The following is a 65,198-nucleotide window of genomic DNA, read 5'->3' on the forward strand; positions in this document are numbered from 1 at the left end:
GATTAGGCCAGCAGTTTTGCAACTGTGCAGGAGAGCTGGGGCTGTGTGTATTTCCTCTCTTGCAATCAGCAGGGAGAAAATGGTTTTTAATGTTCTCCATGCTTCCTATATCATAGATATTTAAATATTTGGACCACTCAATATGCTAAAACGCTTGCAGCAGTCGTACAAATTGACTTCCTGTGATTCTGTGAGGGCTGCAGGTGCCTTTCCAGGGGAGGGGAGAAAATGGAGTGTGTGGAAGGGGAAAGTTAAAAGGCTGCCAAGGTTGGTACCCAACTGATTTGGTGGGTATTCCTTCAGAGACTGGGAGGAAAAGGGCAGATATGCCCATGTGAGAGGGTGGTACTTTAAGGGAGAAAAATTAGAAACATCCAGCCTGATCAGGCAGGGACTGCAGTGTTTCCTTGGCGGGGAATCTGCAGTTGGGCCATGACCAAACATTCCAAACACAAAAGGAGGAGACATTGGGGCGGAGGTGGGTAGGAGCATGTGCTAAAGGCAGGTCCACCCAGGTGGTATATTCTGGGTCCAGGTTTCTTTCTTTCCCAAATATCTGAGGCAGCCTGGATGAACCTACTTCCCAAGCACTGGGTAACGATTTTTCACTGTGGGCTGCTGCCTGTCCCCACAGACCCTATGACACCTGTCTGTCCTGAGCTCTGAAGTAGATATAAAGGGTGGGGCTCTTGTCTGGTAGCAATAGACTTCAGTCATTCTCTTCTCCAATGGTTCCTTCTTCTATTGTGCAAGCTCCTTACGAGAAGGAGCCAAGTCTTTTGTCCGAATGGCCCATGGCACCTGGGAAGAGTGTTTCAATTAGGCACTTCATAATTTATGCCAGCTGACTGATGTGTTTGATACGTATTTATTGAATGCTATTGATGCCGTAGAGGGCACAGGCTGCCTACAAGAACTAGCAAGCTTTCTGGGGAAAGGCTAAGACTCACAGCAGTAAAAAGAGACTACTGGTCACACAGTAAAAGGGGAAATGTGACATGGAAGTGTGGCTAAGCATCAACTACCTAGCCAAGGCAAGAAGTGCTTTGGAAGTTCACAGGAGGGCCAGGCCTATGTGGCCAAAGTGATCAGGGCCTTAGAACTGGGCCTATAACTCATTCATGTATTCAGTCATTCACTCACTCAACAGACACGTATTGATGCTTCTCCTATGATCCCAGAATGTTCTAGATCCTGGGCATGAAAGGATGATTGGAGAGAGACCCCTGCTGTTAAAGAACTCCCAGTGGGAGGTGAGGAAGAACCACCAACACGACACCAAATGACCTCCACACGTCAGGCCCTCGGCACTTCCAGGTGTCATATGGAAGCTTTGGATCACACATGAGTTGTTAAGACCCGTGATGTGCAGCTCTTAGAGTTGATGGGGACACAGGGGGGCCTGTGCATGGAGGGAGGTCCTTTCCTGATGACGGGGCCTGGCCAACTGCTAATTTAGTTATAAAGGCAAGCGGAGGAAGGAAGCAGAGCTGAGGGAAAGCAAGAAATAATTAAAGATGGGCAAATTTGTGGCGGGTTTGTGTGCCAATGAGATTTACTCAGAGGAAAAAGAATGAATGGTGATGCAGAAGACAGAAGACACAATTCTGGAAGAGAATCCCATATTACGTGGTGGGTTGAATCCTGGGCACTGTGGGAGACCGTTTGCCCAGGACTTGCCCATGTTTTGCACTGACAGTCCCACCTCCCAGGTAAGCCCTCAGACCCAAGCAAATTGAGACGACAGGTTTCCCCAGTGAAGGTTCAGCCTCAGAGACCCAGAGGAGGCGGAGCAGATGGTGTTAACACGGGTGGGTTGGTTGATTGATGACAGGATGGAAAGGTGGCTCCCTTTTGATGGTTCTGTTTCTTTAAAGAGTATCTTATTAGCTGAGGGGAATGAGCAAGGAGAAGAGGCTGAAGGTTTGGGAGAAGAGGTGGTAGAAATACTTGTCTGGAAGAGAGGAGAGGGAACAGCCCTGGGGACTTCCAGGCAATGCCACTTGAGACTTGGTGAGAAGGTGAGAGTGAGCGCAGCCAGCAAGGTGGTGTGCTTCTCTGTAGCCAGGATCAAGGGACCCCATAGAAGGGGACTGCATCTATCCAGAGCAGGCAGCTTTGGGTGGGGAAACAGAGGGCTCACCAGAACTGATATTTAACAAATGCGCAGGCACTGCACCCAACCCGGGTGAGCTGACCGCAGCAGGGAGGAGGAAGCCCAACCAGCAGGCAGGTGACAGAGGGGGTTCAGGGCATGGAAAGGTCCAAGGAGCAAGTTGGATCACAGGCTGGAGGACCTTGGGAGCTTCTGCCTACTGATAAGAAAAGTGGTCTGCCAGGGAATGCCATCTCCTGAGCCTGTGACAGCGTCCAAACATTTCATTCTTGCAACTGCAGCAGAGATGAAGAGATGACACTTGCTCCAACTCGGCTGTACCTGGGCTCAGCCGTAGCTTCCCTGAGATTCTTTGCACTCTAACTCAAGCTTGACCGTTTCTTTTATGCCTTCCTTCTTGGAGGAAATGGATCAGAGGCCCCTAAGGTCATCAAAGAGGGACTTTGGCTCAGATAATTTTATACTTTATTACAGAGGAGCTCTGTAGCCACAGTGGAAGAGAAGGGACACACTAATTCAACCAGCATTCACTGACACTGTACTAGGAGCCATGGGAAATAAAGAGTGACCCACCATGTCAGGGTCAGGAATAGGTGAGGAGGATGGTCTGTTGACAACAGAACCCAAGAGACAGGCTGAGGGCTAGAGAGACTTGGTGAGTTATGTTCAAACACCCAAGTAGAATCTTCTTATTTGGGACTGTGGATTGAATCCAGGGATGGCTTACCATTGAGCTATACCCCACTCCTTTTTTGAAACAGGGTCTCTCTAAGTTGGCTAAATTTCTGAGGCTGGCTTCAAAATTGTGATCCTCCTGCCTCAGCCGCTAAAGTCACTGGGATTATAGGCCTACCCCACCACTCCCAACGCAAGTAGCATGTTCTTGAGTTCCCTGTCATGAGCCACTGGTGAATTCAGACATCAATTTCAGTGATTCTCTACCTGAGGTTTCCAACAAAGCCAATGAGATGCTTACTAATGGGCATGCTGAAGTTACTTCAGCGTTTTAAAAGCCAAGTAGAAACCACACATTTAACTACCACAAACAGAACGAAGATGAAGTATTTTTCTTTGGGAATGGTATAGGGCAACTCTGTGTGGCATTTCTTGTTGCTCAGAAGCTTAATTGGCAGTTCTGAGCCTCTAATAACAATGGAAGGTAGTACTCAAAAATGATATTTCTTTGACAGTATCTTTTAAACTATAGTAGCCAGGCAGTAAACTAATAAAAGGAAGGAGCGAAAAAGTTAGAAAAACAATGATCTGCATGTATTTTTTGTTTGTTTGTTTGTTTGGGTACAAGGATTGGACTCAGGGGCACTCAACCACTGAGCCACATCCCCAGCACTTTTTTGTATTTTATTTAGAGACAGGGTCTCACTGAGTTGCTTAATTAAGGCCATGCTAAGCTACTGAGGCTAGCTTTGAACTCATGATCCTCCTGCCTCAGCCTCCCAAACTGCTGGGATTAGAGGTGCGCACCACCACGCCCAAATGCGTGTATGTTTTTTTTTTCTTTTTTTGCATAGACTGTTTATTTGAGCCAACATTATAGCTAACATCCACAGGTGAGCTGTCTAGTGGTGTCTTAAACAGAAAATATGTGCATCAGATAAGTTTTGTTCAGGCATAAGTAGTGCTATGGACTGTGGGCTCAGTGGCATCTGTCAACAATATCTATCAAATAAGGCATCTTTAAACAGAAACACACATAAAACAAGGGTATATGTAGACTGGTGGACAAAAACCTTGTGAACAAGAGACTTGCAGAAAACTGGCCCTTGTGTTTCTCCTAGAAGCAATAAGTCAGTATTTGCTAACTTAGCGTTCAAAGCAACTTTACAGAACACAACTTTGCAAATAGTGAGAATCGACAGTGAACTGGGTATTTGTGGAGTTAGACAAAGGTTCCAGGCACTTGGGAGGTGGAGTTGAGCATCCTCCAGAGTTTGGCAACTGCTAGCCCTTTATATAAAGCCCCTCAAACTATGAGGGACCTCTGCAGACACTGATAAAGATGCTCTTCATTGTTTTTTTGTGTGTGTTTTTTGTTTTGGTATTGGGGATCTAACCCATGGGTACTTTACCACTGAGTCACATCCCCAGTTCTTTTTAGTTTTTATTTTGAGACGTGGTCTTGCTAAGTCACTTAGGGCCTCACTAAGTTCCTGAGGCTGGCCTTGAACTTGTGATCCTCCTGCCTCAGCCTCTCAAGCTACTGAGATTATAGGAGTGTGCCTCTACACCTGGCCTATTGTTTCTTTTTTAAAGATGCTCTTCTTCTATAAGAGTGTTGAGGATGAGGCCCCTGGTTCTGATGATGGGATTTATCTGGGTGAATTTCTGCCTGGAATTTCCAGTGCTAGAACTCTGCTTTGACTTGGTCAGTTCCTTTCTCCCTCCCTGCCTCTTCTCTTTTTAGATGTCAAATGCTCTTTGCCTAGACATCCAGGTGTAACCTGCTCCTGACTTTTAGTCCCTGCAGCTGATTCTGTCACTCTTTGCCCCTCCTTCTATGCTACCAAGCAGGTCTAACAGCAGCTTCTGACCCTCTCAAGCTGCCCCAGCCTGCCACATGGGCAGGATCAGAGCACAGTAGTGGCAAGAAACAGAAACTTAAAGGAAAGACATGGAAATGAAGACAGGCTCCTCGGGAAGCGAAGCTGGTATTACAGGGGTCATAAAGGTTTCCCCTTGGCCTCCCCTCTCTGTCTCTCTGCATGGCTCATTCTCTCTGTCCATCCTCCCACAAGGCCCCTCCCATTCCTTCCCGTTTCTCTCCTGGTCTGCACCAGTCTCCTTTCTCTTGGCTGTCTTGCTCGGCTTCCTCTGGCCAGTCTCTCCTCTCCAATTGACTTGCTTATGACTTAGGTTTTCCTGGCTTTAGTTCTGACTCCCATTTTCCAGGGCCTCTATTTCAAGGGCCCACTGTCAAATACTCTTATTAGCTTGTGTTCGCAAGAGAATCTGCTTTTTGTTTTGGTTTTGGTTTTGGTACTGGGAATTGAACACAGGTGACTTACCACTAAGCCACAGCCCCAGATCCTGTCTTTTTTTTGTTTTTTTGACAGGGCCTCACTATGTTGCTGAGGCTGGCCTTGAGCGTGCAATCCTCCTTCTTCAGCCTCACAAACTGCTGGGATAATCTATGTGTACCAACATGCCCAGCAATAAGAGAGACTCTGATTGGCTTTGTTCACCCGGCTCGTAAAATCTTGGAAGTCAGGTGCTCTGGTCCAACCAGATGCAGCTGGAAGGGAGGGAAGGTCACAGGATAGCCATTTTGACCTTCAGAGGGACAGTGGGCAGAACTTAGTTCCCAGGAAAGGGCCAGAACCCCAAAATAGGCTATTGATAGTAATTTCATAGCTAAGGTCATACTCTGAAATATGAGGCAACCCTCTGGTGGGCATGAGGGGTCCTTATTTAATATTGCATGTTGTTCATTGTCAGAGCAAGAGAATAGGAAAGTCGTTTATGAAACCTGACTTTGGGGTTTAGGACTCTATCCCAGGGACAACGTTTCAGTCCTTAAGCCAAATCCCTCCTCTCCTCTCTGAACTTCCTCCCATATTTCATCAGCATTTCAAGAAGTATGACAAGATTGGCAACCAAGGACAACCATCTCCTTCAAGCCAAGGGTCACCCAGGAAGCGATTTCAGAGCTCCTGCTGCACAGAGGACCTGTCTGGAGAGAGGAGAAATGAGTCTGAGCTGGTCACCAGGGAGGAAAGACAATCAAAAGGGGTTTCCTAGTTAAGGCAGGTGAACCTCAAAGCAGCAGGGATTAGGGATGGTCTGGACCCAAGGTGGGGAGGAATGGGTTATGTTTGGAGGCCAGTTGCATTGATGATAAGAAAGGAAACTTCTCTGCTCTCCTTCCTATGCTTCTGCAAACTGTCTGTGGGGAGAACAGAACTTCTCCCAGCCTCCCTCTGCAGCTGAAGGAGTGATGGGGAAACATTCAGGCTCCCCTGTCCAGCTCTCTTTTCACAGGAGGCACCTGCCAGAGCGTAATGGTCATAGCACATAAAAGGCTCATGATCACTGAGCCTTTTTTCACTTCCTGCCCTCCACCTGGCTATGGGCTGGGGTGGCCTAGCTAGTTTACTGGCCTGGTGTTGGAGGGACAGTCTGGCTCACTGTTTTGCCTTACTCTGTTTTCTCCAGTGAACATGCTTCACCAGGCATTTCTTGACATTGTATCCTTAAGTTCTGGGGATAGAATAGGCAGAGATTTCTGGAAAAGGAAGAGCAGTTGCCACTTTAACCTGGAGCCTAAGCCATCTTCTCCAACTCTACTTTTTGGGGTTATCTGGTATTGCTCAAGGCCCTGGTTTGGGGTATCCAGTATTATGCCCAGAGACTTTTTATTGAAGTCAGCTTTTTTGCTGCTATGATTAAAAGATCTAACCAGAAGTATTTTAGGAGGCAAAGTTTATTTTAGAGCTCACAATTTCAGAGGTCTTAGTCCATAGAAGGCTGGCTCCATTCCTTGGGGCTCGAGGTGAGGTGGAACATCATGGCAGAACAGTGTGGCAGTGGGAAGCAGCTCACATGATGATCAGGAAGCAGAGAAAGAACGCTGCCTCCACTTGCCAGATACAAATATATACCCCAGAGCCACGCCCCAGTTCCCACGTTCTCAGCCACACCCCACCTCTTCTGTTACCATTCAGCTAATCCCTATCAGGGGATTAAATCACTGATTAGGTTAAGACTCTTATAACGCAATCATTTCTCCTCTGAACCTTCTTGCATTGTCTCACACGTGAGCTTTTGGGGGACACCTCACATCCAAACCATAGCACTCTAAAAGCTACACTTGGTTTCATTATTGGCTAGTGATCCTTGGGCTGCCATTTCCATCCATCAGAACCTCAAGGGAGAGGAGGCATTTGCTCCAGGATGCGGAGGAGACCCAGAATCCAAATGTACAATACCTGTGGGAGGGAACTCGGAATCTATTTCACCAATGGTTTTATCTGTCATGTTCCCTAAATTATCACAAATGAAGAGGCTGGCTACCTTAGAGACTACTGACTTGTTATTCCTTGGTGGAGGAATGAAAAAATGAAGAGAGGCACTGGGATTCAAATGTTTTGTATTTGCGTGTAAAATTTTATGTAATGCCTGTCAGCTTCATCATCTCTGCATTCACCCTACCCGTTTCCTGGGGAGCAAGGTGAAGAATCGAGGAGGACTCCCCTTGAAGGCAGTGAGTGGATGGCTTTAGAGCCCCTGGTGAACATTTTTCTTTCCTGGGGGAAAAAGAAAAGCAGGGCTCTGAGAACCTGAAGACAGTCGAGCATTAGGCCACACCCACCACTGGAGCCTGAGCCCTGCCAAGAGGTCCTGATTCCCAGTGGTCTTTCAGGAAGGTAGAGTCAGCCCTGCCTTTTGTGTTCAGTGGTGACATACAGCCCAGCTAGGACTTACCTGACTGGTTAGTAGATCCATCCTTTGCTCATCCACAGGCCTAAACCAAGTTTTCCCCCAATGAGCCCTTTAAAAATATTGCATGGGTAAGTATATACTCACTACATAGAAGGTGAATTTAGGCCAAAAGAAAAAAACACCAGAAATCCCACCCTGCTGAAGGGCTATTGTCAACACTTTGTGGGGGTTGAGGGGTGCTTGGGATTGAAACCAGGACCTCATACATGCAAGGCGAGACTGTACCAACTGAGCTATATCCCCAGCCCCTATTGTCAATATTTTTGACAGATATCCTTTCAGACTGTTTTCATGCACATGTGATGTTTGCTTACAAATAAATAAATACTATTAAGCAATGCTATTTTGCCACTTAAAATCAAACACTATATTGTGACTATATGTCCATGTGATACATTTGTGTCCACAGCATCATTCCGGATGGCCACACGCTACCCTAAGGGAAGGCCGCACCCTCGTTTATTAACTAACCACATCAGTGGGTGTTGAGGTTTCTCCCAGGGTTCTGATGCTGTCATAATCACTTTTGAATGCTATTTAAATATTACCTACATTTCTAGAAATGCAACTGCTGGGACAAAGCATATATGGTTATTTAAGGGTTTTGTTGTATTATTGTTGCCAAATTACCCCCCTGCCGAGTTTACCAATTCATACTTCTATGGCAGAGTAGGAAAAGGCTGCTTCCCACACCCAGGGACTGTGTTTGGCTTCATTTCTGCCCCCGCATAGCAGTGGTTGATGATTCACATGTACAGGAGGAGGTAAGTGTGGACAGGGAAATCAGCTCGTCTCTAGCAAGTCATGGCTCTCCCCTGGGTCCAAGTCTCCCTCGTAATACTAACTAGTGAGTCCTCCAGCATCGTGGGCCATGAATAGACATAGCTTGGTCCAGTCTTGAAGGTCAGGCTTCTAACGGTGATCAAGGTCAAGCCACTTGCCCCATCTTCCATTCAGATTGCATCCTATCTCCCTCCCTGATTCTCTGGCCAATGTCCTGGTGTCCTCTGGGGTAAGTCAAGGCTGACCAGCCTGAAGCAGGAAGCATTCAGAAAGAGAGATTACTAGCACATGAAACTTAGCTGCCTCCCTAGAGAGCTGAGAGTCCATAAACATGCTTATGGCTTTCTCTTTAGGTCCCAGCTGGGTTTTTTGTGGTAGATTTATTGAAAGTTTGGAGCTTCCCTGTCTTTAAGTATGAGAAGAAAAAAAAACTTGTTAAATCACCCAGCAAGCCCCAGAGCTAATCCGAGACCACAGAACCTGGAAAAAACAGAACAAGGTAGAGAAGCAAATGCCTCCCCCCAAGTCCGTTGATCTATTTCTCCCTTTATGCTGCTCTTTCTTATCTAGCACCAAAAAAAACCAGTGTCACCCTCCAGCTAGTGAGGAGGAGCACTTTCCCACCAATCTACGTGGTGTTGTCTGCACAAACTTGAGCCTCCACTGAAAAGGCAGCTGAGTTATGGGGAATGGATTTCAGCCTCCTTCCAGTCTCCGGAGGCTCTCCATCCACTCCTGTTTGGCTCCTCATTCATTCACCCCTCCCCCTTTTGCCGGATCTGATTATTCTTAGATATAATGCATCTTTTTGCTCATTTATGTTCCACCAACCATTCGTTTGATAACAGCCACTCCTGTACTCTGTAGCAGGAGACGTGAAGGTGCTCATTATAGAGCCTTCTCTGCCACTGGGGGGTCTTGCCTGCCTCTGGGATGGGGGATGAATCAGTAAAAAGAGAAAAATATGATCAAAAGGTCTAGAGTCTCACCAAGGTAAGGAAGGGGCAGCTTCCCTGGTTCTTTTTCTCCTGGTATTAGGAAAGTGCTGTCACCGTTAACAGCACGTTCAGGTCTCCGTTCTCCTCTAGGCTAATGCAGTGGAAGGTACACAGAGGGGGCTGCCTGGTCGACAGAACCCGTGGCAAACACTTCACCTAGGACATGATGGCCGAGAACGTTCCCAGAGCACCAGGACGGGGTTCAGTGTAGTTTAAATGAGATTTGCTCAACTCCAGAGCTGGGTGGGATTGAAAGATTATTCTTGTTCAACTGTCTCATTTCATCTCATCTCTTCCCTTTTCCTCCCTCCCTCCCTCCCTTCTTCCCCGCCTTCCTTTCTTTTTGTTTATTTTTTTCTTCATTGCCATCCAGGGAAATGGATGGAGAGGCAAAGAGAATTTTCAGTCTTGAATGCAAGAACCAGGAGCTTGAGGACTTGCCACATGGGGTTAAACAAGTCACTTAGCATCTCTAGTTTGGGTTTCCAAATGTGTAAGATAATGTGTGTCAAAACAGATGATCACTAACCTAGCTTAGGAAGTCAAACTCTGGAACTCCAGAAATGTGCAGCATTATCACTTCCATTTTATAAGTGGGGAAACTGAGGGAAGCAGATGGGTGGATGAGGTGCTGAGACCAGTCAGTCTATGTTCTCAAATTGGCCTATTGGCTCAGAGCTCAGGGAAAATATGGCATCGCCCAGAGCCTGGTGCTGTAACGATTCTTCTCCCATCTTGGCACACAGGGAAATTCAACACTCCTTCTCTGGGCTTCCTCCGAGTACCATAAAACCCCACCCACCCCTGTTACTTCTCAGGTTACATGGAATTGGCAACTGGACAATGGTTCAGACTCTCCTATTTCTCAACCAATCATTTATTTCCTTACATCATTCTTAAATGTCCTGAAATCTGCTATTGCTAATGCCTGGTGCCCAGGGCAGATGGCCCTTTCTTGTTTCCCACTGCAGATGCTTCTATGCCAACCCCATTACTTTCCCTCAAACCTTATTCTACTTCTCTCCACCACTGCAAAGCCATCCAGATCCCTGGCTTTGCAGATCAGTCTGTCTGTCCCTCCTTCCCTCCCTCCCTCCATCCATCCGTGCATTTGTTTGGTAGTTCCACAGTAGAAGGTCTGTTTCGTCTGCTCAGGAGTTTGTTCCACATTTGGGGTTTTAGGGACATAAGGTTGTATTCAGCAGTCAATTAGGGCCATTCTTACCTCTTCTCAGAAAAGCAAAACTGAACTCTCCTGTCAATAGCAGCCAGGGAAAACCAACTTAGGAAAATCAAATCCCAAATTTACCAAACAGATCCATTAGAAACTGAAGATTAAACTCACAGAAAGACTCTGCTTCACCAAAGGCTTTTCTGGGCCTTTTATTGATGCATTTAAGAGTTGGTTTGTACCCTTCAAAACCAATTATTGGGCAGCAAACAGAAACCTTAGTAGCAAGCTGGGGATGTGGCAGAGTGCTCATCTAGCCTGGACAAGGCCCTGGGTTAAATGCTCATAATGCAAACAAAAAAACAAACCGCAGATTCTATCTTATTCCACAAACCTGGAGCAGGATCATCTGGAGAACTGTGCGGGTTTCTGCTCCTCAGGCCAAGTGGGCAGTCAGCTCTATTGAAGGGCTGATTCTGTTGGGCGGCATTTGGGACGTTACCTCTCTTCCTTCACAAGCAACTCAAGAGAAATCCACAGAAATCCAGCTCACTCACAAGGAGGGTGGGGGAGAGGAGGACAGGCAGAGACCCGCAGCTCTATTGTCAGGAGCCCAGTCATTACTTAGATGTCAGTCTGAGTCATCATGGAAACGGGACTCCATTGCCAAACTTTCCATTGTTTGCTGGAATTCAGGAACTTGTGTCCGGTGGGCCCATGACAACCTGTCTCCTTCTCCCCTTCCATGTATTTGATCCCTGTCACCATTACCCTAAGGGAGGGGCAAGGAAAACATGCCAACTGAGTTGGAGAAGAAGGCGAGGAGGCCCCAGGTGGGGCCCTGATGGCATGTGGCTCCCTGAATGCAAGGAGTGAGGGGCCAACCTCATGCTGAGGTCTCTAGCCTTTGGAGCCTTTGTGGTCCAGATTTTAATGGCGGTTGGGGTTTGGGCAGCTCTTTGCTTAGGAGATACCAACAAGGCTCTGCCAATCCATAATATCGAATTCTTACCCTGAAGAAAGTGGCCAGCCCATGGTGGGATTCAGAATACTCGGTCCCTCCTTGGGCCACAATGTTCTTGACACCTGTGCCCCACCTGAGCTTTCCTCCCACCTCCACCCTCCTCACTCAGGCCCTTCTCGTCTACCCAGCTCAGCTCGCCTCAAGGCAAGGAGGCGCTGAGAAGTCCACATCAGGACCTTCATCTGCCTCCTTCAGGAGGACATCACTGATTATTTCAACCCCAAGGGACTTCAGCATTTCATAGGGTAGCCCTGATGGGCCCTTCACCTGTGTTCTGAGTGTTTCTCTCAGATCCACCTAGAGGCCCTCAGCTCTGTGTCACTTGTGTCCTCAACACGTAGCACAGTCCAAGTTGGCATCCTCTGCGCCTAGGGACATGCAGAGCTTCTCTCGTGCCTGAGGGGCATCTCAGCTGGCAGCTGCCAACTCCTTAGGATCAGGACCTTTGGCCTTTTCTTCTTTGTGTCTCTTGCATTTAGCACAGGGCCTGGCACATGGGTTTTTAATTCATGAAAATTCTAGGATACAGACCAGGGTCAGATAAAGAGTAAAAGTAGGGGGAGCTACAAAATTAAAAGACTCTTTTAGAATCTTAGAAGGGGTTATTTCCAGAATTCACTAGAATAGTAGTTTTCAAAGGGTGTTTTAGAGACTGTTGGGAGGTTCCCAAGACCCTTTCAGGGGGCCCTGAGGTCAAAATTATTTTCATAATACTCCTACGATATCATTTGCCTTTTCACGCGCATTCTCTCAGGAATACACATGGCCTTTTCCAGACGCTACTCAATGTGCGATCTCACAAAAGACCCACTGCAGAAGCAGATACCCGAATCCAGCTGTCTTCTATTAAGCCACACACCAATAGGATTTGCAAAAATGCAAAACAATGCACTCTGCACTCCTCTCACTGATTCTTGCTTTTTTTTTTTTTTTTTTGGAGGGGGGCACAGGGGAAGACATAGTCCTGATTTCATAAGAACATGCTAGTAATGCTAACATGTCGTGGACTGACTTGTTTTTCTTTTCTTGGTAAAGTAATAAGTAAATATTTATACATTTCTTAGTCAATTCCTAATATGGTAAATATCAACAGATATAGCACACATAACCAAAGTTCTTTGGGTTCTCAATAATTTTTAAGAGTGAGAAGACGTCCTGAGATCAAAAAGTTGGAGAATCTTTTTACAGGAGCATGAATATTATTTGTCTGTCTAGTAGTCTGCACCCCATCCCCCTACCCACCCAATTTCCATCTCTCTTTTATTCCTGGAGCCTGTGTTCATGAATTTTGGGATTATTCTTAGCTTCAGATAATCCATAAAGTGTGGCTCCCAGCGGCCCTCAGTGCCGGCATGCTAATGAGGACAGACCAGCTGTGTGCGGAAGGGGCTTAGCCAGGGTCCCTGGGCGCTCTTCCCACCGTGGTCAGCAGATCTTTTCTTTTTCTTCTTTGTGGAAGCCCTTATTGCTCTTATCACCTTGGAAATTATTTGTTTCGTTTCCCACGATTGGACCAGTCCAACACGCAGCCCTTCTCGGGCTTTGGAAAAGCAAGAGTCAAGAGGTCTCTCCAGGCAGGTCCTTCAGGAATAGCTAAACGCCAATTTTCACTCTCCCTTGGAGATGGCAGGGGTTTGGGGAAAGTGAAGAAGGAGGGATGCCCTTCTCAGAAGGCAGCTGCCGGGCTGAGGGTCCTCGTGGCTAACCCCACCCCACCTCCACTCAGTGACAGCCACCCCAGAATCTGAGAAACTGTCTGACCAGGAGACAGTCTCCAGGCCCCGACAAAAGCGTCGCACGTGTGAGTTGGCATTGACGTGAAAATGTGGACCAGCTCGCTGCTCAGTATCAAATCAATTATGGCATGTCAAGGACTGGAAGGCGAGGTCCCAAGGGAGCTGGGTATGGTCTGGAGGACAGAAGGCAAATAATAAGATTGACTGATGTTCAGGATTAGCACAAGCACAGGGACACACTTTTCCACAACCACCTTGTGGAGTAAGCACATTATGAATATCTCCCTTTACAAGTAAGGAGAGGAAACTTAGCAAGTCCTAACAATTTGCCCCCAGGGGAGTGGAGGGTTTGCTCTGAAGTGAGGCTATTTGGGGACTAAATGTTCTGGGAGAGGCCTGAACAGGCAACTGGTTCTTTGCTAATTATTGTCAGAAGGAAAGGAAATAGAGCAGCTCTTCTGAAAGCCATGTCACCCGTGCCGTGGGGCAGTAGTGGCATGTGTTTCCCATCCAGGGGACACACCAGGAAGCATCGTCAGTCCAGGCAAACAGTCTCCAGTTCTTTCTTGGCAGGGTGGGGGTGGGTGTCTGGTTCCACCCACCTTAATCATTTTTCAGGCCAGACGGTTTGGCGCACCCCAGGAGCAGACCCCGAGGGTGGGCATCACCAGGTATCTGTGTGCTGGCACCAACTCCAAATGTCTCTCAAGAAGCAGTGCGGCTCCCTGGTAAGGAGGCGGATGGCAGTCTAAGGAGATGAGCCCCTTATTTTTTCAGCCTCCACAGCCAAGCCTGACCCAACTTGGCTGCCTTGTTATCTCACAAGGGACTGAAGACATTGGGGACCCTCCCAGGTTCCCGCCGGGCAGCACAGAACCCAGCCCGCCACTCCTCTGTGTTTTTCACAGGCTTGGCTACAGGGAGAGAGATCTTGCATTTATTTGCTTTAAGGATGCAGGGCCCCTTTGCACTTCCAGGGGCTTAAAACCTGCCCACTCCCAGCCCAGCCAGATGGGCAGAGAACTGGGGCCTTGCACAACTGGGGCCTTACTAGGAATTGGGTCTTTCTGTGATGCTCCTGAAATGAACTGGTCACTAGTGGGTGGCTGGGCTGTCATGGGGAGGCTGTTCATTATGTCAGGGGTGACCCCCACCAGAGTCTTTCTTTTCTTTTTTTGGTTACTGCCAGGGATTGAACTCAGAGGCACTCGGCCGCTGAGCCACATCCCCAGCCCTATTTTGTATTTTATTTAGAGACAGGTCTCACTGAGTTGCTTAGCACCTCGCTGTTGCTGAGGCTGGCTTTGGAACTCGCAATCCTCTTGCCTCAGCCTCCTGAGTTGCTGGGATTACAGGCGAGCGCCGCCATACCTGGCCACAGTCTTTCTTTTGAACAAGTTTATTTTTTTATTTTTATTTTTTTTAAATCAAAGACAGGTATCAATTTATTTATTTATTTTTAAGTTTTGGGCGGACACAACATCTTTGTACGTGGTGCTGAGGATCGAACCCGGGCCACACGCATGCCAGGCAAGCGCGCTATCACTTGAGCCACATCCCCAGCCCCTTGAACAAGTTTAGGTGAAGTTACCTTAATGCAGATTCATGACAAATAGCTCTCACCTCTAATGCTATACACTCCCAACTCCTGGCCCTTTGTCATGCCCTCCTGTCTTGATGTTCCAAAGATGCCACTGCTGCTGAGGTTACCAGGACAGAGAGCCAGGCTCCTCCAAAGCTGGGCATGCTTTCACCTTTAAAGTCACTGTGGCTCTATATTAACCTGGCTCTTTCCTTTATACTGTCTGTTAAAGAGCTTACAAATCAATCTGTGGCTCTCACACTACCATGATGCAGCCACATCAATGTTTATAGCAGCTCAATTCACAATAGTTAAGCTACAGAGTCAACCTAGGTGCCCAACAGCAGATGAATGGATAAAGAAAAGGTGGTACATATACACAATGGAGTATTACTCAGCCATAAAAATGAATGACTTTATGACTTTTGCTGGTAAATGGATGGATCTGGAGAATATCATGCAAAGGTAAATAAGCCAATCCTCAAAAATCAAACGGTCGAATGTTTTCTCTGATATGTGGATGCTGACATACAACAAGGGTGAGGGAGGGAAGAATAGAAGTTCAATGGATTAGACAAAGAGGAATGAAGGGAAGGAAGGAGGATGGGAATAGGAAAGACAGTGGAATGAATCTGACACAACTTTCTTATGTACGTATATAAACATATCACCAGTGAAATTCCGCATCACGTACAACTACAAGAATGGGATCCTAATTAGATAAGTTATACTCCATGTATGTGTATGTCAAAATACACTCTACTCTCATATATATCTAAAAAGAACAAATAAAAATATTTTAAAAACTAATGGCTCCTCAGAGTAAGGAAATATAACTTGGAGGCATTTGTCCAAATCCTATTCTATTTCCTTATTTTTAATATAGGTTGGGTGAGAATTAAATGTGCTTTGTAAAGCTTTTGATATAGTGCCTGGCACTTAGAAAGCAGATCACAATATATTCATTAAGTAAAAACAGGTGTTATTTTAATCATCCAGATCATAAGCTAGAGTGACCCAGAGATGTCCTAGAGCAGGAAATGATGATTAAAAATGGCCTCACAGGAGCTGGGCACTGTTAGAGTCTGTAAACAAGTCAAGATGGCGCCTGGCATTTTGCAGAGGGAGTGGTTTGTGAAGTAACGCCAGCGAGCCATTAAGTGTGGAGATTCCTTATTGGTTGACTGCTGTATCTAGTTTATGTTAATTAAGATAAGCTGTGTGGAATGTATATATACCCCTCCTGTCCTACAATAAATGGCTCACACTCCTGCTGTATCAATGTACACAAGTTGTTTGTCACCCCCCGGTTATTTTGCCGCAGCCGGACTGCGGCAGGGCACAGTGGCACACACCTGTAATCCCAATGACTCAGGAGGCTGAGGCAAGAGAATCCCAAGTTCAAAGCCAGCCTCAGCAAATGAGAGAGGCTCTAAGGAACTTATCAAGACCCTGTCTCAAAATAAAATATAAAAAAGGGCTGGGGATGTGACTCAGTGGCTAAGTGCTCCTGAGTTCAATCCCTGGTACCACACACACACACACAAAAAGGCTTCACTGGGTAGGTGTCCCAGAGAACATGATCAAGGGCCGGAGCGATTCAGATCTCTTAATCCAGGGAAATTATTCACCAAAACTTGTTACCTGTGGGGCACAGTGAGGAAGCCTGTCACACACAAGACACAAAGAGAATGGCAGAATTTAAGATAGATGGATGCTGAGAGTAGGGCTTGATGTTATGACCAAGCGTTCAGGATTAATCCTGTAAGAAGTAGGGAGCCAACGAAAGTTCTATGCAGATGGGACACATTGCAAGGAAATGAATCCATCAGGATAGGCTGCATAACAGATATCTCCCATTTCTCAGTAGCATAAAACAACAAAGCTCATTTTTTTACTCAAGATACAAGTGTCTCTGTCGTCAGCTGAGCCTTCACTCCATCATGGTTTCCCTTTGGGAACTGGTGAGATCACCGTCGTGCTGTTGCTGCGAAGGAGAAAATGTACGTGGCAAACCATGTGCTACTGGGGCTCAGAGCTTCTGTCCAGAAGGGACATCCGCTGCTCAGGCCAAAGCAAGTCACAAAGCCAGGCCGGCTCTCAGCGGGGCAGGGATGTGGGCTTCCCCCAAAAGAGGCAGCAAATATTTGTAAACGATAAGGCCATCAACCCCGGGGAGTTTCAGGACCTAAGACTGTGATCACACAGCTTTCTGCCCTAAGGTTCCCCCCAGCCCAGTTACAGTGTTTCTGAGCATTATTGCAAGTTTTTCTTTAGACTCTGATGCTTCAGAATTTGCCTTGAAATCAATGTGGATCTCCCCAACCCCCAACCTCAGGATGTCTCCATTAGCTGATTAAAAAGGAAAGGGTTCCTCTAAGAACTGGATTTTTCCCCCCCAAGCCTGAGAAATGAATATAATGTCTCTGTTTTCTAGTTGCTCGGGCATCTTGGTTGAGGTGAGCCCGTGCGGTTCCGGTTTGCCTAGTTTTATAATTTTGTAGCCTGCTGCGATTTCTGGCCTATTGATTAATGGGTCTCTCTCTCCCTCCACCACCAAGCGACCTTAATCTTTTCTTAATTGCTTTAATGGCTGTTCGGCTTCCCTCTCGTGCCTTCCCCCACAATGTTGTTGTTGCAAAAGCTTTTGTGTCTTAACTTCATTCTCCAACCGAGGACTTTGCAGGCCGATGAAAGGTGAATTCTCTCTTTGTTTACCCCCTTTCCCTCATTTTTCTCTCTCGCTTTATTTCTTCTTTAGCTGTTTTCACATTTCTTAGCTGGTGTGGGGGCATTGCCTGAGGTAATTGAGCAAAAACAGAAAAATAAACAAAAATACAAGGAAGAAAAGGTCAATGCCAAAGTCCACACCCCCCAGTGGCCCCTGCACTACTCCACCCACGTCCAGTCCGGGTGTTGCACCTCCCTGTTTCTTGCCCTCCAGGGTCAGTGGCCAAGCAAGCAGCCTGTCCCCCTGAGGATGTGTGAGGTATTTCCAGAAGCCAGATGAGTGGGCTAAGCTTTTTCTTTTTCTTTTTTTTTTAATATTGATTTTTTAGTTTTAGGTGGACACAATATCTTTATTTTTATATGGTGCTGAGGCTCGAACCCAGGGCCTCATGCATGCTAGGTGAGCACTCTACCACTGAGCCACAACTTCAGCATTGGGCTAAGATTTTAACCTAACGTAGTTTGGGGCTCTCTCCCTCCTTGGGAACATAATTCCAGGAGCTTCTTTAAATATGCTTTATTTATTTATTCATTCATTGATGTATCTGCCAAAGCTTATCAAGTATATATTGTGGATGGCCCTGTGTTGGGTATGGTGGGACCATGCAAATGAGGCACAGGCCGTGAGGTCGAGTCCCTGCCTGATTACACTCCCAGAGGTGGACAGGTGCCTAACAAAGGGGTGCATTAGGAATCTATGAAAGTGCTGAATCCTGACGGGGGTCTGAGGTGAGAGGCCACAGTTCAGCTGAGGATTCGGCAGACTTCCTGGAGGAAGTGGGCTTTAAAATGGACTTTAAAGGATGAACAGGACATAAAATGCAGATGAGAAGGCACTTCCAGAAGTGAGAGGAACATGGGGTGCAGAGAGTAAAGGCAGAGGAGAGGGAACCCTAACTCCCACGTGCCTGGGCCTCGCTGGTATGGCCTGGAAGATCAGGTATGGAGGGAAGAGGGCTTCGCTGTTCTGACCAGGCCAAAGGTCTGCTTGATTTGCAGACGTCCCTGTTTCTATTTGGTTTCCCACTCTTCTGAGACAGGAATAACTAGAGAGTGCCATTTTGAGAGAAAGAAGGGAAAGAAGGGAAGAATATTCTCATTCAACAAGGACTCAACAAGATTTCTGGAAGCTTCTTAGGTTGCTGTCTGTTATGGTTTGTATCTTAAACATCCCCCACAAGGCCATGTGTTGAAGGTTTGGCAACAGCTATGGCATTGCTGGGAGGGGAGGGAATCTTTAGGAAAGGGGCCTAAGAGAAAGAAGTTGGGTCACTGGGAACGTGCCCCTAAAGGGAATACTGGTCCACTACATTCCTCTCTCTTTGTTCCTGGTCACACAAGAGGTGAGTAGCTTTGCTCCACCAAATGTTCCCTGCCATGATGATGTATCTTGACACAGGACCAAAAATAATGGCGCCAAGAGACCATAGACTGAAACTGTGAGCCAAATAAATCTTTCCTCCTTTTAAGGTGCTTATCTCAGGTATTTTGTCACAGCAATGGGAAATGGATTAATACATATACATAGACATGCAAAGTCTGAAAAGATTCAGATGGAGCTCATGTCCTCCACATGACCCTAGGCCATTGTCTTTTGTGCCAGGCTTGTTGAGATGTCAAGGCTCATGAAAATGTCTCGTCGTATTCCACTTGCCAGGAATCCTGACTTGCTTTCTAATGGACCTCACAGGTTTCTATAAGTCCTTGGGGAAGGTCTGAGTCCTCTCTTATGTAAGAATAGACAGGGCCCAGGAGCTTGATAAAGAGGGGCTGAGCCAAATTGCCTGATACCATTGTGCCTATGGTCCAAGGGACTCATCTCTGCTCCTTTACTCTTATAACTCTTTTTTTTTTTACTCTTTTTATTTATTTTAATACTGGGGATTGATCTCAGAGGCTCTCAACCACTGAGTCAATCCTTTTTGAGACAGTGTCTCACTAAGTTGCTTAGGGTCTCGCTAAATTGCTGAGGCTGCTCTCAAGCTTGCAATCCTGCCTCAGTCTCCAGAGTTGCTGGGATGACAGGTGTGCACCACTGCACCCAGTTATTACTGATAAACTCTTATGGGAGGTACAAAAAGAAACAATGTCTTAAACACTTATGTCAGTAAATTAAGGAAGACATGATGTTTGGGTTAAGATTTATGTCTGGGGGCGCTGGGGATGTGGCTCAAGTGGTAGCACGCTCGCCTGGCATGCTTGCGGCCCGGGTTCGATCCTCAGCACCACATACAAAGATTTTGTGTCCGCTGAGAACTAAAAAATAAAAATATTAAAATTCTCTCTCTCTCTCTCTCTTTTTCTCTCTCTCTCTCCCTCTCACTCTGTCTTAAAAAAAAAAAAAAAAAAAGATTTATGTCTGGGGTCTGGTAGAACAAGTTCACACCCAAGCTCTTCAAAACTGCTTGTCCCAGATGGATGGCTTTGAGTGACTTGTTTAATTTCTCTTTTCTTTTCCTAAATTGTCTTATTTTAATTATGAAACATTTAAGAGAAATACTTAGTTATTTATATGTATTACACTTATATACAGGTACTCAAATACTTATCACTAGCATTAAAGACATAAATAATATAGCATAGTTACCTACCACCATTATAGAAGAATAAATAAAATTTTCACAAGTAGCTGAACCTATCCTCATCTTTTTCTCCTCTCTTCTTATCCAAAGGTGACCAGTGTCCTGAGGTTGATGTTTATTATTCCAGTGTAGTTTTTAAAAATTTTACTACATATGTTATACATATACATCTACAAACAATATACACTGCTTTTATGAGTTTGAAATTTTGTATGAAAGGTACCATATTTTACTGGATCCCTTTGAAAGTTTCTTTTTTCCCAAACTCAAATTATATTCTGAGGTTTACCCCTGTTGCTGCTCATGTGTGATTGTTGCGTGGCATTCTGCTCTGAGAGTGAGCCATTGTTTATTTATCCATTTCCTAGAGCAAGGGTCAGCAATTCTTTCTGTAAAGGGCCAGAGAATAAATATTTTTAGGTCACGCAGTCTCTTGCAAGGATTTAAAGCTACCATTTTAGACAGAAAGCAGCCATAGATATGTGTAAACTAATGAGTGAGGCTGTGTTCCATTTAAAAAATTGTTATCTCGTATAATTTCATGTTTCATAAAATATTATTTTTTTGTTTGACATATCTACATAGATTAATTTTTTTTTTGGCCAACCTTAGCTCACACACTGTGAAAGTTGACCAGAGGCCAGGCACAATGGTGTACTCTTGTTATCCCAGCAGCGTGAGAGGTTGAGGCAGAAGGATTGTGAGTTCAGAGCCAGCCTCAGCAACTTAGTGAGACCCTGTCTCTAAATAACACTGATTTTGTGGGATATATAAAGGGCTGGGACGTAGCTCTGTGGTTAACTCCCCTGGGTTCAATCCCTGGTTAAGAAAAAATAAAAGAAAGAAAGTTGACCAGAGACCGGTGGCTTGATCTTATTTTCCTCCTGTCACTGTGGCCGTCATCTCTATTCTCTCTTGATCACATTGTGGGTGTTTCTCCAATGCAGGGGGAACTGTGGCATCACAGGATGCGTGCTTCAACTTGACCCAGGTATTGCTAAATTGCTCTCCCGCCTTGGGCACCTGTGTGGCCTACATTCCTACCACTCCCTAGTGTGGTGGGACTTTACTTTGGCCAAACAGTGCAGTGTGCTGAGTGCTAGCTTACCCTTATTTTAATTTGCAGTTTCTTGAGAGGTTGGGGATTTTTCCAAATGCTTATTGCCTGGGTTTCTTCCATGATGAATTGCCCATTGTGACCTGTCACTCATCCCTAGATGACTAGCCATTGCCCATTTCTCAGTGGTATTATCACTTTCTTATTGATTCATAGCGGTTCTTTAGATAAACCTGCTTAAACCCCAGTTTCCTCATCTACAAACAGGAATGCTAACAGTCCCTACTTGTTGAGTGTCTATAAGGATGGATGGAAATGAGTGTCACGTAGAGTCCCTGGCTTTATCACACACAGTAAGGATAAGCAGAGAATCGTGTTCCCATCGTTCCTCTCCAGGAGGGACTTTTGTATCTGCTTGGAGGAAATAATGTGCCAGATGACAAAGAAAGGAGGGTGAGGCAGGAAAGGAACACCCAACATCAAAAGATGGCTGCTCATTGGCTATGTACGGCCAAGAGCCAGACTGGCATCACCATAGAGAGGAGGAGGAGGAAAGAGAGGCTTCCTAGCACAGGTGGAAAGGAGACCCCCCCACACACACACATGTAATGAAGAAACTTCAGAGTGGTGCTGCAGGGGAGAGGTCTCCTAGGTTTGGGATTGATCGTGAGGTACATGCCCCAACTGCTTCTCCTACTGTGAAGTCTCAGGAATGTCACTGTGACCTATCACTCAGCCCTAGAAGAGGTGCCAGGGTGTGCCCTTGGGCTGGAATAAGAATGAAAATGGATAGCGCCTATGCACATAAACACTGATTTTGTGGGGAAACCCCACAGCTCAAAAGCTATGATGTCTCACACTGTCCTTGGTCCTTTCCAAATATGACTTCATTTAATCCTCACAGTGGCCTCATGAGGCCTTAATAGGATCTCTACATTACTTGAAGGACTTGAGGATCAAAGAGTAAAGTCACACTGGGTGTGGTGGTACACTCCCATAATTCCAGCGACTCAAGAGGCTGAGGCAGAGGATCCCAAGTTCAAAGCCAGCCTCAGCAATTTAGCAAGGCCCTGTCTCAAAATAAAAATAAAAAGCGCTGGGGATGTGGCTCACTAGGGAAGCACCCCTGAGTTCAATTCCTGGTACCAAAAAACAATTAAAAAAAAAAAAAGAGCAAAGTCACTTGTGCAAGTCCACACAGCCAATGCACTGTGAAGCAAAAAATCATATGTGGGCCTGACTCTGTTTTTAGAAAGAGAAGAGAAGGGAGGGGCACACAAGGAGAAGGGACAGGGAAAGGAGTAGGAGATGCTGGGAGAGGAACAGGTAGAAGCCATTCCATATCTTTTCTGAAGCTCCATGTGGAAAGAAGGAAGGTAGGGCCCTGGAACTCCCAGCTGCTCACAGCTCTGGTTGCCAAATGTAACAAATAATTATATAGGACACCCAGTTCAATTTAAATTTCTGATAAACAATCATGCCACATGCAATATATGGAACATACTTAAAAAAAAAATCGTTTGCTGCCCATCTGAAATTCAAGTTTAACAGGACGTCCTGTATTTAATCTGGCAATCCTTCTCATAGGGTGTCTAGCTCCAGTGCAGAGAGAGAGAGAGACAAACAGGCTCTGGAAAGAGGCACCAGAGCAGCACTTTCCTTCCTCTCCTTGTGCTCGGGGTATTTAAGCCAATGTGTCCTTTGCAGCAATGACCTCCTTTCAGAGAACCCATCCCTCAACTCCTGAGATATAAAACTCAGCATGGCGCAGGAAGAGATTGCATAGGAAATGCTGTGAGCATGATGGACCACCAGGGTCTTGAAGGACATGTGGATAAATTGGGAAGATGGGAAAATTTGCCTTTGACTTCTCATTTCTCCCCTCTTTCAATGTCCCTTCTCCCACCCAGTCCCCTGCAGCTCTAGACTACTCTGGTGCTGCAAGAGCTTTTGATAAACTCATCCAGACTGAGGCTGCAGTAGCTCTATGCGGAAGTCCTCTTAGGAGAACTGGCAGTGGAGAGGAAGAATTTGGGGAGGGGGTTCGCTTCAGCCAAAGGCTGGACTCTGAGGGTGGTCTTGCAGGCCTGTTGAAAAGAGCTGGAGGGTTATTGGGAAACAGAAGGACCCTTTTGGTACCCCCCCAAACTATATCAGTATGTCACCCCCTAGTTGACCTGCCCTATAAAACTGGCCCTACCTGAAGGAATCAATAATTGAACACAAGGATGTGGCATCACACCCAGCACAACATCCCAGGCTGAATCAAACCTCTCTGGGGTTGTCCTCCTTCAGGCTGCTTCCTCCTGCCCTGGGGAGCCCTTGAAGGGCTGAAAAGCTTTCTTTGTGCAGACATCGCCAGCACTGAACAGCTCCGAGAGTCTGAGCCCCTCTTACTCCATCCACTCTTTCTCCATCCGCTCTTTGAAGGGTTTCCCACGGAGAGCAGACAGTTCTAAGCAATGCTCAGAGGCCAACTCACACAGGAAGGGGCTCCAAACCCGGCTCTTCATACACTTACCTGTCCTTGGCTCATTGTCACTCCCTCCTAGAAAGAGTATCAGGCCTCCCACCCTGGCCCTCCCACATCTAAACAGCCTCCGTGTGCTGTTTCCATGACAACCAGAGGCATTGCTGTAGTTTCACACCTATAACATGAATCCCCCGCCACCTCCCCACCCCCCACCCCTGACATTTTTACCCCCATGCCCAGGATTCTTGTCTAGATCCTCTCCAGTCACATGGAGTACATACATACTCTGCCTAACAGGTCCCCTGTCTCTCAGCTTCTAAAAATTTTACTCCCATGTATACTCAGACACATCCATGGAGGGCCTCCTCTTTGAATGTTGATTTTTTTTTTAAACCTTATGATGTTAAAAATGTAACAAATGAGGTTTGGGCAGTTGCAAAAATCTTTGGTAAAGTTAAAGCTGTGATAGAAGGCTCAGAGATGGGAGGGGAGAACTTGGCCCAGAGGCCTGTATGTGGAGAGGTGATTATTCTTCAAGTAGGAGTTAATGGTGAGGCAGACCTCCAAATATTTCATACACGGATTACAGCCAATTATAGGATTATACAAGAGGCCAGCACGCTGGTTCCCCTCTGGCCATCCTCATGTCAACACAGAAATGACGAAGAGCAAGGGACCCAGGAGAGAGGCCTGGCTGAGGGGAATGAAGAGTGGAAACCTGGAAGAGAAGGGCCCAGCCACTGCTCTGATTCTGTTCACAGCACAGTTTCTGGGGGTTCCCTCCCCTCTCTCATAATGCCCCGTCAATGCCTGTGTCTGATTCTGCTGCCTATGTCACCAGCAAAGCACCCCCTACAGTTCCATCCTGAAATGAACATAAATTTCCACAAAGGGAAGATACCAGAGAAGCAGCGATTATAAAACTCTATCATGTGATTTATTAGATCTTGGCAAAAATAATCATATATTGTTGATCTGAAAAGAGGTCCTGCCCGGGACAAGACCCCAAGATCCAGGAGGGGACAACTGATGTCTTTAGGTTTCAAACTTCTGGATGATTAGGACCTGGTTCATTCTTTGACCTTTCCTGAGGGTTCAGAAAGCTCTAGATGGTTGAGGAACAGAGATAGGGGCAAGAACTACAGGGCTTAATGTCCCCCACCAATTCTAACCTGCCACCTCCTGACTGCATTTCAGTATCTCACCCACCTCCTGGCTCCTTCCTCATCCAGTGGCCAGGGGACATCTTGCATGTCAAGTATTCTGTATAATTGGCAAGTATCTGAAATCAGAGGACAGTTTCCCCATGGCACTCCTCTCAGATATTTCCTGACCAAAAAGTTGTTTTATTGTTGTTTTTCAATCAAAGATTCTAAAACACTAAAACTAAGATGTTAATAAAAAGCACAGGTCATGAGAAAAAAATTCTAAACCAACCTAGGGCTATTCCACTCCAAATGATACTCCCCTTCATAGATGGGGCATTGATGATGACATTTCTTTGGAGTGTCCATTATTTCAACCTGAGCCCTAGTGTTTGGGAATTTTATGGCAAGTCTCACAGGGCAGGCTGACTTCTCCTGGTCTGCTTAGCCCTGTGTCAACGGGTTCCCACCAGGTCCCCCCTCAAATTAGTGACTACAGAAGTGAACTGGGGTATTAGTCTATGAGACAAAAGTCCTCTCCTCTTCCAGAGGTGAGCAGAGCTTTCAAAGAACAACTCAGCCTCCGTGGTGCCATTGTGCATTCGAGCCACCCCACCCCATGAATGTCTATAGAAGGGCTCATCTACCCTGTTCACTTTTTTTTTTTTGAGAGAGAGAGAGAAATTTTAATATTTATTTTTCAGTTTTTGGTGGACACAACATCTTTATTTTATTTTTATGTGGTGCTGAGGATTGAACCCAGCGCCCTGTGCATGCCAGGCGAGTGCGTTACTGCTTGAGCCACATCCCCAGCCCCACCCTGTTCACTTTTGACCTTTCGAACATAGCTTCAGGTAATACTATCCTCTTAACTGCACTGTGCTGAACCCTTGCAGTTCCTACAGGCTCCCTACCTCCTGGCCAGCTGCCCTCCACACACAGAGCAGGAAGAAACTGAGACCTTGTAAATACACTTATCAATCCCTTAGCCTAAGAATTTCCTAAATTCAAGATTCCAAATTTGAGCCAGACGTGGTGGTACATGCCTGTAATTCCAGCTACTTGAGAGGTTGAGGCAGGAGAATGGGCAATTTAGCAAGACCCTGTCTTAAAATACAAAGAAAAAGGAATGGGGGTATAGCTCAGTGGTAGAGCACCTCTGGGTTCTAGCCCCAGAACCACACACACCAATGCCAACTTTGACATTAGGTAACTTGAACATTTCTGGTCTGTGTGACCTCTTTGCCCTTCCCTCACCCCTCCTCTGTCTGAGTGGAACCCAGAGTTTTTGAAAGGGCCTTGGAGCTTCTTAGACCCTCTGGCTCTATACGCTTGCTCACTTCATTCAGATAGCTGCTTGTCACAAAGCCCAGGGCACGCTACTGCTGCCTGCCACCACTTCCCCATCCCAAATTTGTGGTTTTTCATCAGCCCAGCTGCTTCTAAGTCTGAAAAAGTAATTTTTGTTTTGTTTTGTTTTTTAAAGCCCCAAATCAGCAGACACATAAGTAATTGCATCCTGGCAAGAGTAAATTAGGTAAGCTAGAGAAGCAGTAGGGGATGTTATGATTTAGTGATTATGAAGATAACCACGCAAGTAAACCCCAAATGAAAGATTCTCATTTCTTCTCTTGATCCTTTCTGACAGCCTTTGCCATCCCGGCCCCCCTGGACTCAGCCCTTCACTTCGCCAGCCCCAGCAGGTACCACCCAGTTCAGAAACGGTGACTCTGGTCCCCCCTCCCCCACTCCACTTCTAGAAGTTAAGGCCCATCCAGTGAAGGAAGCTGATCCCAGGACTCTCAAATGAACTCAGGAGGAGGCTCAGGGAGATTAGGCAGCATCTCCTGCCAATGCCAAGATGAAAAACAGGCTTCTGGGGAAAGCAAGTCAGGTTCCTACTTAAGTCTTGGGCGGGAAGTTCGGGATCATAGACCCATCAGGCCCAGAGGAACTTCTGGAAATACGATGGTGATCTATTCCACACATCGGGACAGTTGGCCTGCTAATGAGCGGGATCCCTGTGTATAAGCTTTCAGGGAAGGTTCCAGATAGCCCCAACACACATCCCAGAGTGAATGGCCTGGAAGCCAGGAGTAGCCAAAGCCAAAGTGGACACTGAAGTATTTTGACACCAGTACAGGGCTATCAGAGAAGAGTCAGAAACTGCAATTTCAAATGGGAATCATTTGCTATGGGAATATGAGGCTGTCTTTGAACTCTCAATCCTCCTGCCTCAGCCTCCCAAGCCACTGGTATAACAGGTGTACATATACCACTGCACCTGGCTAGACAGATTCCTAGAGAGAGTGGGTGGAATAGTGGTTACAAGGAGCTGAAGGTGACAGAGTTAATTTTAATTGGTATAGAGTTCTGTTTGGGTGATGAAAAAATTCTGGAGATGGATAGTGGTGATGGTATAACATTACACTGAGAATGCAATTAATGCAATTAATGTGTTAAAATGGGCTGGGCAATGTGGTGCAGGCCTGTAATCCCAGCAACTCAGGAGGTCAAAGCAGGAGGACAGCAAGTTCAATTTCAAGCCTCTGCAACTTAGGGAGACTGTCCTTCAAAATTAAAAATAGAAACATCTGAAGGTATAGCTCAGTGACAGAGCAATCCTGGGTTCAATCCCCAGTACCACAAAAAGAAAAAAGAAAAGTTAACACGGTACATTTTATGTCATGAATTTGGATCACAATTAAAAATGAATTATTCAAGAAAGGCTAGAATAGCAAGGGAAGGTGTCACCAAGGAGGTTTTCCCTGTGCAGGATTTGGCTGGGAGAGGTAGAGGAAGAAGCTTTAAGCAGAACAGGTTGATTCAGGAAAGTCAGGGCTGCAAGAGTCTCACAGGAATAGCAGTGCCAGTAGGAACCTAAAGGTACGAGGTTGAGGGATGGAGCTGCTGGGTGGAGCTGTCCAGCAGGCAGGCAAAGGTGTTGACCAGGCATCTGTGCAATGAAGGAGGGAGGAGGGACGTGGTGCAAGGCTTAGGTGAGAAGTGGGTACAGAACGTTCATTGTGGAGCACCACCTGGGAAGCTTGGGTCTGGGAGGAAGAGTGCAGTTACCTGAGGAAGTAAATCCAGCTGGAGGAGTCAGAAGAACTACTCATCAGTGGATGGAGAGAAGGAGCCAGAAGCTGCATCCACAAAGGTGTGGAGGAAGTGGTTAAGGCCAATGGGGCTGGAGAAGGAGGGAGGGGGAGGTGTATAGGAGACCTCCCCCAAGCCAGGAAGAGTCATGTTGGAAGGCTGATGGAACCCAGGCATGATGGGCTGAAGCCAAACTAATTTTGGTGGCAGTACCCAGAAGGGCCCCTTGTACCCAGGTCCCAAAGTGCAGAACCTGGGATCCGCTCTTCTACCTCAACAGAGATTGCTCTTGTACCCAATGATCCCTGAGTAAGAAGAGACAATATCAGTTCTTCAGGGCAAAGTTTCAGGCTCCCTGCCACCAGGGGAAGCCCAGTTTTCCTGGGATTCAGGGTCAGTTTTAGCAAAATTATAAATTCAACATAATCAGTTTTCCTTCTTCCCACGTTGGAACTGCTATCGGGCATTTTTCACCATTTTTGTGAATTTAAACTTTGATGTTTCTTTTTCCAAAATCGTTTGCACTTCAGCCAGGCTTATTATTAAAAGATTTTGAGAGGCTGGGGTTATGGCTCAGCGGTAGAGTGCTCGCCTAGCATGCTTGAGGCACTGAGTTCGATCTTCAGCACCACATAAATGTAAAATAAAGATATTGTACCCACTTAAAACTAAAAAATAACTATTAAAAAAAGATTTTGAACATCAAGAAATAGGCTGGGGAGGGTCTTAGAGATAGGGTGATCTTTCTGCCCCCCCCCCCTGCAATCACTCTCTTTCCCTATAAGACACTCCTCTATGAAGGGGTCACCTCTCCCCACACCCTGGAGGGTTGTCACCTCCTCCTTAAGTTAATGCAGGCATTGCTTAAACAGCAAGATTTTCACTAAATAATAAAACATCTTAACAGCAAATAGAAAATCTCTATAAATTGCTATCAGGTGAGATGACAGTGGACTAACATTTTAATTAAATATGGCAATTCCAATCATTTTTATCATTATAGAAATACCCAACATTTTGACATATTTCAGGTATAAATTGATGGTTCCAATCTAATGGCAAATTGAAATAATTTTTCAGGCAATATTTGTAAGCTTTTGGTGGCAGCAAGAGACGGTTTTCAACAGTCAAAACTATGGATTCTAGACAGTCCCATTCAAAATACTTATTCTGAATTCTCCCATGTACCATTAGACAGGTTTAAAACTCATCTCCCCAGAAGTCATACACACTATGATAGGTTAGTTTGATTTTATGATTTGGAAAACTCACGCCAAAATGTAGTTTTTTTTTTTCCTGGTGGAATGTCATACTTTGTTTTTTTGGTGTCATCCCCTCTATTATTTCCCATCTAGGGTGTTGAACCATTTGCCTTATGTCCCTTGAAAAGCAAGGTTGACTGGCAATGACCGATCGACTGAGCATGGAGGATGTGACTTAGCAGCACACTACTGCTGATCTTCATGGGGTACTATGCAGGAAGCGATTATTGTCCCCATAGACCAGGAAATCAGGGCTCAGAGAAGATAGATGAGCCATTTGCCAAAAGGCACACAACTACAAAGTGACAGAGCCAGCTCTTTTGGTTACTGTCTTTCCTCTCCAAAAACAGCTATGCACAGCCTCTGGGAAAGGAGACTCCATAATTATTTGTTCATTTGTTATCTTTTTTTCTATATTCTAGGCCAAAGACCTTCACTAACTGATCACATGAAGCTGTATCAACTAATCTTGGTGAGACAAGTTTTATTTTTTTTCCTCTGTACTAATTCTCTCCTCTCAAAACCACCACCATCACCATCACCAGCATCATCTTCATCAAAATACAGATTCTATTTGCAGGATAAATATTTTTCAAGAAAATTATAAATATTTTATGAGATAATGCTTTCCTTTTTACATTAAACAACTTCCATCTTTAAAATCTAGTTTAGGCTAAACCAATGTTTGTTTCTATCATCTGTATTATTTCTCAACTAGGGTGCCAAAGCCTTTGCCTTAAAGTCCCTTGAGAAACATGCATAACTTTTCCAGCAAAATGAAGCAATTTATTTCCCCACAGAGCTCCCCCCTGCCTCTTACAGCCATATAGGCTGAAATTTGCAGAAAAACTCCACAAAAAGTTTCACAGTGAAATAATCGACCCACCCAAACACGGCAAATGCCCATCAAGGCAAACACATTGAACAAAGTTCCACTTACATATTATAAGTTTTGAAAACTTTGGAACATGTCAGAGGAAATAAAATCACTGAGAAAAATAGCACAGTAAATATTCTGAACCCTTTGTAGACTAATTACACTGGCTATAGTCACTGGTAAATAATTAACAATACCATGATGTTTTAGATGATGAAACCCTGTAGGTCCAAATAATGTTTATTAATAAAAATCAATAAATATTCCCTGTCTAAAATTGTTGCTGCTGTTAGCATATATTTTGCCTCTCCTAGATTAATATTTATTTTTTCTCCCCCTGGAGGACAGGACAGTCCCTTTTTATCTTTAAAACCCCCAACAGAGCCTTGTCTAGTGTTGCTTTGTAATAATTTTCTCACTAAATGTTTGTTGAATGAATATCAGTGTTTTATAATTCTTCTACAAAGATTTGTCTGTGATTCTGCAACTGGGAGAAATTATAACTAAAACATAAAGTACAGACACAGCATTCTGAGTATAACAAATGGTACTGAGTTGTACACTTTAAAGTGATTAATTTTATGCTATGTAAATTGTGCCTCTATTAAAAAAACTGCAGAAACTAGGGACAAGCAAACTTTCATTAAAATTCAACATGGTAGATTATATTTTCATGTCTACTATACAGTACAAAAGAGCCCACAAATGTTGTTATGAATAGCAAGTTTCTTTTAAAAAAATCATTATTCAAATTTTAAAATTGCAACAGAATCTTCAAAAATTGTGATTCAACAGCCTGAAATATTGAAAGCTCTCACGCCTTAGTGAGAAGCAGCCTCTGCAAGGTTTTTCAGATTCTGCTCTGGTTGCTCCTGGTGGCAGTCCCCCAGCCCCCCATCTAGACTAAAAGGAAGGCTAGAGTTCAGGCTCTGCAGAAATGAAGGCAGAAAAAGAAGCCTCTGAGATTCTTCCCCATCCAGAAATGTCCCAAGTGCCACAAGACAGCGGCTCCCTCCCTACACTCCCATCCTGTTACCAACTTTAATCACAGTTCCAAATTCAAGGTGGCATTTCTAAGGACCTCAAACTTCTAAATTTCCAAAACGAAGGTCCCCTCTTTTTCTGGCAATGTGATGACAAGCTTTAGCCTTTTTTTTTTTTTAACAGTAAAGAAAAAAAAAAACCTTCTTAATTCAGTAGGGTTGAAAATATAAAGTTCTTTCAGTTTAGAGCATACTTTCTTTTCTGATTATGGACAACTCCTTCTTCTTTTCCGTTAAAGGACTGTCTATGGAGATAAATGTTTCAGTACACACAAATATTCCGAGGACACTGTCCAAGGTTTTCAAGCTATATTTTTAATTGTACAAGGCCAGTGATTACCAGCTTGCTCTCAAAACATTAATGCATACCGAGGAAGCTGCAGTTGGAATCTTGTCTGTATCAAATTTTCCTTTCTGCTCTCTGATAAATCACAATGTGACAGCTGAGAAGCCTGTCTCCCTCCTCTGTTTTACTTGCTCATTAGGTCTTTAAAAGAAAATGCAAATCCTCATCTCTTCATTAACCCATCTTAGAAAATAACTCAGATGTTCCTAATTTCTCGTCTGATTTATCAGACCGGTCTCTGATAACTTTTGAAAGAAGTCTATTCAACCTTCTCAAGGACAAAGGACACTTTATAGAAATAAATAAAAAGAAGTCCTGACATAAGCACAAGAAAAGAGAAACACCAAGAAGTTTAGTAAATGTTGCTTGCTGGAGAATTATTTCAAGTTCTGCCCAGACCGATAGACACATTACACTGAAAATGTTTTATTCAAAAACTTCTCTGATGTAATCTATGAAAATAACGAAAGGACTCTCCATTTCACTCCCCATTATAGATTCCTGGCAGGCTAAAGGAAATCAACAATCTTATGTAACCTTTTCCTTCAAAAGAAAACAAGTTTGGAGACATAATTCAATCTGAATGGATCAAAACATGGTCATTCTTAACTCTGGAAAAATCTTCTCACCATGTGATTGTATCTGTCTGTATATTTTAAACTCTAAACTGAGGTCCTTTTTTCACACGCCAACACTAACTCCTGGGGTCTTCTCAGAATGCCTCCCCAAGATCAGGTAGTCTGAAAAGAATTCCATTTACCAAAATCATTATGACACTGTTTATTTTCCTCAGAGGGGGGCTGGGGGCAGGGCAGGAGGAGAAAGAAAGGAAAGCAGGTGAGTTTTTGCGTAATAAATGACCGTATCTTGCAAATAAACAAGTGCTTTGCTTTCAGGATCTCAGCTATCGGAGACATCTCCAACTCTTAACTGCATTTCTCAGTTCCTTACCAGAAATAGAAAAAAAAAAAAAGTCGAGGGACCAGAGGGGGGGGGGACCTCTGGACCCCACCAAAATCAATGCACATCTTTCCGCTCCTTCCCAAGACACAGGGAACCTAAGGGCAGCTTGGGAAGGAATGATTTTCTCGAATCCTGCCCAGACACATTCTGAGCCTTTTGATCACAACCTGGGCACCTCCCTTCCCCATCTTCTGTCTTCAGACAGATCGCAGAGACAGACCCAAGTTCCCCAGAATTCCTCCATGCTGCCTACATATTTTTTTTCAAGTTCTCAGTACTTAAAGTCTCCCAAGTTGGGGAAGGGACAGGGAGGAGCTCTCCCCAACAAAGACAAACCACAGTTTACAATAACAAAGCAGGGGGGCTGGATCTGCATAGGTGGCGGTGGTGGTGGGGCATATGTTTGGTTTGTTTTTCTCTGAAGAACAAATTGAAAAATACAAGCAGCACGGACTCCCAAGAAGTTCCTCTGGAGGAGGGCGGTTACCCCTAGGGAAGGGAACTTGGGAGAAGCTTCCCAGAGAAACTCAGACACCCAGGAGCGCTTCTGCACAAACCAGGAAGATCCAAATACCTCAGGTGGGAGAGCACTGTCCTCTCTACCTGGCCAGAAGGAGCCTGGTCCTCTAGGATGGGGATGGAGACCGAGGGGAACTCAGATATGGGGACAGGGTGTTGGAGGGGCAGGAAGGCCAGTCCTTCCCCACGGGCCCACTGGACGGACTCTTTCCTTTCTGGAAGCTGCTTTGCATTCTCTTCCACCTGGTTCCCGGCAGGGAGTCCTGGCCCTCCTTTGGGGGCCTGTTGACTAATGAAACAGTGAAGCATAGGTCAGCCATCAGGCAAATAATAAACATATTTGCGTTGCACGTCTGTTAAGCCTGTTTAATGGGTCGTCCCCACATGTAAATGGGCTTCCTACCCCAGCCCCCATCGCTCCACCTGTATCAACAACAATGGCTCCGCACAATTATCTTACCTTAATGAACTTAATCTTTAATTTCCCAGCTTGGCCCTGGTCCTCAGCCTCCTAACAAAGGAAGTGGAACTGTTTGAGTCCCTGTGAGCCGCCTTCCTCCAACAGCTAGGGAAACTTTAGCCACGACAAGGATTTTTGCCCCTTGTGGAACTGTCAAAAGCAATAAATATTTTTCTTTTTATTCCATCATTAGACCCTCCTAAGAATGCCTCCCATTGTCCACTGTAATTCCCAGAGCTCTCTGGGCAGGGGCGTTATTGTGGAAAATGAATCCTGAAGTGTTAACAATCCTGCCAAGGCGGCTACACTACCCCCCACCCACCCCCAGGGCGTAACCGTTAGGAATGTGTCGCCTCACCATAGCCTGCTCGGCGAAAAGAGCACTTGTGTTTTTTAACACTGGTCTTTGAGAAGGATGCTCAAGTTAAAGCATTGTGGCCACTGTAAATAGATGCACTCAGCAGAATAGAGCTTCTTCATTCCTAATTAGGGAAGTAACTCTAGAAAGACAGAATGTCACTTGCTAGGCTGTGCATATTGTTGAGTTTGTGCTCGCCTCCACAATGTGAGGTAATTGGAGTTGTACCTTTTAGAAAGCTGCTAATTTCACATAGGAAGTGCTAACAAGACCTTTCTGGGCCATGTTTTCCTTCTTCCTTTTTAAGGAAGTTACAGACCTTCAGTAGTGGGAATGGCTGAGCCCTGGCCTGGCGAGGAAACAGCAGTAATGAACCACTTCAGCCCACAGTTAGAAAAAGGAGGCCTCATTTTGGAGTCCTGAGAATACTAGGCACAACAAAAGGTTCTGTTTAAGCTTGTTATCCAGGACATTCTTACAGGCTACACAGCTCTCCCTGCAATGACCCTCTTCAAACAAGTGCATCAAGTTTGAGCAAATAGAAACACGCAACTTTCAAGGCTCAGAGTTATAGTTTTCTTTACAAAGCCATTTATATAATGTAAGCTGCAATTAGCATGGGACAGAGCGAGGAGATTTAGGCTGGGAAGTTCTTTAACAAAAGATAGAAATTAGTGGAATAAGTAACAGTTAAATATCGGCTTCAGATAACTAGTTGAAAAGACCTTTTAAATCATTTACTAATAAAAAAATAAATAAAATGATTTTGCCTCAGACTTTGTTCCAATCAAAGTGTGGTCTTTTAAATCACTGAACTGATTAATCTTACTAATTTTAAATTAGCCAGCAAGAATGGATCGGAGCAAAAAAAAAAAAAAAAATCCACACACCCCCCAAATGAAAAGCACTACAGCTTTTAAGCCTGACAATTTCATCAAAATGTCCATAGGAATTACATAAAAAATTCAAACCATAATGAAATAAATTGCTACTTACATTATGAAAAGTCTGCAAAAGCTTTTTATAGACTTGAAATGCAGAAGTTATATAAACTGCACAGTAAAAAGAATTAGAAATTGACCTTTACAGATCAAGGGCTAAAATTAACAGTCTTCAGGGGAAAAAAAATTCCCAGTTCACAATGGCTTTTAATGCCATTTTTTCCCCCTACACTCATTTATCTAATAACCATGGCAAGGTTAGGATAAACAATGAACAGTATGTTTTCACATTTTCCACCTTTTGTGTCCTCCATATGAATTTCTAAAACACTTAAGAGAATAGATACATAAACCTGTGACCTTCAAATGAGCTTTTTGATACTCTCAACATTTTGAATAAAAAGATCAGAAAATGGAACCACTTTTACACAGTAATGAATTCCATTCTGTTGGGTAAACAAAGCTAAATTTTAAAACAGAGACCTGACATTTGTATGGCTCAAGAAGCCATTCTGTTCTTTTGGGGGTGGGCAGAGGAGGGAGGGGACATTGTCAGTACTTTACCCTGGGCTCAATAATGACCAAATCTACAATTCACATAAAAAAGGAGACAAAACGCATTTGACCGCGTTCAACAGAGAGCCACCGTTTCCAAGACAAGGAAAACAAAAATGCCCAATTTTTTTATGACTATTTCCCCCCACCTCGTGAACAATTGATCCACCTCACAAAAAAATAAAATAACGAGGTGGGGGCTGATGGAGCAGGCTCACGACGCCATTATGGAGCTAACGCTTATTGACGGGAGCTACAAGGGCCTCCAAAAGTTACTCCAATTTCCGTCGAGCTTTTGTGCATCCGTTGTCCTGTCTGAAAGGCTCAGTTAGGTATTGTTGCAAAAAAAGTCTGCATCCACATTTGTTCCCCTCTAATTCATACTCGGCATTGTGAAGTTTTGCTATTCAGGGGCTGATTGGACAACAGCCCTGACAATGGCCAAGCGATTAGTCTCTCAGCATGGGCTGGGGTTGTGGGTATAAACCTAGGGATGGGGCTGGAATTCACTGGGGCATTCAGCTTCCTCTCGGGGCCTTCCTGAGAGGCCGAGCCTCCTTTGCTGCAGGTAATGCATTCCTTCAGAGCCGGGAAACCGAATCCTTGTAATTAGCGTGTCCAGGACGGGGCAGGTCGCCCCCTCCCTGCACCGCGGCCCTCGGGGGCCCCCGAAGCTTTCTAAGGAGCTCAAGCCCCTGAAACGCTCCAGCCTCGTCGAATTGAAAACTTTCTCGGGCAGCTCGGTGGGCCTGAAAATCAGCACACAGGGGAGGGGAGCCGCGGAGGGCGGCGATCGGCGCACTTAACCCTTAGCACGCCGCGCCGCCGGGCAGGACCGCGCCTGCCCGGGGGGGCCCCCTGGGGACCGCGCGCGCCCCTTCCCGCGTCTTTGGGGAGGGACGCTGGCGTTCCGGGCTCCGCCACCGCGCCTTGAGCGCGTCGTGAAGTGTACAGATGTCAGTCTGGTGTTTTACATGTCAGTAACTTGGAATTAATTTACATTTATTTTCCTATTGTTTTATATCATTTTATGACAATGTGCCGCATAATATAATTTAAATCTTTAATGTACAACTAATTCTCTACCATTAATTTGTCAACATGATTACTGGATATGCCACCCGGAAAAGCAGGCTGGCTTGAAATCTGGATCAGACATTCCTGGGTTTTGTCCCGAAAGGTTTACATATGAAATGACAAGAATTTAACGAAGGGGTTTTCTCCTGGACTGCCTCCCGCCTTCTGAAAACTGCAATTTCAGTGTGATTTCCCACTTACACCAAGGAATTCCAGACATCAGTTGGGAAAGAGGCGCACACAGAGCCCCCTTCCTGGAGAAATTAATTAGGCAGCGCCGCGTCCTCGCAGCAGCCGCCGGAAATGAGCCAGGGCCCAACCCTGGGGCGGAGAGGGATCCCCCAAGACCCGGCTGGGGTGGTCGGGACGCGGCCGGCCGGGCGCCTGACCCGGGCTCCAGCCGCGGGAGAGGAAGAAAGCGGGCGCCGGGGGAAAAGAAAAGAGGAAAGGGCGGTGCCTCTGGGCAAAGCATTTCTGGGCTACCCTGACTTCGGGGTTCCCCCAAACTGCAGCCTCCCTCCTACTACCAGTTGTCTTGAGCTTCGCCTGGAGAAGCAGGTCCTTCCCTCCACGCTCGGGGAGGACCTGCGCCCAGCAGCCACCAGCCAAGTGATAACACCCAAACGTTTGCACCTTTACAATTAATAAGCAGCAGCACCCCAAACCTTATTAAACATTCAAATAGAAAAAAAAATTAAGATATTCTGGGCAAAAGAAGTGTTTAGACAAAGGCTGTCTGCTTCAATTTCCCCGTTAAGCGGGGAGCTGGAGAGAGAGTGACGGTGGATTCCATAAATTAACTGAAAATCCCTCTTCTCCGGAGCCCAAGTTATCTCTCCGTTGCCTGCAGCTCTGATTTAGAATGGGAGCCGGCTTGTTTACCGGTTTAATTAATGCTCCTTTTCAAGCAGGGAGGAGGGGAAGGGAAATGAAGTGACTTGGCGATGAACAGGTGTAGCCGGGCCTATAGCTGCGCTCACGGGGGCCGTGGCAGCTCATCAGGCTTGACTGGGCTTGACCCCGCCAGCGAAAAAGGTAGATGGCCCAGTTGGAAGCGCAGTAGGTGAGCATTATTTTAACTGCGAGCCTGTGATTGGAATGGCTTAAAGGGACAATCAGCACTTGGGTTTTTTCTTCTCCCTCCAGAATGCATTGTGATTCTTTCCTGTTGCTGAGCGGAGAAGCAGCAGACCTTGACTATATAGGTCACGGGCCTTTTTTTCCTCCTCTTCCTCAGCCGTTACCTCACAATTTCAGGGGAGAGCCACTTAAGGAGGAAACCTGTCTCTCCGGCAAGCTGGGGACCGACCGGCTTGCTGCTCTGAAAAAAAAAAAAATCCCTGGGCATTCTCTCTTTATTTACTTATTTCGGTTTTTAATTCCAAGAGCCTAATATCTGGGATTGGACTGTCCGCAGCCTACGTGTTTCTGTGACCTTACAGATAACAGGGAAGCTTGGATGGAAAATGAAATTCAAGAGCCAGCTAATTTTAAAAACATCACTAAAAACTCATTCCCGAGGGGGGGAAATGGCAGTTACTGTAAGCGCAGGCTGAACATGTTTTTTTAAATTAATAACTAGCCCTGGTATTTGCTAAGTGATGGTTGTATGGGGAGGATCTTAGTCATTAAAAACAGCAGGTGCCCAAGGTGAGAATGTATGTTTCATGAATTAAGAGTCACCTGTCTGCTCTGCCTGCTGCCTTTCTACAGGCCAGGGTCCTCCAGAAGCACAATCGAGACCAGAAGCTGACTCTTGTTGGCCATACTGGCCTCGTGGAGATTTTCTTTTTGTAAATGACCATTCATGCAATGTATACTTGAAGCCCACAGGCCCATCATACCTCATTCTGGCAGCTTCCCTACAAGGTGGTTGCGCCCATTGGCCTTTCTGGGAGAAGTTTAGAGAGTTCTGGTGATTTGCCCAAGATTGCAAAGCTCAGTGCCAGAGCCCCCCAGGGTCCTCTCCTTTATTCCACCCTTGGTGAGGCAGCAGTGACCTTGGTTTCCTACACTCCTATGAAGAAGGGGATTCCGTTCCTGATAAAGTCAGCTCCAGTCCTTGGTTACAGGAGATGAGACATTTTCAACACCTGGAGAATGCCACAGCAAGTTCTGGCTCAAGTGCTTAGGCACGTGACAGGCATCTAAGGAAAGGACTTTGTAGAATTTGGAGAAATTTCTTTTGGGAAAGGTTTTCAGATCAGGAACTAGGATCTTTCAGCTTCATTGCTGGTTCCAGGACCCACTGATGTGTCCCCTTAAGCAAGTCACCTATGGGCTGAACCAAAGTTGCCTCAGCCTCAAGTTTCTGCGTTTCCTCCTCCTGCCTCACACTGTAGGGTGGGGCCAGAATGTACTGCAGTGGTTCAAATCCATTGATCTCTATGAAGACCTCTTCAAATGTACAGTTTACTAAAACTATAAAACCAATTTCACAGCAGTCTGAGGTCCTGATAGATTATATACATGCATGTGTTTTGAAAAGTGTGGATTACTATATAAGTAATAGTTGTATGGGGGGGGCTTTTCTTCTTATTAAAGACAAAAGCCATTAGTTCTCAGTTTCTAAACGTGAAAAATCTTGCCTATGTTAATAATGGTGCTAAAAGTTCTAATGCATCCTAAAATTGTAGCATTTGGATGAAAGAGACCATTAGTTGAAATAAAAATGATAATAATGATGGCTAAAGTCACTTAACACATGCCAGAAAGTGCTTAAGTATGTGAAATGACCAATTAGACCCCATCATAACTCTGTGAGAAAGTACTATTGTTACTATACCCATTGTGTAGATGAGAAAACAGAGAAACAAGGCAATTTGGTTACATAATTCACCAAGAGCAGAACGATCACTTGAATGAACCCAGCTAACCTGGCACTGGAGTCCACACACTTAATGGACTGTTATACCCATGCCCTATTATACCCATGAGATCATGTCTTCCCATGAGGCAATTCTGTGTGATTCCCTACCTCTCCAACCTGTTTTTCTCCCCTGTCCCCAGTCCTGGGAATTGAACCAGGGGTGCTCTACCATTGAGCTATATCCCCAACCCTTTTTGGGGGGATTGAATTCAGGGACACTGAACCACTGAGCCACATCCCCAGCCCTATTTTGTATTTTATTTAGAGACAGGGTCTCACTGAGTTGCTTAGTGCCTTGCTGTTGCTGAGGCTGGCTTTGAACTTTCGATCCTCCTGTCTCAGCCTTCCTAGCTGCTGGGATTACAGACATACACCACCATTCCCAGCCCCAACCCTTTTTAAATTTTGAGGCAAGTTCTCACTAAATTGACAAGTTTGCCCTTGAACTTGAGACCCTCCTGTCTCAGCCTGCTGAATCACTGAGATTACAGGCATGTGCTGCCAAACTCAGGGTCCAACCCATGTTTTTAGATTGATGAATGTGAAGCTCAGAAAGGCTAAAGGATTTGCCCATCATCACACATCTCATGGATCTCCTTATGCCCAGCTGTGGTCCTATTCACAACACCACTGCTCACTTCAGTGGGCCCTCAGCCCTCTCTGGGTTTAAACATTGGCTCTTCCATCCCAGGCAAACTCATTAATTTTCTGAATCTAAGATAATAGTACCCACTTCACTGTTTGGCACATGCATAAGTGTTTAGCATAGTTCTTAGCATATCATAATTGCTCAATAAATCTTACATGTAAGATACAGATCAGGAAGAGTGACCTGAACAGTGGGAAGGCCTTGATGTGGCCGTGGCTGCCCTACTCATGAGTTAGCTCAAGCTAAATTGAGGGAAGATACAACTTAGCTTGTGTCTTCCAGCTAGAACATGGCTGGGAAGAGAGGCAGAGCCCATCAGTTGCAGGGGTCTCTGGAGGCCAGTCCCCTCAGCCATTAAAGGGTCTTCTGGGCTGAATCCTAAGGAGATAGGCATTATAATCATGGACCGTCCTGTGGGACAGAAGCAGGGAGTTGACTGAGGATGAGGGGAAGGTGAAAGGAGGAAAGCAGGCCAGGGAAGGCCAGGTAGGGAAAGAGGCCACCTAAGGATAACATATGGGTCTTCACGTTGGTCATTCCTGGAGACTTCAGTGATGGCTGTTTCATCTCCAAGGGGAGCAGAAAGGAGGGGGTGTCATCAGACAGTGTGATGACATTTCTGAGGAGAAAATGGCTGGCTCACAAGAGGTTGTCCAAAGAGAGAGGACTGGAGAGGTCTACATGTATAGGGTGGAAGGAGGGTCACCTGGCTGAGGTGAGCATCCAGAATCCCAGGGAAGGGACAGTGGCTGAAGGGCCACTCAGGCAATGGGAAATGGGGAAGCAGCTGCTTGTCAGGATGCTTGGTCCAGGTCCTGGAGCTCTGGCTGCCCTTGGGCAATGGGGATACTACCTCACAGAAAATGGTGGCAGAGTTATGGGCGGTATTCAGGCTCTGGTTTGGGCGCCTCTAGCAAAGGTCATGGGACAGATGATCTCATCCCAAGCATCGGTTCCATGCCCTGCTGGCTCTTTCCCCAGAAAGACAAGAACTGCAGTGGTTTGAATCACCAGGAGTCCTGTCCTGTGTGATGTGGTCCAGGGATGGGCTAAAGCTACTGGTATCCGTGGGGGTGCAGTGAGGGCCTACGCTCCACCTGTGGTTTCTACCTCTGTAGGGATTTTCTGTTCAAGGGCCTTGTGATTTGGAACAAAACATTCCATCTGATTTTGGAAAAGTACCAAAGGAACTAGAAATGGGAATAATGTCTGGTCTCCATGCTTGTCACTCCTGGCAGGTGTGGCAAAGAGCAGATGCTCAATGGGTATATTTGAACAAATGAGCAAAGGACGGAGTAGAACTAGAAGTCAAATTGGAGTAGCGAGGCATTCTCTGCCCCCTGGGCTCCTGGGAGAGGAGAGGACCTCTGTTCAAGGCAAACTGTTCATGGACCTTTGTCTTCTGTTTCCACATCAGTAAAATTTTCCAACTGCTGCCAGGCATGGTGGTGCAAGACTGTAATCCCAGAAGCTCGGGAGGCTAAGACAGGAGAATCCTGAGTTCAAAGCCAGTTTTTAGCAATGTAGTGAGACCCTGTCTCAAAATTAAAAAAATAAAAAGGGGCTGGGAATGTGGCTCGGTCCTTAAGTGCCTCCGGGTTCAATCCCCAGCGGGGGGAAATTTTTTTTTTCCAACTGCTCAACTGGGATACTGGGGGGATTTATCTCATCTATAGAGAGAGCAAAGAATATATATATATATATATATATATATTTTTTTTTAAAGCAATCCTCTTTAGGCTCACACCCAGAAGTATTGCTTTTTTTTTTTTTAAAGATAGAGTGAGGCAGAGAGAGAGAGAGAGAGAGAATTTTAATATTTATTTTTTTTTTTTGGTTATCGGCAGACACAACATCTTTCTTTGTATGTGGTGCTGAGGATCGAACCCGGGCCGCACGCATGCCAGGCGAGCGCGCTACCGCTTGAGCCACATCCCCAGCCCAAGAGCAAAGAATATTAAGCAAGGAATTTTGTTCAGAATTTCAAACTGGCTAGAAAAATTCCTAGCCAATATTGTTTCATTCTTCCCTAACATTCTTCCCAAGACTATATTGGATTACAATGAAGCAAATTTAAAATACATCATTTCAGTTATAAATATATCAGGATATTTAAGACTTTTTGGTAAAAAAAAAAATTAATTCTAATTTCATTATTACCTAAAAAAAAAAAAGTTGATACTACCTCTTCCTCCCTCCCTCTTTCACTGACCTACATACCCAACCCTCTTTATTTTGATGGAAGGTCTCACTAAATTGCCCAGTCTTTCCTCAAACTTTCTATCCTGTGCCTCAGTCTCCGAATAGCTGGGATTACAAGCACAGGCCACTTGGCAGGCTGACCATAGTTTCTTAATATCAAATACTGAGGCCATGTGCTGATTTTCTCCTTCACCTTACAGAAGGACTTTTACATGAGGTTTTTCAAATCAGGATCTAAATAAAGTTAACACTTTATACATTTTCCATAGGGTTTAACCTTAACCTCTCAGTCTGCTGAGGCTAGAGACCTTTGGCCAGAGATTATCTATCCTCCAGAGCAGCGGTACTCACCCACCTTTTTTGAGGGAGGTGCATGTTGTGCTAAGGATTGAACCAAGAGGCTCTCTACCATTGACTTATACCCCCAGTTCTTTCTGTTTATTATTATTTTTAAAATTTTGAGACAGGATCCCGAACTGGCCATAAACTTTCAATCCTCCTGCCTCAGCTTCCTGAGTAGTTGGGATAATAATAGGCTTGCAACACTGAGCCTGTCTTCCCCACCATTTCTCTCACCATGGATGAGCCCCTTTGGAAGGGTTCTTGGACATGTAACAACTGGTTGAGTAGCTCATCTAAATTTGAAGACCCACAAAAAAGGGATGCTTCTGGGGCCAGTATGGTAGTAGGGTAGGGAGATAGCTGCTCCTTTGCCAACCGGTAGCTTGTTTATTTATTTTGGTGCTGAGGACTGAACCCAGTGCCTCATGCATGCTAGGTGAGCGCTCTACCTCTGAGCCACAACTCCAGCCCAAATATGGAACACTTTTATTCTTATAAAAATAATGCACATCTAGTCAGAGACTGAGTGGTAGTCACGCACTGATGATAAAACGCGGCCATTCCCCCTCCCTCACCCGTCTACCCCACAACCTTTTTGACCTATTTGAATTTTAGTTCCTTGAATGGATCTAAGGTTGCCAAGTTTAGGGGGAGGGGTACAGGATGCCCTAGCAAGTTTGAATTTCAGATTGCTAATGAATAAATATATCCCAAATATTGCATAATGTGTTTTATTATGATATTCAGCAACCCTAGGTGGACACCCCAAATAAAGAATAATGTGTAGAGTCTTGCACCTCTAATGTTCTAATGTCCTGATCTATTTCTGCATTTGCCAAATTTTAAAAATAGTTATCCATGGAATTCTGAATATCAGAGAATTTCAATGTTTAATATTTATATATTCCATTCTTGTACTGTTTGCCTTTGTAAATTTTTTTTTTTTTTTTTTTTGGTGTTGGTGCTGGGGATTGAACCCAGGGCCATGGGCGTGGTAGACAAATGCTCTACCACTGAGCTGCATCCCTGGCACTTTTAAAATTGTTTTGAGACAGGGTCTCACCAAGTCACCTAGGTTGGCCTTGCACTTCTCCTGCCTCAGCCTCCAGAGTCTCTGGGATGACAGGTGAGCACCACCACACCCACTTTGATCCATCATCATTTCACAGCCCCCCCTGACTGTCTGCTTTCTGAGTTGAAACCATTATTGCTCACATTCTCTTCTCTCCCTTTCCATGTCCCACCTTCTTCCACTGCACTTATACTTCTATATTTTCTTAAGGTAAAAATTTATATTCTGTTCTGCCATACAACCTACCAACCTAGTTTTCCAAGGTTTGCCGAAAGGTTGACTCTTAAAATGGGAATTCTATTTTACTTGAACTTATTACTTTTTTGTTATTATGTAATTTTTATATACTTATTTATTTTTGGTATTGGAAATTGAACCCTTTTTAAAAAATTATTTTAAATTGCCCTTTTTTGAGACAGGGTCTCAGTTGTTGAGGCTGGCCTTGAACTTTTTTTTTTTTTTTTTTTTAGTACCAGGGATTGAACTCAGGGGCACTTGACCACTGAGCCACATTCCCAGCCCTATTTTGTATTTTATTTAGAGACAGGGTCTCAGTGAGTTGCTTAGCACATCATTGTTGCTGAGGATGGCTTTGAACTCATGATGCTCCTGTCTCAGCCTCCCAAACCACTGAGATTATAGGAGTGTGCCACCATGCCCGGCTGGGCCTTAAACTTTGAATAATCCTGCCTCAGCCTCCCAAATCACTGGGATTATAGGCCCACACTACAATGCATGCCTTTTTATTTAATTATAATAGTAATGTTAAGATTAAATTCCTATTCAAGTCCAGTGTCATGATCTGCAAGCCTCTCAAGAGAATTTCTCCAGTCCCAAACCAAATGGAGCCTCATTTCTTATACTTCATCATTACCTAGTTTCATGTCACTTTTAGTTTTTCATATTCAGATCTTGACTTTTATTTTAAAACAATTTTCCCCCTAGAGTTTCCAGTTACCTTTATTCTTTTTCACATTATTCACTACTATATTCTTATTTTTTTTTATTTGTTTATTTTGGTACCAGGGATTAAACCCAGGGGCACTTTACCAGTGAGCCATATCCCTAGCCCCTTTTGTATTTTATTTAGAGACAGGGTCTTGCTAAGTTGCTGAGACTGGCTTGGAACTTGTGATCCTCCTGCCTCAGCCTCCTGAGTCACTGGGATTATAGGTGTGTGCCACTATGCCCAGTTTACATTCTTAGTAGATACCATATATGAAATATGGTATCTGCTAAGAACTGCCTTTCTGCTCTTCTTCCAAGTCCTCTGTGACCCTGCTCTAGGATGGGCAGATTGCTCTCCAGGCTGCGTACAACTGTCATCTGAGACACCCTCCACTGCACTCCCTAGTTAGATCCCAGATTTTTTCTTTCTGCCATCGTATGTCTTTGTTTTGCTGGAGTACAGCCTCCAGTGACTTCCTAAGAAAGGACATATTGGAGGCAAACTTCCTGTCCTCTTGCTTGCCTGAGAAAACATATTGTCCACCACTTGGTGGACAGTATGTGCACAGGATTCTGGCTGACAATAATTTTCCCTCAGAATTTTGGAGGCATTTCCCCCATGATCTGCCAGCTTCTTGTGTCTATGAGCAGAAGTCTGATGCTATTCCGAGCACTGTCCTTTGCAGTGTTTTCCACTGCAATTTTGTCTTTCCACCTTCTTCTTGTCCACTCTTTCTACTTAATGTTTTGGAATTTGCCAGGCTGTGTCTAGTGTGGGTCTTTTTCAGTCATTGTGTTGAATGCTTGGTGACCCTTCTTATATTAGGACTGTTCTTCCTTCAGCCTTGAGAAATTTTATTCTCTACTTTCTTTGATAATTCTCTCTTCTTCTTTAATTATCCTATTTTTTCCTATGATGCCTAGATTACTCCCCATGTCTTTTATTATATTCTCCCATTGTTTTCTTGCCCCCACCCCAACCAGGGATACTTTTCTACTGAACTACATCCCCAGCCCTAGTTTCTCTTTTTCTTTCTGTCCTCTGATTTATGAAATTTCATCAACTTTTTAGTCCTTCTGTTGTATTTCAACAACTACATTTATAATTTCCAATAACTCATCTTCTCAAAAATCTGTTGTTTATTTACACAATTGGGATTGAACCCAGGTTGCTTTACCCCTGAGCTACACTGCCCAGTCCTAATTTTGAGATCAGGTGTTGCAAAGTTGCTGGAGTTGGCCTCAAACTTGCAATCCTCCTGAGTCTTGGATAACAGATGTGTACCAACACACCCAGCTAAAAAAATCCCACTTTTAGAATGTATTACCTGCCTGAAATATTTTAAAGTGACCTCCTGCTTTTTCTGCTAATTTTCGGACTCATTCTTTCATGCTGATGGTTCTCTGCATGTCTTCACATGGACTTCCTTGGTTGAATGTGAAGAAACTATAGATACAGTGATCTGCTGTACAGTTGTGTGCATACCTCCCCTTATTGGGTTTCCCTGAAGCTCTCTGAGGTTTTCTGGGTAAACTGGCTTCCATCTCCTCAGATCATTCTTCTGCCCCTCCTAGAGCACTCTGTGTGGCTTTCTTCAGCTGTGTCCTTCCAATTACAGAAATTCGCTTACATTTATTTGTTGGTGGTTTCCTCCTCTTCTTTGTAGCATTCATTATAGGTCACCATGTTTTTGGAATTCTAAAACTTTGTTGCAAAAAGATTTCTGGAAACATGTAGGCAAAGGCAGGTACTGTGTTCATCACCTTGCACTATGGGGAGGAGATTGGGGACATTTTTATTTATTTTTATATATTTTTTATAATTTTAATTACACCATTAAGTAATAACATGGTGTCCCAAGCCAAGAGGTCTGCCTGAGGTTTAGGATCTCCCCAGGAGTTATTTATAGATTTTTTTTTCAGTATCTGTGGCCTTCTTACACTACGACGGACTGGCTTTCCCCAATTTCTTCCTGTGCAAGTCTGTGGTCCCAGGAGACAGATTAGGAAAGCCTGCTCCCTTGTGCACACCATCTCTCCCTCCCCCATGGGCCTCTGTGGCTCTATAACACTGCACCAGCTCCCTTCACTGTCCATCTTCTCCTGCTCCCACCCTCAGCCGGCTCAGCCCTTAGGTACCCTTCAGTTCTCTGTTCCAGCATGAGGTCCTCAGAAAAGCATTTCCTGTTCTCCTTGACTCAGTTTCCTCTATCATATATGATCCTGGAACAAATTTTCCCCACTTTATAGCACTCATCTCAGACTGTAATCCATGCAAAGTGGGACCGTGTCTCTTTTCTGCTCCCTATGATGTCCTAAGCACGGGGCACAAAGCCCGACACACGAGCAGGTACTCAGTAAATACCTGTTGAGTGAATAAATGATCACAAGATGGCCACAAGAGAAACACGACTGTGGTTTGAGGAATAACCCACACACGTCCATAGTGCAACCCCATTCGTGCTCCATCTCAGAGGTCTCCCATGCACTCAGGCACATGGAGGCCCTTCTGAGCCGTGACCACCACAGACACTGATACAGGGCTCTTGTCTGAAGCCTCAGATGCAGAGTGGGGAGGGAGGCGGGCTCTTGTGCAGCCCAAAGGGCCTGAAACTCATACCGCCTTCTGACCACCCAAGCTTTCTGCAGGAATTTCACTTAGAACAAGCAAATTTGTGACTTGTCTCTGGATAAGGCCCTTGAAGCTTGAAAAGAAGAAAAACTGCTTCACCGGAGGGGCCAGTAAGAATTTTGTTAGCTGAGACCTCAGACCCCTGGAGGGGTGGGCCCTTGAGGCCTGCCACGTAACCAATGGCGTTGTGGCTGCCTGGGAACAATGGAGTACCACACCTCAGCTACCTTTGGGCTCCGGCTTCCTAGCAGTGAGGCTCTTATTAAATTTGGGATTACCATGTGTAAAGCACAGTCTGAATTTTGTTTGCTCTGCCATGTAACTTGCCTTTCTAAACGCTCAGTCAGAGCTGCAGTTAATCTACTGACGTGGGCTTAACCGGCAGGTGGCCAGGAGGCCTCCACCAAACTCCTCCTGACCCTTTGTTACCTGGACTGGAAGGGAGAGATTTCTGGTTTGGGTAGTGTTTCTCCTCCCCCCGAACATTTTCAGTATTAAGAGTCTTTTGTCACCATAAATCTGAAGCAGGGGATTATGACAGGCAGGCTGTCACCCAGATTGTTTCCTCCCCAGGATAATGGGAAAAGTTTGTGAGCTGGGCTAATGAAACCTTTATTCTTGGGGACAATGCCATTTCCATTAAATTACAGCTCAAGTCTTAACAATGCTCCAGAACAAACCCAATTTGAATATTTAATTTGGGATGGAAGGAGCTGAGTAAACACCTCTAACTCCCTCAGCCCCTTTCTGGAGACTTCTCAGCAGAACTGAGGAAGAGTCCTGGGCTGAGATGTCAGGTTAGCAACATCAAAGGTGGAAAAAATCCAAGTCTTTATTTAATATGCAATTAACATTTTAAAATGTGAAGTTAAAGAAAAAACTTATTTACTTATTTATTTAAGAAAGCAAATACTGCTCAGATAAATGACCAACTAAAATCTGTCCTGAGCCTTAGTTAGCAATTGTGGGCTTTAGGATGAAAAATCTCCCCCACCCCTCAGGATCAATCACAGAAGTCCTCTGAGAATTGTGCTGTGCCACCAACTCTAATCAAGATCCTCCTTCTTGGGGCTGGGATTGTGGCTGAGAGGTAGAGCGTACCATGTGTGACACTGGGTTCGGACCCTCAGCACCACATAAAAATGAAATAAAGATATTGTGCCCACTTATAACTGAAAATAAATATTAAAAAAAAAGATCCTCCTTTTTAAGGCTGGGGATATAGCTCAGTTGGTAGAGTGCTTGGCTTGTGTGCACAAGGCCCTGGGTTCGATCCCCAGCACCAAAAAATAAAAAATAAAAAAAATCTTCCTTCTTGGTTCCTTCAAAGAGAATCTCAAGAAAGAAATGTCTAAATATGCCTAATTAAAAAAAAATGGCTGTAGTGACGTCAGATGCACTGGAAGGGAACAGAATTTTCTGTATCTTCCTGTCTACTTGGCAACCAGGCAGCCAGGCAACAGGCACCTGTGAGGTGGAGTTGTGTGTGGGCTCCTCTGCACTCAGAGTCAGAATTACCCAAGAATAAATCTCCATGATGGTTTGTGCAGTTGTCTTGTCTCAGCGCATCAGTACTTCTCCGTCTCCTCTTCACCCCTTGCTTTGTAGTGAAGACCTCCTCTTTTGTTCTCTTCTCCCAAAGATGGTGATCCACCAAACACATTTCTGTGCTGGCTCTGTTTCCCCGACTCTCGTGTTTTCCTTAATTTTCCTCATCTTTACATATAGCAGAGATGATCAGAAGCAGCTTAATCATCCAGGGAGGGGGCGAGTCACTCTGACACACCTAATTTCTCTGTCAAAAAGTTGATTTCTACCTTGCCGAGGAAGAAAAGGAAGGGAACATGGGAAAAGGAATATCTTTTGGCATTGCTGTCCTGATGAGCCTCGAGCCTAGTCTCAGGCCAACTGAGGAGACCACAAGTGACCCCACAAGGAGGCAGGTGCTAAGGTCACAGGGCTGGACCTCACAGTACAAATGCTAACCAAGTTCCTGACACCCACTCAATTCCAGGGCTTGTTGATCAAACCTCAAGTAGAGGCAGCATTTAAGATGACTTTAGAGACCAGCTAGCAGGATCACACAACCTCTAGCTACTTTGGGTCCTGGGAGGACAGAAGAAAAGCCAGGGAAAGCTCTTTCTCTGGCCGTGTGTACATGTGCCATTCAGAAGCAGGGAAGGAAGGTCTGGCACGTGAGCTTCATAGAGGCTGACCTTTAGTCTATATGCAGTTGGATGCCAGCCGAGCTTGCCTCTGGAGGATGGACTGCCAGGCATCTGGTCAACCCCCATGCATCACAGCCCCAGCTCCAAGGGCCTTTCCTTAGACATGATTTTCACCTGTCGGTGTGCTTCCAAGAGGCCACCCGTCTCCCGCCAAGCACCAGCAATGCTGCCTTCTCCTTTGCATTCAGAGTCACCTAGAAGCTTTCTTTCTGAGTGGGCTGTCCTCTGAGCAAGAGGATCAGAGGCCGAGGGCCCAGAGTTCATCCGGGTACATCGTTTCCTCCATAGAAATGGCGCAGGGCAGTAACCATCAGGCAGCCCCCCACCCCTCCAGGGGCAGTCACTTCCCCTCTCTGCCTCTCATCCTCCTGATCTGTAACGGGGTGACCATGACCACACCAACATCCCGGGGCTGCTGTGGACATAAATGACACAGTGGGTGGCAAGTGCTGCGTGACGGGCCACGTAAGCGCCAGGTGAACAGGAGCTGCTGCTACCGTTTCCTTGGTCAGGATTTCTGTCCTGGAAATAGTCCCCTGATGACAGGAAATGTCAGAGCTGCTGTTGGAAGACAGGTGATATCCCCACCAATTCGAGTGCAGCTTGGGAAAGAGGGTAGAGCCCGCACTGGCCCCGTCTCTGGCCTCCGGCCTTCCTGTCCATCAACCACCGTGGACCAAGGGCCTGCCACATGCTGGGTGCCCCGTGGCACAGGGAGTGAGGCCCTGTCCCTGCCCTTAGAGACCAGCACATTGGTCCTTGGCCTCTCCAGGGTCCATGAGAGAGCCCTAGGAGAGGCCCAGCCCCCAGCACTCCCACTAGAGATGGACCTGGACCTCTGCTTCCAAGGGCACATCTGCCAGCACAGGAGCTTTGTCACTCCTGTCTTCAGGAAGGTCACACCGACCTGGTTAGCAGCCCATGTAGCCCCCAAGTAGAATCCTGATAGAGTGCAGCCCTCTGGGTCAGATGGTTGCTCCTTTCTCATCCTCTTAGCTTTGGCTGGCTCTGGGTACTACTGTCATCTCCTGCTAGAATCACTATGGTAGCCTCTGCTGGGACTCCTAGTTCCTCTCTTGTATATCACTCTCTTCCTATCAGAATAAAACCCTCCCCACCATGGCCTATGAGGCCCCACAAGATTAGGCCTGCACCCTCCTCCGCTCATATGACACTGCTCCCTCACTTTGCTTCACCTGTAGGACTCTGCAGGTTTGCTGCTGCCTCAGGGCCTTTGCATTTGCCATTGCCTCTGCCTGGAACACTCTTACCTTCAATCTTGTGCCACTTATATTTCCACTACAATGCTGCCTCCTTAGAGAGAGATTTCTCAGCCTTTGATCTAAAGGAGGCCCAGTCACTTCCTAAGATATCATCTTGCTTTATTGTCCTCAATGCACTGCATCCAACTTGAGCAGCCTTATTTGTTGACACATCTTTTGCCTTTCTTCTACTGGAATGGCAGCTCCTTGAGATCAGAGACTGTCATTTGTTCACTCTCTGTCTGACATCTGTTAGGCATTTGATGAATGCCTGTGGGATGAGTGAGTGGATCTGTCTTTACCTCTTTTAGCCCTCATTCCTGCCATGTCAACATAACTTGAAATCTTGCTCTTTGCCTTAGCTTATGAGCTTCACGCCCTTGGTGGGCCTCTCTCCTTACTTTTATGACTCTCAGGTCTAAGGCAAACTCAGCCTCCACTCCCACAATGCAATCTCTTCTTAATTCAATCTCTACCTGCCCTTTGCAGGTTTTTTTCCACAGATCTGTCTTAGTTGAGGACACCCTCTGTCTCCCCAATTAGATTGTAAGCACCATGTAGGTGGGACTCCCACCTGCCCCATTCTCACATTTTTGTGCACAGGGGGACATGCTATCAAGGGTGTCATATGCCAAGGAGGATAGCTCTCCAGATCCAGATAACATTGTGAAAGTGACAAGTGGCTCACGTGACTTTTGATACTTGGATTTACTTCTGCTCCTTTTCCAAGTTTTTTTTTTTTTTTTGGTACCAAGGATCAAACTCAGAGGCACTTAACCACTGAGCCACATCCCCAGCCCCCCAGCCCTTTTTTAATATTACATTTAGAGAGAGTCTCACTGAGTTGCTTAGTGCCTCGCTAAGTTGCTGCTGCTGGCTTTGAACTCAGGATCCTCCTGCCTCAGTCTCCCAAGCTGCTGGGATTACAGGCGTGTGCCACCATACCCAGCCTCCTTTTCTCAGTTCTAGGGGTCCCTTTACTCCTCTCCTGTCCCATTTCACTACCCCACCCCATGAAGGCTCATTCTCAGATCCTTCCCACCAAGGGCCATGGAGGATGCTGACCCAAGGGCGCCTCTTTGAACAGCAGCTCTCCCCTGAGCAAAGGGAAAGAGGTTCTTGTTGGAATTTTATTGTCAATGGCACCTTTTCTCCAACTCAAGAACTTTCCTATGTGCTTTAAAGCAGGTCACAGACTAGCTCTGCATTTATCAAGCTCTCTGAGGGGCCATGACCTGAACAGAGTCTAGTCTCTGACCTCTTGGGGTCTTTTCTTGGGTCCCCCAAGAATGGGCCTTTCCACTGCAGCACTGGATGCCTAGAGATACAGGTGAATGAGAGCCGGAAATTTACGTGGAAAGAATAGAAGTGGACTCACCCTCCTGCCCCCACCAGGCTGGCCACACCATCTCTGTCTCTGACCAGGTAAGATACCAGCTCTAGGACATGAAGATTCCCATTCCCAAGCGCCCCCAAACTTACAGAATGGGTAGTGGAAAAAGGTGGAAGTTTCAGTAGCTCCTCCTCCCACATCTCTGCACATCCTGGGACTTTCAGGTAGGTGGGGAAAGGCTGATCCCTAGGTCAAAGGGACTCGGATACTGACAACAGTGGGCTCAGACTTTTAGGCTGACATTATCTGCCCCCAAGCTTTTATGAGAAAGACACAGGAACCCTGGTAGTTCTAAGCCAAAGCACACTTGGAATTGGTTTGCTCTTCTTACCCTATTGTCACTCATGTCCCTGATCCAAACTGCTGTTCTCTTTTGCCAGGGCTTCTACATTACAGAATTCTCCTAACTGGACTCTCCGCTTCTAATCTACTTCCCATCTGGCATTCAGAGTGACCTTTTTAAAATGCACATCTGATTATGTCATTATCACCACTCCAAACCCTCCCGCGGCTGCTCAGACTCCAGATAAAATTCAAACTCACTAAATCCTGTCCAGTCTGGCCCTTGCCCACTCTACATCGTTCTGCACAAGAACCTGGCTTCTTATCTCTCTCTTAGAGACAGCAAGCTCAGGCCTTGGCAGAGCCTGCCTCCACATTCCTTCCTCCCACCATTGTCTCCTGCATGATGGGCTCCATCTCAGTTAAAGACCCCTCAGGGAAGCATTCTGCAACCATCTCTTCTGAAGAAGGATCTGAAACCTTTCCTATTTTTTCATAGAATTTAGTACGATTTACAACTGTTTTTATAAATGCCCTGGCACATATGAATTTGCAATGCAAGCTACTTATAGAGAGCCACGTTGTTGTTTTTAACTAGCCCCCAACCTGTAACAGGATCTTTTGTGTTTACTTTTAGATCTCTGGTATCTACATGGATATTTATTAGATAAGAATAAAGATGGAAGAGCTCTTTCTCCACTGTGGGACCTGGGACAGCTCCCCAGTGTTCAACTTGGGGCAGAGCAAGATAAAACTTTGGGGTCCACCCTTGAGAAGTGCTAAGTAATCTGTAGGGTCAAGCTAGCATCTGACAACTCCTTGGCAGTACCAGGAAATTCTCTACATGTACATTGGGTCACCTCATTCCCTGAGGTGACCAAAATCTCTGGCCCTGATGATGGGTTGTTTTTACCTTAAATACTTCAGAATGAAATAGGACATCAATTCATCCAGTTCATCCTTTCTATGTTCTAGAGGGGAAAACTGATACTCAGAGACTCTGCCTAAAATCACCAGTTACTGGTACCGCCCAGTTGGGAATCTAGGGATTCTGAGATCATTGTTCTTTCTCCTGCAGTCCATTTTTCTCTTGTGTCTTTTCCTGGTAGCTTGGGAATGACTTGCCTCTATAACACTATGATTGTCTGAAGGGTAAATAAGGCCTGCAACACATGTATTCTATTTTTATGCTTTCTAAATGCAACTGGACACATTTATTTGCTTATTCATTTTTTTTTTGTGGTACTGGGGATTGAATCCAGGGGTGCTTTACCACTGAGCTACAACCCCAGCCCTTTTTATTTTATTTTGAGGCAAGGTCTTGTTAAGTTGCCCAGGCTGGCCTTGAACTTGTGATCCTCCTGCCTCAGTCTCCCTAGTCACTGGGATTACAGCAACTCCATGAGCAGCTAACTCAACACATTTTGGGCAAAGCATCATATCAAAAGTTTTGGTACCTCAAGGGACACTTAAAGATGCAGAAAAGTATCTCACAGAGGGATAGAGGACTGTCATCAGTTATCTGTTGCTGTGTAAAAAAAACTGTCTAAAGTTTAGTTGCTTAAAATCACTACCATTTTTAACTCAGGATTCTGTGAGTAGGCAATTTGGACTGAACCCAACTGGGCAGTTTTTCTGCTGGCTTCCCTACAAACAGCCCCAGCTGCAGCTACACTCAGCAGCTGGATCTCCTGGGGCTATTTGGTCCTGGATGCCTTTGCTCATGGCTCGACAGTGGGGTTGACTGTGCCACATGTCTCCAGCACCTAGCAGGAGAGCCTGGGCTTTCTCACATGGTAGCTGGGTGCCAAAAAACCCAAGAGAAGGCACACAAATGCCCAAGGGATTTTCAAACTTCTGCTTGCACTTGCATTTTACTAATGCCTCATTGGCCAAGCCAAGCCAAGCCAAGCCAAATTCAGAATCAAGGGGGGAAGAAATGAACAAACACACACTCTCTTTCTTTTTGGTACCAGGAGTTGAAGGAGGGGTGTTTTACCTCTCATTTGCACCCCCAGCCCCTTTTAGTTTTATTTTGAGACACGGTCTCATCAGGTTGCTTAAGACCTTGCTAAATTGCTAAGGCTGGCCTCCAATTTGTAATCCTCCTGCCTCAACTTACCCAATTGCCCAGCTTTAATCCCATTTCTTGATGGGAGGAACTGGAAAATATTATGGCTACCCCCCCCCCCCCCCAATCTACCACAAGGCAGAGCTGGATAGATCCCTTCAGTATCACATTCACACTGAGAATATTATAGCCATTGTAGTATGGTTTATCTGATCTGTAGGCTGGGGGTGTGTTGGGAAGGCTCAGAAGCAGCACCTGAGCCAGCGGGGGCTGCAAACTGGAGGCCCTGGGATCTGTAATCCAGTCTGCCTTCAGGGAGTCTGATCTTACAGAAATGGGTTGACCAGAAGTCAGGAACTGTTCATTCTCCTCCCTCTCAGCATCCTGAGATGCCCGCTTGAGAGACAGAGAGGAGAGATCCACTCAAAACAGGCTGGGTCGGGGCTGTGGCCTCTGCTCCTAAAAATAAAGTCTGTGTAGGAAATGAAGGCTAATGCACCTGGAGGTGGAACCACAGGTCAGGTGGGCAAAGCTTTTAAATGTACTGTCTTCTGTGTTGGGGACAGCACAGTGACATTCTTCCAAGCTCAAGGAGAGCTCAGCCATCAGGAGGCAGATTGCAAATGAAGACCTTGATGGCCTGAGCTCACTTCCTGACCCGGTCTGACAGAGACATGTTAAACTTTCAAATTTCTCACATCGGTAGGTTGCAAACAAAACAACCTAGTAAATTAAATTAAATTTGTAAATTAAAGAATTTACAAAGCAGAGTCCTCCTCCTCGAGCGTGTGGGCGATTTTTGACACAGCTGCAACCTTTTCAGATCCCTCCGCCCCATTTCACCGGGCCCTGATCTAGGGTGGCGGGGTGACAGCGCCCACCCGGCAGGTGGAGGGCCCTGGCCGCAGCGTGGAGGGGCTGCCAAACCAGGCGAGGGAGGGTCGCTGCTCGGAGGCCTTTTACTTTCGGCTCCAGACAAATTAAAAACCTCCTTACCAGCCATTCATTCCGAGGAGGCCTCTTCCTTCCTCGGCGGGGGGCTGCTGCGTTGGGGGGAAGATCGGATTCTGGGAGGCTGGGCCTCCCGGGGCTCTCGAGGAGGGGGAGTCGCAAGAATGGAAAGAGAGAGGCCCTACCCCCGAGGAGATTGGCAGGCAGGGAGCGGGGGCAAAGTGCAGCCCAGGTCACTGGGAAAAAAGAAATCTCCAAGTAAGGGAGTGGGGGAAAGTTCCACTTCGAGCCCAAGGATGAAAGGGGCCTGGACAGAGGGGCGGGAGGGCGCGTTGAGAAGAGAAAAGGGAAGTGAGACGTGGCAGAAAGCGGAGGTGGGCTGGCGGGGGGGGGGGGAGGTGGAGACCACAGAGAGACACTGACTCGCAGAGGGCACGGGCAGGGAAAGGTGGAGACTTTGCAAACTGGGGGGGGGGGGCGTGTTGAGAACCCGATTCTGAGACCTGGAAGCCCGTTGGCCTGGGACTCCCAAAGAGGGAAGGCAAAAATGCCCTATTTAGGGTGGGACGAATTGATTTCCCAAAGAAGTACAGCAGCACCAGCGTTTCCTCCAAGTGCCCTCTCCAGTCCTCCTTAATCTGCCCTGGAGGCAGCAGGTGACCTCGCACAGGCCCCTGGAGGCGCCTTTGTTCTGGGCTTTCTGCAGCCCGCCCCGCCCCCTCCCCTTGCACCTGGGCAGCGGCCTCCAAATGCACTTGTCCACTCTTGGCTGGCTCGCGGGGTGGGGCGGGCGCACGGCTTTGTAGGCGAAAAGCCACGAGTCCTCCAACTCCTGTTTTCCCTTCGGGTTGACACAGTCGCTAATGGTTTTCCTGTTCACTCTGACAGCCGTGGAAACCTCCTCTTGAGAAGAAGAGTTGAGCCCGCCACACTTTATCTGGGAAGCCAAGTTTGGGACCGAGACCTACCAAGTGGGCAGACCCTCCCTTGGCAATGGCGAGAGCCACCCCGGAGTCCCCAGGTGTTCCCTGCTGAGTTCTAATCCGTCCCTCGGAGGTTTGATAATTTAATTGTGCAGTGGGCACACCTGAGACGTTCCCCTCACCACCCCTAGACGTAAAAAAGGCAGACTAAGGAGAATGGGAAGACAGGGGCTTTCGCCAGCGCCCAAACGTCTGTTACGCAGAAGAAAACGACGGGTGTGGGGAGGGGCGGGAGGGCACATCCAAGTTAGAAAAAGCATCAAGAAGTAGCTAAAGTTCTTGCTAAGTGAGTCTGAAATATGTATTTAGCCCTCGTAAATTAAACACCCTGAGTTTTTAAAGAGTGACTCCCCAAACATCCATTATTCACATCAGTAGGACAGACGGTAGGTCACTGTAAGATTTATAGAAACTAAAAGACTTCCCATGCTAAAGGTTAATGAAAGTGTAATTTGAATCATGAAATCTTTATGTGTCGGCTCAATTTACACCGAGGGCTCATTAAGGATGCGTTGGGTACCGCGGACGGCGGGTGACGTCACAGCGGGCATTTAAATGGGCGGGGCCAGGCCGCTCTGCATGGAATCCTTTAAAAACATAAAAGAACTCCCTCCTTCCTTCTCTGTCTCTCCAGCTGTAACAACTTCACCAACTGTCTTGGTTCCACCCCGAGGATTTCACAGAGAGAACACGTTAGAGGGAATCAGGAAGCAGAGAAAAGGTCACAAATAAGCACCTCAGGAACAATGAAAGCTTTTCTCTATGCAGCAGTGGGAGAGTTGCTAGAAAAACTGGAAAGGTATTAATCAGAAGTGGCTATAAATCCTCTGGAGTTTTGCTCTTATAAAACTCCTCAGAGAAAGTCTTGAAGGAAATGCAGGTCAAAGCCCAAAAAAGCTCTTGATCAGAGATTGCTGGAGGAAAATCTTCCCAGACGCCGTTTAATAGGCAGCAATCACCCCAGGAGTGGGGAAGCCAAGTACGCTTGAAACATGGTTGCAATTCCTAATAGGTCTTGTCACACTTAAGGCACTGCAAGCTCCATCCAACGAACAGCTGAAGCTAGCTGGCGATTCATAAAGCCAACAGTTTAAAGTTTATTATGATGAAAGCACTTAATGACAGCCATCGCTAGGGGCCCATCATTTATAAAGCTGTGCTGAGTATTAGACATGTAGCATGACCACCAATTTTATGTCACAATTGCTACCATAAAATGACCTTTGGTGATTTTTGCTGCATGTGGTGGACAGCTCTTCCTTCACATTAGTGCTCTGTGGCTTTCTTTGCAGACTATTATGCTGTCTAAAGCTTATTTGGCACTGTCGTGAGCCTCAACCCTGGTTATTACCCCGAAGGCCTGTCTAAAAAAAAAAAAAAAATCATGCTCTATTACGCCACTACAATAATTTACAGTTCTTACCAGTCTTGGGTAGTGTAATATTTTAATGCAAATATGCTGTACCATTGCATTGTATTAAAAAAAAATAGTTCCCATGCTTCTGGCTAGTGAAATATCTGATGGGAGTTCATGGAAATGTGCCTCTTATTCCCTGGTCAGGTCTCATTGAATGGGCACCGTTTCCTCTGGTCAGTTAAAACATCGCCAGGAAAAAAAAAAAAGGTTAATTAAACTTCCGTTGAGTTTTTTTTTTTAAACAGATCCTATGTGTGATAAACCCACCTCAAGCAAAAACATCAATTCTTATTTCCCTGCATCCAGTTCCAATGCAAATTTACATCTGAGTAACATTATTTAATTAGGCTTCCATTTGTTAGCCTGCTTTGTGTAGTTAGAAGGTGTTTGAATACATGGCCACTTTACTGCTCCAATGTAAACCGCTGCTGAGAAAGTGGCCTGTCCATGCTACACCACCTTTAAATTGTGTATATAATTTTATAAATGATATAAAATCTGCTTCTAGTCCCTGGGAAAAAAAAACCCACAAGCATGGAACACTGCAATTTTGGAAGGATTTAAAATATGTGATTTCTGCTGGTACCTACTGTATTGGGTTTTATATAAAGCTTTTTTCAATAAGGTAAATTGTTACATGACAAACTCATCTTCCACCATTATCATCTGCTGTTTGTGTTTAACAACAGGAGTCCCGCTCTAACAAAACTGTTGTAATGGCTGTACAAATTACTCAGCTGAAAGCTTTTCACCAAACAAAACAGTATTAATCAGCAGTTCTTATGAAGGTGCTAATTAAAAACAATTTTCTTCCTCAGTTTGCAATACTAAAGCCATCTTCACTCGCACAGTTTCCAATATACAGCTACTGTATTTGCTCACACTTCAGGCCCTCCATTAACTATTGAATCTCCTATTAGCCATTTTATTACATTTCTGTTTACAAGCTTGTTGACATTTTAAAAGTCACAGTATGATCTGTTTTATCTATTTAAAAAATGTATTAATTGAAAAGTCAGGGAGACAAAAAAAGCAAAATACAGACTCCAAATGCACCGACTTCCAGGGCAGAGAACAGTGAGCGTTTAGCCACAGCCAGGGCAGTGGACTCTGGTTGAAATGAAATCTGAGAATTGAAAGTGTTGTTTCAGGCCTACTGGTTTGTTAAGCACCAATAGGCTTCTTCCTAATTTGGAAACAGTCCACTTAGAGAAAAATATTTGCTCTGCCTAAAATCAGTCTGACTTTCAAATACATCCTTTCTCTATAAAATACACTCAGCATAATTATGATGTTTCATGCAGTCTGAAGTCAGGAGATTTTTGATCTGGGTGGGGGTTGCCTGGGAATCTGGGAACTAGAGCCCAGGTCTCAGGGCTAACTGCCCAGTGTTCCTGTGGGTGTGTATGTATGTGTGTGTGTCTCCATATACTTTGACTCCGGCCCCTGTGTGGGCATCCTGCCTCTCCCTCCAGACTTCAGTGAAAGGGTCTTGCCAAACAATGCTACCCAAGTGTCTGGCATACATGGAGCACAAATCAAATGCTGACTAAGCACAAGGACAAAAATCTATGGAAGCTGGGTTGAAGGAAGACAACAGTCCACTCCTATTAAAACAAAAACACCTAACCCTTAAAAGAAGATATGCCCTACTTGATAGTGGAGAGAAGGCAAAATAAAAACAAAAACAAACCACCACTACCTGCTGCCCATGGCAATAAAACCAGGTTCTTCAACTGTCAAAAGCAGTTAACTAGTTTAGGACAGACACCTGGCTGTTGAAATAGGGCTCCAGAGGGCCACTAATCCTTCCTTTCACTCAGTTAACTGCTGGATCCCCCAAATTGATTCAACAGGTATGCAGTGGTAAATTCAGCCCATACTGAAGCCAAAGGGAAAATCAGCAAGGGGCGGGCAGCTCTCCTCTGAAAACACCCGAGGAACCAGCCAGAAAAGCTTTTATGGCCCCGACAAGTTTTCTGCTGAATACTGAGCACCTAAATTACCCTTCCCTAATGGAAGTTACATTTTCATGCTCAGTCAAAAAGCCAACAAAATACACAATTTATACAAAATAGCATCAACCTCTTAGGTAGTCTGTTCTAGCATTTTTATCCCAATTCACAGCATATGTCTTGCTATAAAATAAAATATATTTCTTATAACCAACTTGTATGTGGCTGTTCATATCACTGTATTGGAACTGCCCATGGGGGATATCAGGAACATTCTTACTCCCAATCAAATCTACTTAGTAGGACAAAGGAAAACCATGAATTTTATCAAAGGTAAAGACACACAAAGAAGAGGAATACCATCATTATACTTATGAGTTCCTACGTAGGTAGGCTTCCCTTTGAAACAAACACATGTATAATTACATAGACAGTAATGGAATAGGCCACTTCAATTGCAATTATATAACCCAATACTGATGCATAGGAATAATCACAAAGTTCAAAAGAAATGTAAGTGGATAAACTTTTTACAGCTGTCATATTTTTCTTTCTTAATATCAACATTCTATTAAAATGTGAGAAATAAGAACACTTTGTAATTATTCAATAATATATGACAACAGTTTTTTAATAAACTTTTAAAGACCTAGACTAGAGATATTTCCAGTGAGAATTCCACAAAGAACTGACTTAACAAAATGGTAAACATTTGACAGGATATTCTCTAGGTTTTAATTACATGAGGCTAAGTATACTTCTTTGCTAGGTATCTCTTGGTACAAAAAAAAAGCTGCTTTTTGTATTTTTTTTTTTTGCACCAAGGATTGAATTCAGGGGCACTCAATCACTGAGCCACATCCCCAGCCCCATTTTGCATTTTACTTAGAGACAGGGTCTCGCTGAGTTGCTTAGTACCTAGCTTTTTGCTGAGGCTGGCTTTGAACTTGTGATCCTCCTGTTTCACCTTCCCGAGCTGCTGGGATTACAGGCATGCCCCCACCATGCCCGGCTCAGATATATATATTTTAAATACATTAGTAGTTTACTTTTTAAAATACAATTTCTCGGGGCTGGGATTGTGGCTCAGCGGTGGAATGCTCGCCTAGCACAGGCGGGACCTGGGTTCCATCCTCAGCACCACATAAAAATAAAGGCATCGTGTTGTGTCCATCTACACCCAAAAAATAAATATTAAAATAAATAAATAAAATACAATTTCTCCCAGAGAAATAAGCCCTGGGTTTCTATATTCACACCACACAAATGCAAATTGAATTCTTGCCAATGAGAGAGAGGAAAAAAAGAAATATTCTCAAGGGCCTGAGCCTGCTGTTCTACATTTAAGGAGGGGAAAAAAAATAGATCATCTTAGGTGCCACTACAGAGATGGGCTTCCTTTTTTCAGATTTAGTTGCAGGTTTTACAGAAGAAATCATTTTTTTTCTGTATTTTCATCACGATAAATGGAACTACTTGAGTTACCTCTTAAAACATTCCAAATTCTAATTTTTAAACAAGAAAATATGAAGCCAGTGTGCAACCTATACAATCACCAAAGGAGAGCTGCCACTAGCTGAACTACTCAGCTAAATGGCTGGTTTGCATTGCCCTGGTCTTTATCTAGCACTGAGAATAGACTGCTGTTTTATCCAAAGAGGAATAAATTGCTGTTATTGTGATGTTAGCCCATCACTTGGCATTGCAATTCAAGTTTTTGTGAGAAAGAAATGTATGATCTAACTGCGACTTGACCTATGCCTTCTGAGATCCATCTAGGTGCTCTAATGGAGCAGAAGAAGTGGGGAACACAAGGACATGCAAACTGGTGGTGAAAAATTTGTTTGATGATAGAAGTGAGCAGAGAAGACATTTCAGAGTCGCTATTTTTATGACAGCTAAGTTGGTTTAACATGCAAAAGGATGCACCCCTCAGCACCCCCCACCACCACTTTAATTGTATCACACTGAAAACACACTTTGCTTCTGCTAAAGATATGAGGATATGTAGCTAACCTACCTAATGACATTACTGCCAAAGTGGGCACAGATGATTCCTTACAGATAAACATCTGAATTTCCACAAAAGGCATTAGAGCATCTTGGGGGTGCATTGGGCAGGGCAGGCTTGGGCTCCCTGTAGGAAAGTCCTTCTCTCCTCCTCCTAGGTAGCACCTATTAAATGTTTGCTACACTCTTGAATCACAGCATCTAACAATATATATTTATTTTAAATAAGATAATTGTGTGATTGAGTTTTTTAAAACTCCCCCTGGTTGCAATCTAGTTTATCAACCATTGATTCAAAATTTCTCTGGAAAGGGCCTGTTTTGAAAGAGGCCTGGAGAACAGCAGCAGTTAGATTTAAGCCCTGATAAAGGCTCACTTTTCATTCATAGCCAGAGCCTAAATGTGCTCTTCTTGTACCTAAACAGATAATAAGCACTCAGCACACTCCCCCTCCTTGACACAGCACACTGAGACTAATCACACATAATTGGAGAGGAGGAGCAGAGGGCTGGCCACGCTATTGTGTCCAGAGGACAAACGGTCAGTTTATGAGGCTTTGGGCTGATGTAGTCATTTCTTATACATCTATAGGGAAAAAAACATCCTGTTTAAGGGGAAAAAAGAATGAGAGAGGAAGAGAGAGACAGAGAAAGAGATGGCAAATTTAATAGAATTTATTAGAGGGAGAGCAGAAAGATGTATTTTATTTTATTTTTAACCAGGAAAGAATCATGATGTTTGCTATGTTTACAGATTAAAAACTATCATCACCAAAACAGAACAAAAACCTGTTTTTTTTTTAAAGGGGGGGGGGTGGGAGGGGGGGAATCACCAAAAGAAATTCTGTTTTAGAAGGAAAAATATTTAGGTTGCTCACAAGTCAAATTCAAATCTCAGACAGCCTGCTTATACATATTTAAAGACAAACAAAGGTTTGGTATAAGAAAAGCAACAAGCAGACTGTAAAAAGAGGAGGTGAAGGAGGGAGGCGGAGATGGCTGGAGATGATGTGGGTACTCCTGCGTAGTCCCTAACCCAAGCCCATGTGTGGAATGTTGAAGAGTGGGTGGGGGCCCTGAGTCCTGGGGCCTCAAAAATCTCAGGGAACCATATTATATCCATTGCAGATTCCTGTTTTCATAAAATTATTCCCTGGGTAATAGATGTTTTCTTCATCTTCTGAGAAGCTTACTCTTCTATCCATTTTGGGTTAAAATAAGCAGAAGGGGGTAATGAAGGTTTTCTTCATAGATATCTGGGTTTTCCTTTTTCAACTGTAAATAATAATAGAAAAAATAAGTAAGAGGATTCAGATTAGGAATTTTTACAAGTTGATACTAATGTTGATTATAATATATTTAAGACTTTTTACCTAAATATATAGTTGTGGAAAAATTAATCACAAAAAAGCAACTCAAATTAGTTCTCAATGGCATTGGCATAACTACTATACACGAAGATGGGAGTCTTTTTTTCATAAAAATGGCGACTCTGAAATGTCTTCTCTGCTCACAGAATCCACAATTTCATTGTTTTGTTTTAGGTGGGAGTAGGGTGTTTTTTCATGAATAACCAAACTGCGTGTTTGTGATTGGAGGGAGAGTTGGGCTCCTTCATCTCCCCATACCAGTCACTGGACATGGAAGTTTCTGCTCTAGATCCTCCCTTTCCCTGAGAAGCACCACACCATGCAGGCAGGCAGGCAGGCAGGCATTTCAGATCGCTGTTTGGAGACCTTGCAACACCTGGGTACAGGGACAGGCTTCTGGGGCCTGAGATGTTTGGAAGGCTCTCCAGGTGCTCCTTAGGGTTTTAATATTAATGATGATTTAAAAATTCTTTTCTCTGAGGAGAAGAACATATTCCGACAATTAGAGCAGAAACATTTGATACTGCTCAGGTGAAGTTCTGAGCATAAGTGATAACATTTTAAAAGCCAAAGTCCTCAAACCTAATGTGGACTTTTTTCTCCTCATTTGCCTAGAATAATTTTGACAGTCACATTTGTATTTTCACAAATAGTAATTTGCTGTTTGTAAAGACGATATTTTTGAAGTTGGTGTTTTTAAGGCAACTGTTAATTCATTTTTTTAGTGTATAAGGATCAGAAAATAAACATTTATTTTAATTATACATGGAACCAATTCCTTTATTGTTTCAAATCAGTCACAGATTTCCGCCCCTACCCTAAAGCTATATGAATGGCTCCAACATCATATTCTCCTGAGTTGGTCTGCCTGAATCTTTTTGAAGTGCATGTCTCTTCTAAGCCACGTTCCCAAACTGTGGCATGCCCTCACTGTTAAGGACAGGAGCCATGAGCCCACTTTTCCTTTCCTACTGGGGAACATAAAGCCAATCCAGTCTACTTTCTAATCCACTTTCCTAAGAACTGATGGTGGTACAATCACTAAAGTGCCTTCATTCTGTTTTCTTAGATGGCATTTGTTCTGTTCACAGATGATTAGTTGTCTATTTAGAAAAGGCCTTGTGGATTTTGTGGCCGCCAAAGTATTGACAGTGTTAATCCTAAACACAGGTCCCTCACTCAGCATCCCTCTTTAATCTAATAATAGTTATTTTAAAATGCCGAGGAAAAGCCTTCTCGGACTTCCCAATCCATGCCCACTTGCCAGGATCTACCAACTGTAAACACCTTTGTTGCCAGTCGCCCTAGAAATAGAGGGAACTCACTGAAATATTTTACAGAGAGAAGAGGGGGCCAAGCTAGCTACATTCTTTCCTCGGGGATTGGGGATAAGGAAAGTTGATTACTCAGTCTGAGTCAGCTGACCTGCTCACTCACAATGCACTAATATACGGAGACTCAAATGAGCTCTTTATAAAGTCCCTGAGGTAATATGTGGGATAAATAATTCTTCTGTAAATATGGGTTGGAAATCACTTTTAACTTGAATTCTATGCTGACCTCTGGAGGCTAAAGCGGAGGCTTGGTGGTGGAAGGGGCTGGGGGCCAGCCCTGTCTTGACTGTAAGCCCTTCCAGCAACGGGGAAGAGCCCACCAGCCTTAGAGACAGTCTAACCCAGCACCGGGTCATTTCTGAATCACCAAGTGTGTTATGGGAGGGTACTTGAACAGCCACCATCTGATGGAAAATACCTGCTTTGATGGGGGGAATGTTATGAGGTTCAAGAATAATTCCATTTACCCAGCCTATACTTCTTTGCCCAATTAATAATTATAATTTTAAGAAATGAAAAAGCACCTGGAAAAAAATGAACAAAAAGCAAATTGTGAATAAAACAATTTTTCAATTTCATAGGTTAAAACAGGGTCTTTGAGGACCGAACTAAATTATATAGCTGCTATTAGTAGCATTATGCTTTACTTCATAATTGGATGTAACACGCTCAGCCTTACTACCTGGGGAACAGGAACAGCAGGAGTGGAGTTCAGACTGTTTACCCTTTACAGTATCCACAATTATCAACAGCACACCATACAGATTATAAGCACCAGCCACTTGTAATGTGGCATTTTGAATAGATAAGCAGAAGTGCAATATGGCCGTGCTTTTAACACAATGTACCGACTTCACAGTTGAGCTCAAGCCTAT

At 45.0% G+C, this 65,198-nt stretch overlaps 1 protein-coding gene and 1 long non-coding RNA gene across 2 annotated transcripts in view; both read right to left on the reverse strand.

The window, feature by feature from the left end:
* Nucleotides 1-7,203: 7,203 nt before the first annotated feature.
* Nucleotides 7,204-55,597, reverse strand: LOC124079402 (uncharacterized). Its single transcript, XR_006847343.2, has 2 exons — nucleotides 55,301-55,597; nucleotides 7,204-7,377 (listed from the first exon to the last, which is right to left on the reverse strand). It is a non-coding gene; the product is annotated as an uncharacterized LOC124079402 (long non-coding RNA).
* Nucleotides 55,598-62,265: 6,668 nt separating this feature from the next.
* Nucleotides 62,266-65,198, reverse strand: part of Camkmt (calmodulin-lysine N-methyltransferase) — a 413,208-nt gene continuing 410,275 nt past the window's right edge. The window contains exon 11 of the mRNA XM_046424938.2: nucleotides 62,266-62,894. Within this exon, the coding sequence (XP_046280894.1) occupies nucleotides 62,817-62,894 (78 nt within the window). The 3' untranslated portion in view covers nucleotides 62,266-62,816. The remainder of the gene's footprint in view (nucleotides 62,895-65,198) is intronic.

This window comes from Marmota monax, unplaced genomic scaffold (genome assembly GCF_021218885.2).
Source record: "Marmota monax isolate L192 unplaced genomic scaffold, Marmota_monax_Labrador192_F-V1.1 WCK01_AAM20220418_F8-fsc00015, whole genome shotgun sequence".
In the NCBI taxonomy this organism is placed as follows: Eukaryota; Metazoa; Chordata; class Mammalia; order Rodentia; family Sciuridae; genus Marmota; species Marmota monax.